The sequence below is a fragment of the Oncorhynchus keta genome, chromosome 23, assembly GCF_023373465.1.
Source record: "Oncorhynchus keta strain PuntledgeMale-10-30-2019 chromosome 23, Oket_V2, whole genome shotgun sequence".
NCBI lineage: Eukaryota > Metazoa > Chordata > Actinopteri > Salmoniformes > Salmonidae > Oncorhynchus > Oncorhynchus keta.
The window spans coordinates 9141021-9202743 of NC_068443.1; the positions used below are offsets into that span (position 1 = coordinate 9141021).

At 45.2% G+C, this 61723-nt stretch overlaps 4 protein-coding genes across 6 annotated transcripts; 1 reads left to right on the forward strand and 3 right to left on the reverse strand.

Annotated features, from left to right (window-relative positions):
* Nucleotides 1-7508: 7508 nt before the first annotated feature.
* On the reverse strand, nt 7509-20050 carry LOC118401771 (type I phosphatidylinositol 4,5-bisphosphate 4-phosphatase-A). The gene is made up of 7 exons (XM_035799361.2): nt 19761-20050; nt 18456-18649; nt 17999-18105; nt 12534-12639; nt 12150-12202; nt 11467-11557; nt 7509-11102 (listed from the first exon to the last, which is right to left on the reverse strand). Exons 1-7 carry the CDS (start codon nt 19876-19878, stop codon nt 10959-10961), a joined length of 813 nt encoding a protein of 270 aa, XP_035655254.1. The 5' UTR covers nt 19879-20050; the 3' UTR covers nt 7509-10958.
* A 98-nt stretch (nt 20051-20148) lies between these two features.
* Nucleotides 20149-23303, reverse strand: dnaaf6 (dynein axonemal assembly factor 6). Its single transcript, XM_035799373.2, has 6 exons — nt 22921-23303; nt 22626-22695; nt 21938-22034; nt 21714-21810; nt 21387-21472; nt 20149-20643 (listed from the first exon to the last, which is right to left on the reverse strand). The coding sequence occupies exons 1-6, from the start codon at nt 23005-23007 to the stop codon at nt 20511-20513; spliced, it is 570 nt and encodes a 189-aa protein (XP_035655266.1). The 5' UTR covers nt 23008-23303; the 3' UTR covers nt 20149-20510.
* A 746-nt stretch (nt 23304-24049) lies between these two features.
* Nucleotides 24050-36544, reverse strand: LOC118401780 (G protein-activated inward rectifier potassium channel 3-like). 3 transcript variants are annotated; one of them, XM_052476263.1, is made up of 8 exons: nt 36113-36544; nt 32854-33282; nt 31771-31981; nt 30598-30799; nt 30058-30250; nt 26349-26546; nt 25912-26042; nt 24050-25575 (listed from the first exon to the last, which is right to left on the reverse strand). In XM_052476263.1, exons 2-8 carry the CDS (start codon nt 33140-33142, stop codon nt 25300-25302), a joined length of 1500 nt encoding a protein of 499 aa, XP_052332223.1. In that variant the 5' UTR covers nt 33143-33282; nt 36113-36544; the 3' UTR covers nt 24050-25299. The 3 variants fall into 3 exon arrangements, with proteins under 3 accessions (XP_052332223.1, XP_052332222.1, XP_052332221.1); XM_052476262.1 differs by having other exon boundaries at nt 32854-33297; XM_052476261.1 differs by having other exon boundaries at nt 32854-33297; nt 36023-36544.
* Nucleotides 36545-37003: 459 nt separating this feature from the next.
* Nucleotides 37004-39450, forward strand: LOC118401770 (eukaryotic translation initiation factor 3 subunit F-like). Its single transcript, XM_035799360.2, has 8 exons — nt 37004-37170; nt 37522-37592; nt 37713-37792; nt 37974-38111; nt 38375-38466; nt 38587-38723; nt 38914-39027; nt 39283-39450. Exons 1-8 carry the CDS (start codon nt 37059-37061, stop codon nt 39358-39360), a joined length of 822 nt encoding a protein of 273 aa, XP_035655253.1. The 5' UTR covers nt 37004-37058; the 3' UTR covers nt 39361-39450.
* The last annotated feature ends 22273 nt before the right edge of the window (nt 39451-61723 follow it).

Consider the following 61723-nt stretch of genomic DNA (forward strand, 5'->3'; position numbering starts at 1 on the left):
CCCTTGGTTAACATACAGAATGTGGGGGGAAATGAACTATATTCTGGTAATCCGACCAATTGAACATATGCGGTGGTACTTAATGAATATGATGTCATTTCGGTTGTCATCTGAGACATTCTCATCAATGATAAGATGACATAAACTCTACAGTGGAAAGTCTACACATCAGAGTTATCGGATTCACATGAAATTGTTGTTCAATTTAAATGTTTGAATATGAAATTATTTGTGATGGGATGAAATGTGATTTTAGCTTCTAAAATGTGAGATGTGGGTTTTCATAAGATATTGCAGCTCACTCAGTGGCTGCCCACATGAAGAGACAGAGGTTGTAAACTATGACACACACCCCTTTTCTCCCTTCCTGTATAAAGCCTTGACGACAACATAACTTCCTGTTCCGATGAGGTAGGATGACGATCCTATGTCAGAATGGTTCAGAAAATTGCCTCTGGAGGCAACGTCAGCACAATAACTGTTAGTCGGGAGCTTCATGAAATGGGTTTCCATGGCCGAGCAAGCCACACACGAGCCTAAGATCACCATGCGCAATGACAAGTGTCGGCTGGAGTGGTGTAAAGCTTGCCATCATTGGACTCTGGAGCAGTGTAAACTCGTTCTCTAGAGTGATGAATCACACTTCACCATCTGGCAGTCTGACGGACGAATCCGGGGTTGGCGGATGCCAGGAGAACGCTACCTGCCACAATGCATAGTGAGGAACAGAAGAGGGGCATTCTGGACCAGCTGGGAGTCCAAAAGTAAGAGGTCCATTTCAAATCCCTACATCCTTATATGAGATGAGTGAGCTAGTAGGAATATGGTGCCATTTGATACACCTTGAGATAAACAGGGGATATACTGACCTGGTGACAAGGTGGATACCCTTGGTAGTTGACCAGGATCAGTTTACTGAAGTTAGTCTTGGGAACAACAGTAGTATTGAGACTGTACCCGAGTATGTGTATCTATGGGAACAACATTAGTATTGAGATTGTACCTGAGTATTTGTATCTATGAGAACAACAGTAGTATTGAGACTGTACCTGAGTATGTGTATCTATGGGAACAACAGTAGTATTGAGACTGTATCTGAGTATGTGTATCTATGGGAACAGAACAACAGTAGTATTGAGACTGTATCTGAGTGAGTGTATCTATGGAAACAACAGTACTATTGAGACTGTATCTGAGTATGTGTATCTATGGGAACAACAGTAGTATTGAGCGTTTCTCCATGTAGGTATAGTGAGTGTGTCACCTCACCTCATTGTGCTCTGCTCAGCTTGTCATAGTTCATGTGAGGTTTCTCTCTTCCCACTGCCTCGCCAGCCTCTCAGCTTGTCATAGTTCATGTGAGGTTTCTCTCTTCCCACTGCCTCGCCAGCCTCTCAGCTTGTCATAGTTCATGTGAGGTTTCTCTCTTCCCACTGCCTCGCCAGCCTCTCAGCTTGTCATAGTTCATGTGAGGTTTCTCTCTTCCCACTGCCTCGCCAGCCTCTCAGCTTGTCATAGTTCATGTGAGGTTTCTCTCTTCCCACTGCCTCGCCAGCCTCTCAGCTTGTCATAGTTCATGTGGGGTTTCTCTCTTCCCACTGCCTCGCCAGCCTCTCAGCTTGTCATAGTTCATGTGAGGTTTCTCTCTTCCCACTGCCTCGCCAGCCTCTCAGCTTGTCATAGTTCATGTGAGGTTTCTCTCTTCCCACTGCCTCGCCAGCCTCTCAGCTTGTCATAGTTCATGTGGGGTTTCTCTCTTCCCACTGCCTCGCCAGCCTCTCAGCTTGTCATAGTTCATGTGAGGTTTCTCTCTTCCCACTGCCTCGCCAGCCTCTCAGCTTGTCATAGTTCATGTGAGGTTTCTCTCTTCCCACTGCCTCGCCAGCCTCTCAGCTTGTCATAGTTCATGTGAGGTTTCTCTCTTCCCACTGCCTCGCCAGCCTCTCAGCTTGTCATAGTTCATGTGAGGTTTCTCTCTTCCCACTGCCTCGCCAGCCTCTCAGCTTGTCATAGTTCATGTGGGGTTTCTCTCTTCCCACTGCCTCGCCAGCCTCTCAGCTTGACAGCCGGGAACAAAAGGTCAGGAGGATCAGTCAAAGTGAACGTACAGACACAGGGTGAATCTCCGCTCCAGTCATTACCACGAGCCCGTCCTCCCCAATTAAGGTGCCACCAACCTCCTGTGGTGCTGACAGTATGTCATTTCTATGTAATAATTGACTGCCTCATTTCCATTCTAAAGTGGGACCCTTATATTCATTTATTTGTATTGAATTATTTTAGGTGGTAGATCAGATTTAATATTGTGGATAGATTGTAGCTTCCATCAATGAAATTGACTGCCTCATTTCCAATCTAAAGTGGGACCCTTATTTTTGCTCCAATATGGTAATGAGAGAGATCCTATGGAGAAGGTACACTGCATCTGAAAGTCAGATATTCAAAAATACCTGTAAAGTTGTTTAATAATCCATTTGACCTCCTCTGTTATAATGTAACACAGTTATAATCCTTTTTATAATTTTTTTATTTTATTTAACCAGGCAAGTCAGTTAAGAACAAATTCTTATTTTCAATGACGGTCTAGGAACAGTGGGTTAACTGCCTGTTCAGGGGCAGAACGACAGATTTGTACCTTGTCAGCTCGGGAGTTTGAACTTGCAACCTTCCGGTTACTAGTCTAACGCTCTAACCACTAGGCTACCCCGTCGCCTCCTGGATGCCAAACCCTCCTATTCAGTTCATACATCTTCACGGCAAAGCAATGGGATTGAGTCGTTCCTCGTTGAATGGCCTCCGATAATGCCGCTGAACCATCACGTGGTATTAGTAGTTAAATGTGCATTTAACGATGTCCAAATGTAGCACGACAAAACACACAAAAGTTATTGTGTGTTGTTAAAACAGGGTATGGCGTCGTTCCTGGTTAAAGGACGAGTGTATAATGAATAAATCAACCTCTTTCCCCGACTCTCCATCCTCTCTCCCTCCAAGCCACTCCTGCTCTCCTTCTATCTACCATCATCCCTCATTTCCCTCCTACACCTAATTTCTCATCCTTGTACATTAACAGAGATAGCTGTGAGTAAGAGAGAAGGAATATGATGAGAGAACTGTGTGTATGATTCAGGGTAATGATTCCATAGTGTATATGATTCAGGGTAATGATTCCATAGTGTATATGATTCAGGGTAATGATTCCATAGTGTATATGATTCAAGGTAATGATTCCATAGTGTATATGATTCAGGGTAATGATTCCATAGTGTATATGATTCAGGGTAATGATTCCATAGTGTATATGATTCAGGGTAATGATTCCATAGTGTATATGATTCAGGGTAATGATTCCATAGTGTATATGATTCAGGGTAATGATTCCATAGTGTGTATGATTCAAGGTAATGATTCCATAGTGTGTATGATTCAGGGTGATGATTCCATAGTGTATATGATTCAGGGTAATGATTCCATAGTGTATATGATTCAGGGTAATGATTCCATAGTGTATATGATTCAGGGTAATGATTCCATAGTGTATATGATTCAGGGTAATGATTCCATAGTGTGTATGATTCAGGGTAATGATTCCATAGTGTGTATGATTCAGGGTAATGATTCCATAGTGTATATGATTCAGGGTAATGATTCCATAGTGTATATGATTCAGGGTAATGATTCCATAGTGTGTATGATTCAAGGTAATGATTCCAGAGTGTGTATGATTCAGGGTGATGATTCCATAGTGTATATGATTCAGGGTAATGATTCCATAGTGTATATGATTCAGGGTAATGATTCCATAGTGTATATGATTCAGGGTAATGATTCCATAGTGTATATGATTCAGGGTAATGATTCCATAGTGTGTATGATTCAGGGTAATGATTCCATAGTGTGTATGATTCAGGGTAATGATTCCATAGTGTATATGATTCAGGGTAATGATTCCATAGTGTATATGATTCAGGGTAATGATTCCATAGTGTATATGATTCAGGGTAATGATTCCATAGTGTGTATGATTCAAGGTAATGATTCCATAGTGTGTATGATTCAGGGTAATGATTCCATAGTGTGTATGATTCAGGGTAATGATTCCATAGTGTGTATGATTCAGGGTAATGATTCCATAGTGTATATGATTCAGGGTAATGATCCCATAGTGCAGCATACCACCCTGCATCCCACTGCTGGCTTGCCTCTGAAGCTAAGCAGGACTGGTCCTGGTCGGTCCCTGAATAGGAGATTAGATGGTGTTGGAGGGCAGGTAGAAGGCACTCTTTCCTCCAGTACTAAAACAATAAGATATACAGTGTGTATATATGCCCCAGGGAAATGATTGGGGACATTGCCCTGTGTAAGGTGTTGTCTTTCAGATAGGACGTTAAACAGGTGTCCTGACTCTGTGGTCACTAAAGATTCCATGGCACTTATTGTAAGTGGGGTGGTTAGAGCGTTGGGCCAGTAACTGAAAGGTTGCTGCATTGAATCCCTGAGCTGACAAGGTAACAATCTGTCGTTCTGCCCCTGAACAAGGCAGTTAACCCACTGTTCCCCTGAACAAGGCAGTTAACCCACTGTTCCCCTGAACAAGGCAGTTAACCCACTGCTCGCCTGAACAAGGCAGTTAACCCACTGTTCCCCTGAACAAGGCAGTTAACCCACTGTTCCCCTGAACAAGGCAGTTAACCCACTGTTCCCCTGAACAAGGCAGTTAACCCACTGTTCCCCTGAACAAGGCAGTTAACCCACTGTTCCCCTGAACAAGGCAGTTAACCCACTGTTCCCCTGAACAAGGCAGTTAACCCACTGTTCCCCTGAACAAGGCAGTTAACCCACTGTTCCCCTGAACAAGGCAGTTAACCCACTGCTCGCCTGAACAAGGCAGTTAACCCACTGTTCCCCTGAACAAGGCAGTTAACCCACTGTTCCCCTGAACAAGGCAGTTAACACACTTTTCCCTTGTAGGCTGTTATTGTAAATAAGACTTTTTCTAAGTGACTTGCCTAGTTAAATAAAGGTAAAATAAGAGCAGGTGTGTTAACTCCAGTGTCCTGGCTAAATTCCCAATCTGATTATCCCCAGCTTCCAATTGGCTCATTCATCCCCAGTATTTATACCCCAGGTCGTTGCTGTATTTGTGAATGGGTTCTCAGTCAACTTACCTGGATAATTAAGGGTGAAATAAAATATCCAATGCAGAGTAATGATTCTATCTATGGTGTATATGATTCAGGGTAATGATTCCATTATGTATTTCAATGTTTTGCAAGACAGGAAAATGGTCCAATTCACACAATTATCAAAACAACACATGGCCATCCCTTCTGCCTCTGATCTGGCAGACTCACTAAACACAAATGCATCTTCTGTAAATGATGTCTGAGTGTTGGAGTGTGCCCCTGGCTATCTGTAAATGATGTCTGACTATTGGAGTGTGCCCCTGGCTATCTGTAAATGATGTCTGAGTGTTGGAGTGTGCCCCTGGCTATCTGTAAATGATGTCTGAGTGTTGGAGTGTGCCCCTGGCTATCTGTAAATGATGTCTGAGTGTTGGAGTGTGCCCCTGGCTATCTGTAAATGATGTCTGAGTGTTGGAGTGTGCCCCTGGCTATCCATACATTTTAAAAACAAGAGAAGGGTGCAGCCTGCTTTGCTCAACATAATGGATGAGGGAATGTATGTTGTACAGGATGGGGGGGTCATATACAGACAATGAGTTTAGTGGGACTGTCAATTCTCATCATGTGTGTATGGGAGGAAAAGTGTGAGTGAGAATGTGTGTTTAACAGGACCTAGCAGAAGGGCTAGCAAGCTAAAGACAATGCCCTCCGAGCTAAAGACAATGCCCCCCGAGCTAAAGACAATGCCCTCCGAGCTAAAGACTATGCCCTCCGAGCTAAAGACTATGCCCTCCGAGCTAAAGACTATGCCCTCCGAGCTAAAGACAATGCCCCCCGAGCTAAAGACAATGCTCTCCGAGCTAAAGACAATGCTGTCCGAGCTAAAGACAATGCCCCCCGAGCTTAAGACTATTTATTTATTTCACTAGGCAAGTCAGTTAAAATTCTTATTTTCAAGGACGGCCTAGGAACAGTGGGTTAACTTGTTCAGGGGAAGAACGACAGATTTTTACCTTGTCAGCTCGGGGATTTCATCTTGCAACCTTTCGGTTACTAGTCCAACACTCTAACCACTGGGCTACCTGCCACCCCAAGACAATGCCCCCTGAATGAAAGATAATCAAATCAAAATGGATTTGTCACATGCGCCGAATACTACAAGTGGACTTTACCATTAAATGTTTACTTACAGGCCCTTAATCAACAGTGCAGTTCAAGAAGAGTTATGAAAATATTCACCAAATAAACAAAAAAATAAAAAGTAACAGAATAAAATAACAATAAAAAGGATATATACTGGGGGGGTTCCAGTACCGAGTCAGTGTGCAGGGGGACAGGTTAGTAGAGGCAATTTGTACGTGTAGGTAGGGGTAAAGTGACTATGCATAGATAAGCAGCGAGTAGCAGCAGTGTACAAAACTAGTTGGGGGGCGGTCAATGTAAATAGTCTGGTGGCCATTTGATTAATTGTTCAGCAGTCTTATGGCTTGGGGATAGAAGCTGCTAAGGAGCCTTTTGGTCCTAGACTTGGTGCTCTGGTATCGCTTGCCGTGCGGTAGCTGAGAAAACAGTACGACTTGGGTGACTGGAGTCTCGTGACAATTTTATGGGCTTTCCTCTGACACAGCCTATAATATAGGTCCTGGATGGCAGGAAGCTTGGCCCCAGTGATGTACTGGGCTGTACGCACTACCCGTTGTAGCGCCTATGCCGAGCAGTTGCCATATCAGGCGGTGATGCAACTGGTCAGGATGCTCTCGATGGTGCCCTCCAAGCTAAAGCCACTTCAGCCAGAAGGCTTGAGAAACAGTTGTCTTCTCCTCCCTCGGTCACATCCCAAATGGCACCATATTCCCCGTATAGTGCAGGCCCAATAGGGACCTAGTCAAGAGTAGTGCACTACATTGGGAATAGGGTCCCATTTGGAACGTGGGCACTTCTTTTTTTCCCCTGCTGCACTTCTCTAACCCCTTCCACGTTCTCTCTCTCTCCAGGGAGCTCTTTTTTTATTATAATTATTTAAAGTTTTTCAATGTTACTAATCCTTCCATCTCGTGTTGATGAAATAATGACACTCAAGAGGCCAAAAGCAGCCAGGTTAGGTGTGTGCATGTTTGGTCATAAAATGTGTTGACACTGATCACTGGTGCACAACACTAAGCATCATGGAATCTCAACTTCTCATTTGAATAGAATGTAATTGACACTGTAATTCCATTATAAAACAGCCTGTGAATGTGTCTGAGTATCTGTAATGCCACTGTTAGGTTTTCATTGTCTGGTATTGTGATTTATTTTGTTGTAGTAAACTCTTTTAAAAAGGAAAACACAAAAGAAATATCTAATAAAAAAAAAAAAGAAGAAGCCTAAAACACATTCTGATATTTTCATACATCATGTCTTTATTGTGTGTAAACAAACTCTGATATGAGCATCAGCCAGGTTGTTGATTATTGGCATCATTAACATGATCAATATTGTACATAATATCATGACTAAAACATGATCATTATAATAAATAACAAGATATTTTAAAATATCTATTACTGGTACCGTCACAGTTCTGTCAAGCAGGGTAACCATCTCAAAGAGCTGTATGTGTGTCCATCCGTTTGTCACTCTGTGTGTGTGTTTAAAATGATGCCATTTGTGGTTTAAATTATTGATTGTCTGTATGTAAATGAGGAATGTGTGTGGTTAAGGTCTGGACACGTTCCCGTGTCCAGAGACTTAGTGTTAGTTAGTCAAATATCTAACAACTTTGCAGATTCCCGTTAAAATAAGTAACAAAGGGTTGCAAAAATAACCCTATTGATTAACAAAACATTTTTTTTTTTAAGTTATCCAAGAATCAAGTCATGTAGTGTTACACACACGAGTGCAATATCGGCTTTGCAATAATTACTCTGACATGAACAAGAAATATATGTACAATTAAAACAAACAAAAAAGAACATTGCTGTAAAATAAATATATAAATATGACCACATCCAAACCACAGACAGGATATATGGTTAGATGAAGTGTGTTTCAACATGCAGGTAGTGTGTCTAGATTATCTTCAGCAACCGTTTTCTCTTACCCTGACTGAATCCCCAACGGCACTCTACTCCCTATTTAGTGCACCACTAGCAGAGTAAGGGGTCTACAACAACCACAGCCTGCCTCTGTCACCAGGGCCTCATCATAGTACATTTAGTGTAGTAAGACCATAGAGTTGGAAAGAGAGCACAGTTGGCCAAAAGCCAGTTCTTTCTCTAACATGGGCAGAGCCATGGTGGGCTTTCACCACCTTGAAGCTCTCTAGTACATCTCTATGAGTTCCACTGAGAGCTCATGTTGACCTCACTTGTTAGCTCTTAGATGGATAAGAAAACAATATTAACCAAGAGCACAATAAAGAGATGATCAGATCACTTGCAACAAACTTGTGTATAAACTGAAGTGCTTGAGGAGAGATGCTTTTTCACTCTGGCTGCATACCACTACAGGGACTCTCCAAATGTTGCTATGTGAGGGGAATGAGTGTGTGTACGTACATACATACGTGTGTGTGTGTGTGTGTGTGTGTCCAGTCAAATGGTTTAATCTTTTCCTCCAACTTCTTTAAGGCTTCTAAGCTGCTTTGGATCAAAGACGAACACTCCCACAGACAGACTATGCAGCATAAATAGACTTCAACATATACAGACCTCACTCTGACGATGCCCTAGCAAGCAACCCAATAGGCACCCTATTCCCAATATAGTACACTACTTCTGACCTTCGACCAGACTGAGCCCTGGTCACAAGTAGTGCACTATTTAGGGAATAGGGTGCCCTTCGGGACACAATCCTAACCTCCCTTCAAACCCAGCTCCATGTCTGGGGGAAGGAGGGTATTTTAGGTGGTGTTCACCTTACACTTGCGTCAATTTAGCTTCATTTGCCTTTCAACAGTGCTTCAAAGGTTTTCCAAAACAAATGAATGAATCTCATGTAAAAATGCCCCGAAAACAGAACATCTATTCAGGGTTGCGGAGGAGCAGTCTTATCCGAGGGCTATGTCATCATTTAAGACTTGCTTCCACCCAGCCATGCCATGATATGAGGCTGTGGTGTGGCTGCCAGCGCCTGCCATAGAGAGACTGGCCTAAGCAACGATTAAAACAGGGAAAGGAAAGTAGTTGAACATGTTAAAGCGAACTACTCATCAATTCATAAGTAAATGTAGAAGTCAAGCTACTGCTCTTTTAGGATATTATTCATCATCCAGTTTGGAAACACAATGACAAAAGATTAAAGGGAAGGAGGGGAACTTCTTGTTTTGATCTTAGTTAAATTAATAAAAGGCTCCAGGGGAGGGCTGGGCGATAAAAGCTCAAAAATAATATCTTATGGACGATATACGATACCTATATACACACACACACACACACACACACACACACACACACACACACACACCTAGATTGTATATGTTCTCTAAATAAGCTTTGTTGTACAATTAAAAGGTCAAATACTCAAAATTTCAAACAGTCAGACATAATGTAATTAATTCAGGGCCCGTAAAATTAAATCTAGGCTAAATATGAGCCTCCAACAATCAGACCCACTAACAACTTAATTCTTTTATCAAAACAGTTTAACCTGCTTTTTTGAAATAAATCACTGATCTGATCCAAGTCGATCTATGAAAATGCCCTTTTTGTTTACAAATGTAACCAGAACCAAGTATAATACACATTCCCTAATAACGACCAACTTCTTGTAGCATTATCGAAAATTAAAACACATCTCACAAACAATCTCTCAAGCAGAAGCCCACGTGCTACTGAGTAGCCAACTAATCTTTACGATTTCAAGTTTAGCCAACTTGGATTAGCCATCTAACAAAGCAAAACAATTTAATTGTTATGAACACACCCTTCTGTCCATCTCCAATTGTTGGAACAGAACGCCAGTCTGCCCACTTTGTTCAGATGTGGAAATCAAGTGGCCAACCATGTCTCATAAAGAGAACTAGTTCATATAAATGGTGTTTTTTTGCTTATTGCACATTTATAAAAGCTAGACAGCTAGTATAACAGTAATGCCACATGCAACATGTATTTTCTAGAATAGATCATTCATTGGTACTCCTGTTTTAGTAGCGTCTGCTCGGCGCGTAATTTGAGGAGTTGACATGAAAAGGGTATGGGTTGAAAAGGATAACTTCTCCTCATACAGTAAAATAATGTTGCAATGTTTCTTGGTGTCCATATGACCGATTCTGTTGGACCTTAAACACAAATATCAAGTTGAAACCGCTTGTCAGAGAGGTTGTTGTGTGACAGGGGGAGGGGCTTGGTGTGTGTGTGTGTGTGTGTGTAAACAGAGAGGACGAGGCGAAGCGAGAGGTTTTACTCACCAAAATAAGCCCAATGTGTTTCTATGTTTTTTTAACCTAAGCTTATCAGCTGCTTTCCCACCTCTGGGACAACGACTTCCATTGTTATAGCGGAGACATACGCAGCTCGTCACTATATACAGATCTCTGGTATAAATGGGAAGGTGCACAGCACAGACGGAGTGAAGGAGACAAGACAACATGAGAACAAGCGGACATAAACGCTCAGAAAAACGATAAATAAACTAACTAGCTTCTTCCGATACAGGCATTTGGAATAACGCGCAAAAACATCAAATTAATTTGATATATCGCCCAGCCCTACTCAAGGGTGAAGTTCACCCTAGGTACAGATCTCGGATCAGCGTCCCTTCCCACAATCCTGACCTTAACCATTAGTGGGGAAATTGCAAAACTGACCCAAGATCAGCACCTAGGGGCAACGTCACCCTACGCCTGCGTGTCTATGTGAAGTTCTGTAGGGGCTCACTAACAGGCATGCAGGCCCAGTATAGAGCCCGACCCAGGGTCAGGAGTACCAGCAGGATCAGCATGGCCCAGGAGGCATAGATACCCCCGTAGGACTGGGCCTTCACCCACGTACCTGCCTGCAAAACACAGAGAGGAAGAAGACTTAGAGACGCAGCATGTTACAAGGCTAAGGGCGGTGTGTTTCTGATAAGACTCTGACAATGTGTCACGTAAAGTAGCCACCTGCAGCCCAGAACACACAGAGACGGAGACAAAAGGAGAGAGAACACAGAGAGACGTAGATGCAAGACACATGAAAGGTTTTTCCTTCGCTAAAAAAGTGCTTAGGTGAATTGGCGTGGCAGAGGCCATGGTTGTGAAAGAGGACGGATATTATGCATTTTTTTAAACATTGTGTTTGTTCTTGGGGGGTTTGTTTTTATTGTGATGTCATCACCTGGCGTGTCATGTAGAGTGGACAGTGTGGAAGTGTGTACTCACCACCAGCCCAGCAGTGGAGATGCTGAAAAGCAAGCATAGTAGAATACACCACAAGCTCCGCCTTCGAGGGTACCTCTGACCAATAGAGGAGCTGCATGTCGAAGGGCATGATAAAAGAGAAGGGGAAATGGTAAAAAAAAACAACATTTTTTTATTTTATTACATGAAATATAACCAGAAATTGTTGTGACTTGCTTCGGCTGTCCAAAAGCATTTTTATGGTAATGGAAGAACTTCATTAGGTTTAAATTATTAGTTGATGAAGCAAGTCACACTAACACAAGGTTACATAAGAATCACTGAGCTCAGACTTGAGATGTTGCACACAAGACCGTAAGGAGCTTATGCTGAAGACGAATGCTATGGGAATCTGACCGACTGCTGACAACTGCCTACAGCCCACAAGGGGACACATACATATTTAACATATACTATGAAGGACATCAGTGGAGGCTGGTGTGGAAAGGACAACTCATAATAATAGCTGGAATGGAATCAGACACATGGAAAACATACGTTTGAAAAGTTCCATTGATTCCGTTCCAATCTTTACTAGGAGTCTGTCCTCCGATTTTAAGTGCCACCAGCCACCACTGAAGGACTTCATCTTGAGCATAATTGTGGTATAACCACAGCTGTATTGACCAAGCAGCCTATGGACAGAGAAACCAATCGCTACTCACACTTTCCTGCAGTGTGGGCACCTGGCGAGTGTCCTGTCAGTAAACTCTGTCCACTGAAACACATTACAAGAAACTCATGTACTGTATAATATTTTATATTTACGTCAATTCAATTGTCCAGTAGAGTATTATCCATGTTAGCAACATTCAAGAATTCCTTGCCTTCATAACTGTTTTGGTGTACACTGTGGCTCTTTCTCAAAATCATCTTTCCTAGATTCCTTTTCCTCGCATCCTTCTGAAAACGCATTGGACAAGAAGGTCTAAGGGGGAGGAACCTTCTCCTCCTTAACAGTCGAGAGAGGATGTGAGGAATCATGGAATGACTCATTGAGATAAAGCCAGTGTGTGTATATAGGCTCTGAGAGAGGTGAAGGGTCGTACCAGGAAAGTGTTGTTGCAGTGTCCACAGGAGACACGAGCTCCGGCCGGCTGGGGTTCAGGACTGGCTGGACCAGGGTGGACTGGACCCAGGTTTATTATCCTCTTACTGGGGAGCACATAACTCACTGTTCAGTCTAAGTCAGTATTATTATTATTTGCTAGGTTCAAATACAACAGCGTTACTACACAGGAAAAAACAAACATCACATTTTATTTTATTTTTATTTTATTTTACCTTTATTTCACTAGGCAAGTCGGTTAAGAACAAATTCTTATTTTCAATGACGGCCTAGGAACAGTGGGTTAACTGCCTGTTCAGGGGCAGAACGACAGATTTGTACCTTGTCAGCTCGGGGATTTGAACTTGCAACCTTTCGGTTACTAGTCCAACGCTCTAACCACTAGGCTACCCTGCCGCCCCATTTGAGTCATTGAGCAGATGATCTTATCCAGAGTGACTTCCAGTCAGTGCGTTCCACTGATTATAGTAGGGAAAAACAACCAAACAGTCATTGCCAGTAGACCCTTTAATAGACGTTATCAGCATAGTCAGTGCCAGGAAGAAGAGAAAAAACAGCAACCACTTACCTTGCTGTTCAGTCCAAGTCAGTATTACTAGCTAGGTTTAAATGCAACTGAGCGCAAGTTCCATACCGGTCAACAAACTTATCTCGGGGCCTGGGTTAACCTAACACAGCCCTTGACGTACTAGTATCAGTGTGAATTAAGGGGTTTCAAGTAGACAACATGCCACCTGGACAAACTTTCTCCATACCCAGGCAGTGGGTGCATTCGAAATGGCACCCTATTCCCTATATAGTGCACTACTTTTGACCACGGCCCATATGGCTCTGGTTAAAAGTAGTGCATTATTATAGAGAATTGGGAGCCATTTCGGTCATATGGTGCATTCGGAAAGTATTCCCCTTCCCCTTTTTGTTACGTTAGAGCCGTATTCTAAGATCGATTAAATAACTTTTCCCCCGCAATCTACACACAATACTCCATAATGACGAAGAGAAAACAGGTTTTTAGAATTTTTGCAAATAAGAAACTAAAATACCTTATTAACGTAAGTATTCAGACCCTTTGCTCTGAGACTCGACGCTCAGGTGCATCGGTGGTAAATTTTATTGATTGGACATAATTTGGAAAGGCACAAACCTGTCTATATAAAAAAAAAGGTCCCACAGTTGACAATGCATATCGGAGCAAAATCCAAGCCATGAGGTCAAAGGAATACCATTTGCCATACATTTTTCAACTGTGCTGTGACGTTTCAAAAGGTTCTGAACCTTTCTATTCTAACAGTTTCTACTGATTGTAAATTAAATTAAAAAAATTGATAAAAGGATTATATTATTGATCAATGGAATTTCCAAATCACTCAGCAGGGCAATTTGCAGAGTTAACACCAGGTAAATGTTGCCTTTCTTGAACCTGCGACCAAAAACAAGTGCATTCGGAAAGAATTCAGACCCCTTTAGTTTTTCCACATCGTTACATTAGTCTTAATCTAAAATGTATTAAAATTGCCCCCCCCCAATCTACACTCAATACCCCATAATAAACAAAGCAGAAAAAGGTTTTGTAATTTTTTACAAATTTATCAAATAAAAACTGAAATACATTTACATAAGTATCCATTGATCATCCTTGAGATGTTTCTACCACAGTTGGAGTCCGCTTGTGTTAAATTCAATTGATTGGACATGATTTGGAAAGGCACAGACCTGTCTATATAAAGTCCCACAGTTGACAGTGCACGTCAGAGCAAAAACCAAGCCACGTGGTCAAAGGAATTGTCCGTAGAGCTCCGAGACACGATTTTGTCAAGCTACAGATCTGGGGAAGGGTACCAAAAAAACATCTGCAGATTGAAGGTCACCAAGAACCCAGTGGCCTCCAAATCAAAGAAGTTAGGAACCACCAAGACTCTTCCAAGAGCTGGCCACCCAGCAAAACTGAGGGAGAAGGGCTTTGGTCAGGGAGGTGACCAAGAACCCGATGGTCACTCTGACAGAGCTCCAGAGTTCCTCTGTGGAGATGATTGTCCTTCTGGAAGGTTCTCCAATCTCTGCAGCACTCCATCAAATCAGGCCTTTATGGTAAAGTGGCCAGACTGAAGCCACTCCTCAGTAAAGAGGCACATGACAAACCACTTAAAGGACACGAGTCTGATGAAACCAAGATTGAACTCTTTTAGCCTGAATGCCAAGTGTCACATCTGGAGGAAACCTGGCACCTTCTCGACAATGAAGCATGGTGGTGGCAGCATCATGCTGTGGGGAAGTTTTTCAGTGGCAGGGACTGGGAGACTAGTCAGGATTGAGGCAAAGATGAACGGAGCAAAGTACAGAGAGATCCTTGATGAAAACCTTCTCCAGAGCACTCGGGACCTCAAACTGGGGCGAAGGTTCACCTTCAAACAGGACAACGACGACCCTAAGCACACAGACAAGACAACACAGGAGTGGCTTCGGGTCAAGCCTAAATGTCCTTGAGTGGCCCAGACAGAGCCCAGACTTAAACCTGATCGAACATCTCTGGAGAGACCTGAAAATAACTGTGCAGTGACGCTCCCCATCCAACCTGACAGAGCTTGAGAGGATCTGCAGAGAAGATTGAGAGAAACTCCTCATAAAGGTGTGCCAAGCTTGTAGCGTCATACCCAAGACTTGATGCTGTAATCGCTGCCAAAGAGGTTTCAACAAAGTACAGAGTAAAGGGTCTGAATACTTATGTTTCACTTATTTTTTTATAATACAAATTTGGCTTTTGCTTTGTCGTTATAGGGTATTGTGTATAGATTGATGGGGGGGCGACGACTATGTAATTGATTTTAGAGTAAGGCTGTACCATAACAAAATGTGGAAAAAGGCAAGGAGTCTGAATATTGCTGCCTGTTCAGGGGCAGAACAACAGATTTGCACCTTGTCAGCTCGGTGGTTTGAACTTGCAACCGTCCGGTTACTCGTCCAACGTTCTAACCACTAGGCTACCCTAAACAGGCCCATTTGATTTTGTCTGGCTTGCCAGTGTAGGCAGGAACATAAGTAGATTTGGAAAACGGGCATATGACTAAATAATTAAAATCAGGGTGAATTTTCCATAAATAGACAAGTGTCAGCAAGATCTTATCTACTTTTGCTAACTTTATATTAAAATGTATTGAGATAAATAAGACATTTGGGGATATGAATACATTTGCAAAAATGTCTAAAAACCCGTTTTCACGTCATCATTATGGGAGATTGTATGTAGATTGATGAGGAAATGGTTAATTGAATCAATTTAGAATAAGGCTGTAACGTAACAAAATGTGGAAAAAGGGAAGGGGTCTGAATACGAATGAAATAAGAAAGTAGTCAAGACGACTAGCTTGATTGAGCCTCCGCCATGTATATATATATGTCATTAGGTCAGGATATTTAAGCCTCCATATATCCAAAATGTCCATAATATTTGTCATTTCCTTAAGTGCATGAGGGTAATAATTTGTAGTGTGATTTCCTTTAAGGTCGATTGAGGTACTTAAAACCATATTATAATCTCTCACCATAATAATTGAGTCATGTATGGCTTGTAGGAGCGAGAGATATATATATGTGTGTATGTGTATTTCAACTCTATATATATATATAGAGTTGAAGTCGGAAGTTTACATAAACGAGTTTATGTAACCTAAGTGTTTCAACCACTCCACAAATGTCTTGTTAACAAACTATAGTTTTGGCAATTCGGGTTAGGACATCTACTTTGTGCATGACCAGTAATTTTTCCAACAATTGTTTACAGACAGATTATTTCACTGTATCACAATTCTAGTGGGTCAGAAGTTTACATACACAAGGTCGACCGTGCCTTTAAACTGCATGGAAAATTACAGAAAATTATGTCATGGCTTTAGAAGCTTCTGATAAGCTAATTGACATCATTTGAGTCAATTGGAGGTGTACCTGTGGATGTATTTCAAGGTCTACCTTCAAACTCAGTGCCTCTCTGCTTGACATTATGGGGAGGGGGAAATAAAGACTTGTAGACCTCCACAAGTCTGGTTCATCCATGGGAGCAATTTCAAAAACCCCTGAAGGTACCGTGTTAATCTGTACAAACAATAGTACGCAAGTATAAACACCATGGGACCACGGATGTCTCTGTCTCCTAGAGATGAACGTACTTTGGTGCGAAAAGTACAAATCTATAACCAGACCCACAAAGGACCTTGTGAAGATGCTCAAGGAAACGGGTACAAAAGTATCTATATCTACAGTAAAAACAAGTCCTATATTGACATAACCTGAAAGGCCGCTCAGCAAGGAAGAAGCCACTGCTCCAAAACCGCCAGTAAAAAGCCAGACTACTGGTTGCAACTGCACATGGGGACAAAGATCGTACTTTTTGGAGAAATGTCCTCTGGCCTGATGAAACAAAATACAACTGTTTGGCCATAATGACCATCGTTATGTTTGGAGGGAAAAGAGGGAGGCTTGCAAGCCGAAGAATACCATCCCAAACATGAAGCACACGGGTGGCAGCATCATGTTGTGGGGGTGCTTTGCTGCAGGAGGGACTGATGCACTTCACAAAATAGATGGCATCATGAGGGAGGGAAATTATGTGGATATATTGAAGCAACATCTCAGGACACCAGTCAGGAAGTTAAAGCTTGGTCGCAAATGGACAATGATCCCAAGCATACCTCCAAAGTTGTGGCAAAATGGCTTAAGGACAGCAAAGTATAGGTATTGGAGTGGCCATCACAAAGCCCTGACCTCAATCCTATAGAACATTTGTGGGCAGAACTGAAAAAGTGTGTGCGAGCAAGTAGGCCTGCAAACGTGACTCAGTGACACCAGCTCTGTCAGGAGGAATGGGCCAAAATTCACCCAACTTATTGTGGGAAGCTTGTGGAAGGCTACCTGAAACGTTTGACCCAAGTTAAACAATTTAAAGGCAATGCTACCAAATACTAATTGAGTGTATGTAAACTCTGACCCACTGGGAATGTGATGAAAAAAAGAAAAAGCTGAAACAAATCATTATCTCTTCTATTATTCTGACCTTTCACATTCTTAAAATAAAGTGGTGATCCCAACTGCCCAAAAACATGCTATTGTTTTACTAGGATTAAATGTCAGCAATTGTGAAAAACTGAGTTTAAATGTATTTGGCTAAGGTGTATGTAAACTTCTGACTTCAACTGTATGTATGTATGTATGTATGTATGTATGTATGTATGTATGTATGTATGTATGTATGCATGCATGTATGTATATATATAAAAAATGTAAAGCAGCGTGGATCATCATTATTTGGACATTAGATTAATGAGCCAAATCTGTTTAAGGTCCAATATCATTATTTCTGGATCTCTTCGAACGGTTTACACATTCGGATCAAAATTGTTCATTAATATGATCATCCCTTTTTGTTTTCTAAATAGGTAAAAATGTGCCCCCTACCAGTAGGGGCGGGGACAGGCGATCCTCTGAGAGGTGACTTTGCAGATGAGGAGACAGTTACAGGGACAGCGGACATACTTCTTCCCTGCTGGTGCATTCTTGATGGGCTACAGAGGGAGACAGAGACACACAAGAGGAGGAATGGGACGAGGAGGAATGGGACGAGGAGGAGGACGAGAGGAAGAGGAGGAATGGGACGAGGAGGAGGACGAGAGGAAGAGGAGGAATGGGACGAGGACGAGAGGAAGAGGAGAGGGAGGAAGAACAAGCCAAACAAGATGAACAAGAAGAAGTCATTATCAGAGTACCATTTTGCAACGCAACCTAAATGAACACACAGGTAGATAGATGTAAGGTATGCAGAGGGCTCTGGTCAGAAGTAGTGCACTACACATTTAACATTTGAGACGCAACCTAAATATACATGCAGGTAGTAAACACTAAACGGGTTAGCCACCGTAGCTTCGTTGCAGACCCCACACTTGACCACATGCTGGTGGAGCTTCCCCTCCACGCTGATGAGGCTCTGACACACCCTACAGCTGATGACTGGCGCGCTGCCACTCTCTGGGGAGGTGAGGGGGGAGTACGGAGGAGGGTCCTCCCCCAGGAGCACTGAGGGCTGGGTGGGGCTGGGGAAGGGAGGGAAGCCTGAAATACAGAGAGAGAGAGGCACATTTAAAATGTTGGTCATTTTAGCTGACACTTATTCATAGCGACTTACAGTCAGTGCATTCAAATAACTAAGGCCTTAACAAAATGTACACATAGTGGCAGAGTAGTGCACTGCCGCTGAAACAAGAAAGGGTTACACACAGAATTTGACTCTGGAGTTCCAACTGAAAATGAGCTATATGAAAGGACTGCAGGGACTTCTCTCTCTCTCTCTCCCTCTCCATGTGTATGGAACTTAGCACAACTGTAGTACGATTGACAGAAATCAGCAGTTACCACTATACAAATAACTTCAAATAAACAAGTGTGTAAATAAATACATTAAATGGCATATTGTGAACAAACACCTGTTTTACCCACCCAACTCATGCCACTGTTCTAATATGTAGTTCAGTACAGTAGCCCCTCCCAATTACTGTCTCCGTTGGTCGTCGTCTTATATTGCAGTAATTATGAGCTTCCCTAGTGGCCCAGAGCGGTGTCAATCAAATCAGGTGTTTTGGTTACATACAGAGATTTGCAAACTAGCTAGCCAGACATCACTGGCAGTATATCTTCAAATAACTGTAGAAATATTACACTACTAGCTATAATTTTATAATAGGCAATCAACATATCTCAGAATTACCAACAATATTATAACACGTGGATCACCTGGTATCTTGCATACTATACTGAGCAATTAGTTAGTTGGGCTACTTAGTTAACCAGCTAGCCATCTTTGGGTAGACAAAGTTATAGTTAGTTCCATACATAAAACATCATGGGTGTTTCTGTTTAGTACAACATCCCTGCAAATATGAGGACTAGCCGACAAAATGCAGAAAATGCCAAAACGTTACAAAAATATAGTCAATTAGCTAGCCAGGTGACTAGCTAGTTGAGTTTGATGGGCGTAGCAGCCAGCTAACCGCTAGTTAGCTAGCTAACAGGCATGCTTGCATCAACAGCTGGCTAGCAACCACGATTCACTCCCCAGATACTGTCCATGTAGATACCAGAAAAGCAACCTTTCGTGCTCTTGACTATCTGCAAATCATAGGGACCGACGCTTTGGCTAGGTAGGAGAACATCCATGGATACTCACTTTGTGGTTTATTTGGTAAACCATAGGGAGCCGAGCCCGGTGACACTCCGCCGTTACCGCCGACAAGAGCACCATCTCCAAGATCTGCTAGTAACGGGGACCTCTCACCGTCCGCCATACCGAGAGCAAAGGCGTGGGAGGAGCAGAACCGTGCAGCGCAATGATATGGAGCCGTTATATTGTTGTGTCCAGGATTTTGTCTGAAACGTATGCGTCACATGATCACACGTTCGCTGCTGTGACTGTCAGACCATGCACACTTCCCCATAATTGGTCAACACAGCCCACAACTGCCTATGATAACACAGCATATTGCATAGTAACAAACAATAATGGTAACGCTAAAATATAGCAGAGGGTGTTGGTGAATATAGCACAAAGAGGAAAATAAACCAGACACATGTATTTATTGAAACGCTGCCAATATATTCCATGGAACAGAAGAAAACAAATATTCAATGAACAGATTAAATGGTCAGACTTTATAATGAAAACAATGGAACTCTACAAACAAACAAGTCATCTATATTGCGAGAAATTGACAATACCCATCTCTTCTGCTTCATGACAGAAGACATAGGCTCTGCTCTCACCTGTGCACGGGTCAGGTAAGTAGGAACTGAAGGAACCCCTAGATAGATAGGGACTTCAGGAACCCATAACCACATACACGTGTCCTCCAAGATTTGCTTAATTTCCTTTCGAGTTCAGTTTGTTCCTCAATTATTTTTCCTTTCTCCTAACTTTCTCTCATCGTTGCAGGTTGATTTGGTCCATGAGGCGGTTCATTGGTAGAGTGACCTCCAGCTCCTGTCTTTCACTGTAGAACTGGGCTTTTCCATCCTGACTGTGGACTGGGTGAGGAAGGTGTAGGCCCAGTTTACTGTGTGGAGAGAGAAGAAAGGATTTAAAGCTAGAATCCTTAATTGCGACATCCATTTTTGGACTTGTGAATTAATGATATAAACCCATTGATTCTTGAAGAATATAACTTATAAATGCCTTATTTTACTGTTATTTTACTGCTGCATTCTGATTATTTGTTATTTTTTACTTAACACTAAAACGGCGTTGTTGGTTAAGGGCTTGTAAGTAAGCATTTCACTGTAAGGTCTACTACACCTATTGTATTCGGCACGTGACATTTATTTATTTATTTGATCTTAGTTAAACTGTCATACACCATCAGAACCTAATATGTAAACAATGTCAATGTAAACAAACACTATATAGCCTCAAAACATGGTTAAAACTATAAGTCCTTGCATCCATAACCCTGTCTTATTAATTTGAGAGTTCTTACATTTTGTCCCGCTTTGTTATGGTTTCAATTAAGGATTCTAGCTTAATGAGTAAAATAGATATGAGAGAAAGAAAGAGCGAGAGACAGAAATACATTGTGAGTGTGTGTGTGTGTGTGTGTGTGTGAGAGAGAGAGATGACAACATGTGCTTTAGATAGATATAAATATAGAGATAAAGCATTCTTTATGAAGAAAGAAGGAGCAAGATATGAGGTCAATAAATAGTAGCAAATAGTTTTCTGGCTGTGGATAGAAAGTCTGGAACTCTTTACAGAAGGATGACAGGCAGGCAACATTCTAAAGAATTTTCTAAAGAATCTTACAAGTTTGGCGTTCGCAGATCAAGGAATTTCTCCTTCACATCCAAGACTACATCTGTTGCTTTGGTGTCTGGCAGTTTGATTTTCACCTGAGAAGATAAAGTTTATATTATTATTATATTATTGTTCTGTACTATAAATTTCAGATGGGTGTAATAGACACCAAAAAACTTGCCCTCAACCCAGACGGAGAACATTCTATTCATCTATTCAAGCCAAGTAATAGATGCAAGAATATGTAACATTGCATTACAGTGCACAACACTGAAGCTACATGGTTACCAATAGCATAGAATTACATACAGGATCCTATATAATCTCTATGGTTACCAGCATGCTGTCACAGCACATGGAAGAGGGATCCTTTCGGCTCATCCCAAGAAACACGTCCTCTGTCCCAACATTCTGCTTCAGCAATATGTCATACCTGAACACACACGTTCCCCAGCCAACAACAATGACAGAGAAATCAGATGTGAGGGATGGGAGTACCAATTGCCTTGTCTGGAATGTTGTTTTCTTTTTCATGGTGTTAGACTGCAAACTTGACTTACTCAGGCTTTGGCCGGGTGTCTGTGAGGTCATCAAACTGCGACCCCTCTGTCACCTCCTCCTCACTCCAGATGGCTTTACTGTCCTTCTTGGTGTAGGCTGTTGTAACCATATAATGAGTAATTTCATAGGATCTCTATGGTTGTAACTACATTTTCAAAATATATATTTAACCTTTATTTAACTAGGCAAGTCAGCCTAGTGTTTAGAGAGGTGGACTAGCAACCGGAAGGTTGCAAGTTCAAACCCCCGAGCTGACAAGGTACAACAAATCTGTTGTTCTGCCCCTGAGCAGGCAGTTAACCCACTGTTCATAGGCTGTCATTGAAAATAAGAATGTGTTCTTAACTGACTTGCCTAGTTAAATAAAGGTTAAAAAAAAACATTTAAAGAACAAATTCTTATTTTCAATGAAGGTCTATCCCAGCCAAACCCTGACCTGGATGACGCTGGGCTAATTGTGCGCAGCCTTATGGGACTCCCAATCACGGCCGGTTGTGATACAGCCTGGAATCAAACCCGGGTCTGTACCAGGGTCAAACCAACTAGCACTGAGATGCATTGCCTTAGACCACTGCACCATTCGAGAGCCCCAAACATACACAGTTTGTTACTGTTTACATCCCAAATGGCACCCTATTCCATATTCCACTACTTTTTTTTGGTACAAGCCATCTGATAGAAACAGACCTGATTTGTTGGCAGCAGGTGAAGGAAAACCAATATCTCCAGGTCCCATTACGGCTGAGGATGTCATATTCTGTTCAGAAAATATTTCAACGAATAAATCACTTTCATAGACTAACATAGAAAGCAAGTGCAGAGTAACTGTTGTCACATATCTAACGTTAACTAGCTGCATGATCATCGGGTTTTTGCTAGCATGCTAACTGGACAAGTTATTACATTTTGTTCGCCAAAACCAATTTATTAGCTAGTTTGTTTACGCAGTTTATCCAATGATTAATCGTTAGCAATGCCTTACTCTACAATTGTATTCATCATCCTCGTCCTGGGTGGATAAGAGGGCAGAGAGCGCTTGTAGATTCTGGGCTGATGACAACCCCTCCATTGACACTGTGAAAGAATATTCACTTGTTCGAGCAAAGGCTTCCTTCCCAAAGTCAGCTAACGTTAGCAAGTTACAACAAACAATATTTGCTGGATACGTCAATATCGCGTTAAACCTAATGGCTAATCTCTGTGTACCTAAAATAGGCGAATTAAGATTATCTAAACCAAAATCAAATCAAAACAATAGGATATATATATATTCATGTCCCACAAGGAGAACGTCAAATATGTTTTATAACTAAACCTATCTGTGGGAATGTGTCCGGCAACTGTTTCCAGGGAGATGGTTGCTTAGCTTTTTTCGATGCCATGGAAACCGCGACTACGTCATCTTGTGGGAGTGACGAGAGCCACACAGGTTTAAATAGAACCACAGAACTTTCCAGACTGGCACTTCGTGTACTCCGATCTGAAAAACAATATAGGAAAAAACTCCAGCCAGCTAATCAGAAGGCGAGGTTAAACGTATTCATTATTTTCAGATTTACAGGAGTGCCTAAGGGTTTGGGGGAATTCAGCATCTCTCTTTGATTATCTGGTCCTCAGCATTCATTGAACCTTTTTTCCTTACTGGGTCCCTGCCCTCTCCCTGCTTTTTGTCGCGTTCATGTATTAGTCAGAACTAGTCAAATTGGACAATTCAGACCTGTTAACTCCTTGTACCTACGTGACCAGGCCGTTCAACCAAGTCGGACATTCCCCAGTTTCCTAATTCAGACTTGCAATTGAATGCGGCATTAGACCCCTGTTACCTGGGAGACAGAGGGAGGGGACCCATGACTGTGCCATGCAACAGGCCTGAGCACTTTAGTGCCACAATGTGAACATAATAGTCTCTTCTCACAGTTTCTGTGCCGAATGAGTGACCTGGCAAACTTCTGATCCGTCAAGTATTGCCAGTGCCCAGAATGTCTCAACCAACAACAACAACAACAAAAACATTTAGACAAATGGACAGATTCAGTGAAACAGTGAATACTCTCAAGGATAAATAGTGCAGATGACCACACTGATAAAAGTGAGCGCAAAGAGGAGGAACGTTGGTGTGGAATATAGTTTATTAATTTTGATAGATAATAATTCAGATTTTCTTTCTATATTAAAAACATCAAGTAAAAAGTCTCCTATGTACACAGCAGCAGAAGCACGAGGTTGGGGTGAGCAGAGCGGAACACAGTTGTGCTTAAATCCTAAAAGGCTATAGAAAGAAAATATTTCATTGTGCTACTTACTTTCTACGTGAAAGCACACAGAAACATTCCCAAGAGAGAAAATACTTTGTTTTGTTAGATGAATACTTCCACTAGTCTCCAGTTGGGACATGGTCAGTTATAAGCTACATATGATGTAACCCTTTAAAATTGTTAACACAGTAATGATTCTACATCTAAATTAATCACAAGATGGTGGTTGTTTTAATGTAATCATAATGTACACTTCTATATAATCTTTTAAAACAATACTTGTTTTTTTTAAGAGATAAAGAGATACTATTTAAATCGATTCCTTGATATGCTCTTTACATGCTAAAGTGAAAAACCATACATGTTCTCTTCTATCACACTATCCATAATCCATAATTCCTTTTATACATCGACTCCCCAATTCAGCCAACACGTGACATGCTTCTCTTTCGATCTCTCTGAACGTTCCAGAACATTCCAAAACACAGTTCTCTTTCTATGTCTCTGAACGTCCGGAACATTCCAAAACACAGTTCTCTTTCTATGTCTCTGAACGTTCCAGAACATTCCAAAACACAGTTCTCTTTCTATGTCTCTGAACGTTCCAGAACATTCCAAAACACAGTTCTCTTTCTATGTCTCTGAACATTCTCACCTGGCTGAACAACATCCTCTTTCCTGACAAAGAATTGTCAATACTTAATTCTTTAAAAAAAAAAAAAAAAATGTATTAATTCATATAATGTATGTTGTTGGCAGAGGATATTGGAGCTATAACAATATAATATAATTATAGTGAAGCACAGATATTCATGGTAATAATAAAATATCACCAGCGAAATGAAAGACAAAATTGAATTGATATAATTTGTCATGTCCAAGTCAATGTTATCCGACACAGCAAAGAAGGAGCAAAATGGACCATTTAAGCCACCCAACTCTCCCTTGGGGAAAAATGTTCTATGGCTGTATGTTATACATTAGCTAAAAGTACATTTACAGTACTGCAGTTGTTGTTCATCCTGTCATGACATTTATAGTACTGTGGACCAGGGCTCTGCTCAAAATAAGTGCACTGCATAGGGGATAGGGTGCCCCAATCTACTTTAGGCCTCTGATTCTGACTGGTCAGTGGTGACACTTCCATTCAACTCCCCTGGTCCGGATTGTTCTTCTATTCCAGTGATCTCACCAACAGTAAATGAAACGGGGCCGACGACCCCTCCTTTCCCATTGTCTAGCTGCTTCCCTGATTGATTGGTCAGAGAAGATCCCTCCCATTTCTCTTCGTCCAGTTTACTGGAGATCGACCAATAGAGATGAGCCTCCAATCGGGCCGCAGCTAATGAGAGTTCGTGCGCTGAGCAGGAGGGAGTGTCCACCTACGGTATGAGTGGCGGTTACTGTATCGGACAACTTGGAAAATAACTTTCAGAATCAGGGTAAAATCATTTTGGTGACATGACAAGAGTAAGTGAGGAGACATGCCAGACTGACAAATGGTTAAGCTGTGTTGTTCTGTACTAGTGGCAGTGATCACATGGTACATGATTAAAAGCAGCAGGCCGTCATTGTCCATTCATTTCCACATGTTGAATCGCCATCCAGCAGGTTATAGCTAACACAGCAACCCTGCTACTTTTCGCCTTTCCCCTTTCTGGAGTGAGTGTGTGTGTGTGTGTGTGTGTGTGTGTGTGTGTGTGTGTGTGTGTTCTCACCTCAAAGGTTTGATGGAAGGCGCCATAGTCGATGTCAAAGAAGCCTTCGGCCAGTGACATCATCGGACTGAACCTGTGACCCCACTGGACCTCGTCTGCCAGGTAAGAGCTTCGCGCCTGGCACGTCATACCTGGGGGTCCCAACACATACGCACACACACTTTGTAAGAACACATGAACCCTGGAAGCGCCCCTTCAGCTGCTATGATGACTAAGACAATCTTTTCTCAGCGGGCAGGAAAGCCACTCCCCCTTCCGAGGCATGGTGAGAGCCTTATGAGCCTTATGGGAACCTGAAGTAACTGTCAAACAGAATGTTTCCTTGATTCACTGAAAAATGAAAAGTAAATAGTAGAGTCGGTTGCCTGTCTTTCGTAGTGTGCAGTTTTAAAAACTTTTAGAATAAGTTGCCATTAAGGACTCAACCGTAGACTAACCAGTGGCCTCCACCATTCCCTCCAGGATGACGACCATCTCAAAGTCGTCCTTCTCCAGCTGGCCCTGAGACATGTCCCAGAAGGGCGAGCGGCAGTCGATCTCGTGGGAGATGACCAGTGGAGACACCAGAAACAGGCGGTCGTCCCCTGTTTCAAAACCCACACTGATGTCTGTCTGGTCCAGAGGGATAAACTCACCTGGAGAGGGGGAGAGAGATGGAGAAGGGGAGAAAGGGGGACGAGAGAGAGAAGTGAGTTATTAAACCTTAAGGGACAGTTTCCTGGATACAGATTAAGCCTAGTCCTGAGGGACGTCCCAATCCACTTTACATGTGACCTCTTTCTTCTTCCTTCCTCCACTCCCCCTTCTCGGGAAAGGCTCCCTTGGGGAAACGTCATACATAGTCACTGAGTGTTCACTCCAAGTGAAGGGAGGAAGAGAAGATGATCATTTGGAATGGAATGCAGCCAAGGACAAAACAAATACTCAATCAAGCATCAAATCTATAAAGCCCTTTTTACATCAGCAGTTGTCACAAAGTGCTTTACAGATCCCCTGCCGAAAACCCCAGAGAGCTTTACAGATCCCCAGCCGAAAACCCCAGAGAGCTTTACAGATCCCCAGCCGAAAACCCCAGAGAGCTTTACAGATCCCCAGCTGAAAACCCCAGAGAGCTTTACAGATCCCCAGCTGAAAACCCCAGAGAGCTTTACAGATCCCCAGCCGAAAACCCCAGAGAGCTTTACAGATCCCCAGCCGAAAACCCCAGAGAGCTTTACAGATCCCCAGCCGAAAACCCCAGAGAGCTTTACAGATCCCCAGCCGAAAACCCCAGAGAGCTTTACAGATCCCCAGCCGAAAACCCCAGAGAGCTTTACAGATCCCCAGCCGAAAACCCCAGAGAGCTTTACAGATCCCCAGCCGAAAACCCCAGAGAGCTTTACAGATCCCCAGCCGAAAACCCCAGAGAGCTTTACAGATCCCCAGCCGAAAACCCCAGAGTGCTTTACAGATCCCCAGCCGAAAACCCCCAGAGTGCTTTACAGATCCCCAGCCGAAAACCCCAGAGAGCTTTACAGATCCCCAGCCGAAAACCCCAGAGAGCTTTACAGATCCCCAGCCGAAAACCCCAGAGAGCTTTACAGATCCCCAGCCGAAAACCCCAGAGAGCTTTACAGATCCCCAGCCGAAAACCCCAGAGAGCTTTACAGATCCCCAGCCGAAAACCCCAGAGAGCTTTACAGATCCCCAGCCGAAAACCCCAGAGAGCTTTACAGATCCCCAGCCGAAAACCCCAGAGAGCTTTACAGATCCCCAGCCGAAAACCCCAGAGAGCTTTACAGATCCCCAGCCGAAAACCCCAGAGAGCTTTACAGATCCCCAGCCTAAAACCCCAGAGAGCTTTACAGATCCCCAGCCTAAAACCCCAGAGAGCTTTACAGATCCCCAGCCTAAAACCCCAGAGAGCTTTACAGATCCCCAGCCTAAAACCCCAGAGAGCTTTACAGATCCCCAGCCTAAAACCCCAGAGAGCTTTACAGATCCCCAGCCGAAAACCCCAGAGAGCTTTACAGATCCCCAGCCTAAAACCCCAGAGAGCTTTACAGATCCCCAGCCTAAAACCCCAGAGAGCTTTACAGATCCCCAGCCGAAAACCCCAGAGACCAAGCGATGCAGATGCAGAAGCATAGTGGCTAGGAAAAAATAAGAAACAGGCAGTTGTGTCAAGTTGGCTGGATGTCCTTTGGGTGGTGGACCATTCTTGATGCACACAGGAAACCGGAGCGTGAAAAACCCAGGAGTTACCATTCTTGACACAAACTGGGGTGCCTGGCACCTACTACCATACTTTGAACAAAGGCACTTAAATCTTTTGTCTTGCCCATTCACCCTCTGAATGGTACACATATGCAATCCATGTCGCAATTGTCTCAAGGCTTAAAAATCCTTCTTTAACCCGTCTCCTCCCCTCCTCTGATTGAAGTGGATTTAACAAGTAACATCAATAAGGGATCATACAGTGCATTGGGACCCCTTACTTTTTTTCCCACATTTTGCTACGTTACAGCCTTATTCTAAAATTGATTCAATTATTTATTTTCTTTCATCAATCTACACACAATACCCCATTATGACAAAGTGAAAACAGGTTTTTAGAAATGTTTGCTAATTTATTAAATTTAAAAACAGAAATAACTTTTTTACAAACTGTAAATATTCATACCCTTTGTTATGGTAAATGTAATTGATTGGAAATTATTTGGAAAGGCACACACCTGTCTACAGTATATAAGGTCCCACAGTTGACAATGCATGTGAGAGCAAAAACCAAGCCATGAGGTCGAAGGAGTGTGGCCTCCATCATTCTTAAATGGAAGAAGTTTGGAACCACGACCAAACTGAGCAATCAGGGGAGAACAGCCTTGGTCAAGGAGGTGACCAAGAACTCGATGGTCACTCTGACAGAGGTCCAGAGCTCCTCTGTTGAGATGGGAGAACCTTCCAGAAGGACAACCATCTCTGCAGGACTCCACCAATCAGGCCATTATGGTAGAGCGGCCAGACGGAAGCAATCAGTAAAAAGGCACATGACAGCCCGCTTGGAGTTTACCAAAAGGCACCGAAAGGACTCTCAGACCAAGATTCTCTGGTTTGGTAAAACCAAGACTTAACTCCTTGGCCTGAATGCTAAGCGTCACGTCTGGAGGAAACCTGGCACCATCCCTACAGTGAAGCATGGTGGTGGCAGCAGTTAAATAAAGGTTAGATAAATCAAACTAAAATGCTGTGGGGATGTTTTTCAGCGGCAGGGACTGGGAGACTAGGCAGGATCGAGGCAAAGATGAACAGAGCAAAGTACAGAGAGATCCTTGATGAAAACCTGCTCCAGAGCGCACAGAACATCAGACTGGGGCGAAGGTTCACTTTCCAACAGGACAAGAATCCTAAGCACACAGCCAAGACAACGCAGGAGTGGCTTTGGGACAAGTCTCTGTATGTCCTTGAGTGGCCCAGCCAGAGCCTGGACTTGAACCCGATCGAACATCTCTGGAGAGACCGGACAATAGCTGTGCAGCAACGCTCCCCATCCAACCTGACAGAGCTTGAGAGGATCTGCAGAGAAGAATGGGAGTAACTCCCAAAAATACAGGTGTGCCAAGCTTGTAGCGTCATACCCAAGAAGACTCAAGGCTGTAATCGACGTCAAAGGGGATTCAACAAAAGTACTTAGTAGAAGGGTTCGAAAACATGTAAATGTGATATTTCTATTATTTTATTTTTAATACATTGCAAAATGTTCTACAATCTAGTTTTTGCTTTGTCATTATGGGGTATTGTGTATAGAATGAGGGCAGAAAAAAAACAATTTAATCAATTTTAGAATAAGGCTGCAACGTAACAAAATGTTGAAAAAGTGAATGGGTCTGAATACTTTCCGAATGCACTGTAGCTTTCACCTGGAGTCACCTGGTCAGTCTATGTCATGGAAAGAGCCTTAATATTTTCTACACAGTATATCACTTCCATACTAGAAAATAACATGTGGAGTGTTCTTGTTTGCATCTCAAATGGCACTATTCCCCATGTAGTGCACTACTTCTAACTGGGGCCCATAGAGCTCTGGTCAAAAGTAGTGCACTATATAGGTAATAGGGTGCCATTTGGGATGCAGACCTGCTATGGGGGTTGATTGTATACTAGCCTCACCTTCCTGAGTCTGTTTAGACTTTATGAGTTTGGCCCTCATGTTGGCTCCAACAATGTGCGAGCTGCGTAGGTCCCCCACCCGGAACATCAGACACAGTCTGTCGTCTCTCAGAGAGATCACTGCATTCTTAGAAAACACCAGGGTCTCCGCGCGCTTATTGGGCTGAGAGATCTTCACAAACATACAGCCCACCTGAGGAGAAGAAGATCACTTCGTTGTCCTAACAAAGGTCCAAATGAATGGGACTTCTGCTTCATCCCAACAGCTCCAAAAGGCATAGATGGAGAAAAGGTCCTTTTAAGGGGCAGCTTTTTGATATGATTACATGTTCTTCAAACTATTTGTACGATGGAGAGAAACAGATTGTATTATTGTCAGAATATGCCCTTAGGGTACAGTAAAAAAAGATACAGTCGGGACTGTATGGGCCTGCATCTCAAGTGGCACCCTATTCCCTATATAGTGCACTACTTTTAACCACTGGTCCAAATGAGTTCACTACGTAGGGAGCCATTAAGGGTGCAGCCAATGAGTCTCACCATAAAGGCGTTGACCATAGATCCCAGTATGGCCTGGAGCAGGAGTAGCATGGTGCCCACTGGACACTGGTCAGTGATGACACGGTGGCCGTAACCAATGGTGGTCTCTGTCTCGATGGAGAAGAGGAAGGCAGAGATGAAGCCGTTCACGTTGTTGACGCACGGTGTCCATGTCTCATCCTCCAGATGATCTAGATCCCCTCTGGGAGGGGAGAAACAAAAATAATTATGTTGTTTTTGTAAATTGTGTACATGCAGGGCTCCATTGTAAAAGAGATATTGGTCTCAATGGGACTCAATGCTAAAATAAAGGTGAAATAAATAAAAATAGGTGGAGGGGGAGAAGGGAGCAGTGGAAAGAGTGAAAGTATGTGAGGGAGAGAGAACGAGAGAGAGAGGAGAGGAAGAGAACAGTGGAAAGAGTGAAAGTATGTGAGGGAGAGAGAACGAGAGAGAGAGGAGAGGAAGAGAACAGTGGAAAGAGAGAAAGTATGGGAGGGAGAGAGAACGAGAGAGAGAGGAGAGGAAGAGAACAGTGGAAAGAGAGAAAGTATGGGAGGGAGAGAGAGAGAGAGGAGAGGAAGAGAACAGTGGAAAGAGAGAAAGTATGGGAGGGAGAGAGAGAGAGAGGAGAGGAAGAGAACAGTGGAAAGAGAGAAAGTATGTGAGGGAGAGAGAGAGAGAGGAGAGGAAGAGAGGAGTGGAAAAGAGAGAAAGTATGGGAGGGAGAGAGAGCGAGAGAGAGAGAGAGAGAGGAGAGGAAGAGAACAGTGGAAAGAGTGAAAGTATGTGAGGGAGAGAGAGAGAGGAGAGGAAGAGAACAGTGGAAAGAGAGAAAGTATGGGAGGGAGAGAGAGAGAGAGAGAGAGAGGAGAGGAAGAGAGGAGTGGAAAAGAGAAAGTATGGGAGGGAGAGTGAGCGAGAGAGAGAGGAGAGAAAGAGAGAGAGGAGCAAACAAAAATATAGGTTGTGAAAAACTATCCATTTACTAATATACTTGCTCTTCAGAGAAGAAATTGCATCATGTAGAGTGACTCTCTCTGACAGTGATACCATGGATGCATCTGAAATGGCATCCCATTCCCTATATAGTGCACTATAGGAGAATAGGGTGTCATTTGGGACTATTCCAAGTGTCCCCTGGCCTGCTGTCTGTCTGTTTGTCCCTCTCACCGGAGGTAGGCTATCAGGTACCAAATGGCCCCGAAGAAGAGCCAGGTGATGGCATAGGCCATGACGAAGACGAAGAGAGAGCAGCGCCAGTTGAGGTCCACCAGCGTGGTGAAGATATCTGTCAGATAACGGTACGTCTCCCTCATGTTGCCGTGTGAAACGTTACAGCGACCATTCTTCTCCACATAGCGCTGAGTCTTACGTCTCTTGGCTGCAGGCAGGAAACCAGGCCAGGAAGGGAGGGAGGGGGAGAGAGAGAGAGAGCGAGAAAGAGAGAGAAAGAAAGAGAGAGAAAGAAAGAGAGAGAAAGAAAGAGAGAGAAAGAGGAGTGAGACAGGGAAAGACTACAGTGACATATCGGCAGTAGGACTAAGGGAATGAGCAACAGGAAGATGGGTCGGGGGGGGGAGAAACCAGAGGAACAGGCATTTTACACAGGAGGGGAGGAGGGTAGAGGAGGGGGGTAGAAGTGGAGGAGAGGAGGGGGGTAGAGGTAGAGGAGGAGGGAGGTGGCGGGTAGAGGTGGAGGAGAGGAGGGGGGTAGAGGTAGAGGAGGAGGGGGTAGAGGAGGAGGGGGAGTGGGAGGGAGATGACGGGTAGAGGTGGAGGAGAGGAGGGGGGTAGAGGTAGAGGAGGAGGGGAGTGGGAGGGAGGTGGCGGGTAGAGGTGGAGGAGGGGGGGTAGAAGATGCATTCAATAACCACCTATCTGCAGACTGTAGAGAGCCAGAGAGAACACAGTGTATGCGTCCCAAATGGCACCCTAATATATAGGAAATAGGGTGTCATTTGGGATTTAGACTGTCTGTCAGTGTAAATCATTTAAAGCCAAACACAAAACCTTACATTGGTCACAGAACACTGTCAGACGGTCGCTTAGTAACCTCTCGTTCTAGATAGATTCACTCTTGTGGCGCCAACAATGTCTCAGGTCAGAAAAGAAGAACAGTCCTGGGAGAGAAAGTGTGCATTCCAAATGGCCCCTTATTCACTACATAGTGCCCTACTTTTGACCAGAGCCTTATGAGATGCAAATAGGGTGCCAATTTTGGACACCGATAAAGGCAACAGCACTACTACTCACCCCAGCCAAATCTACCCCTCTCCTTCTCCACCACCCGAGGCAGCTTCTTAACGTACTCCTCGGATGCTGCATTGGCCTGCCTCTCTGCCAACTTGGACTTCCACGATCTGTTAACGCCAGGCTGGGCGGTATCCGTGGTAACCACATGGCCCAGATCCTCAGACACATCAAACACTCCGGTGGAGGCCGTCACCTCGCTAGCCTCTTCCACTGGTCCCTTCCCTTTCTCCACCACGGGCAGAGAGAGGGACTCTGGCCGCGAGGGGAAGGAAGAGTCTTCGAGCGCCATCAGGAATGATGGTGTGTGTGTGTGTGTGTGTGTGTGTGTGTGTGTGTGTGTGTGTGTGTGTGTGTGTGTGTGTTACTGAGGTTTTGATATCTCCCCTATGGCAGACTCTGTCCAATGGTTATTGACGGTTTAATCAGGTTCTTTACGTTGAGGTCCTCGGATACAAAACAAGAAGGGGGAAATTAATCCAAATGATTATTGTGAGATCATAGAAGTGTGGGGTATTTAGAGGGCTCTGCATGCTGTAAATATGTTCTACAGGGAGTGGTGAAGGGCTAGTGTTGAGCATAACTTATGCCCTTCACTATACTGAATAACACTATGTTTTCATCCCAAATGGCCACCTATTCCCTTTATAGTATGCTACTTTTGAACAGAGCCCTATGGACAAAATAAGTGCACTATAGGAATTAGGGTGGCATTTTAGTTAGTAGTCTTCTGTCCCTCAAGAAATGGTCCTGACTCAATACCCATCTCTCTATCTGTCCTGACTCAATACCCACCTCTCCATCTGTCCTGACTCAATACCCACCTCTCTCTCTGTCCTGACTCAATACCCACCTCTCTCTCTGTCCTGACTCAATACCCATCTCTCTCTCTCTCTGTCCTGACTCAATACCCATCTCTCTCTCTCTCTGTCCTGACTCAATACCCATCTCTCTCTCTCTCTGTCCTGACTCAATACCCATCTCTCTCTCTCTCTGTCCTGACTCAATACCCATGTCTCCATCTGTCCTGACTCAATACCCATGTCTCCATCTGTCCTGACTCAATACCGACCTCTCTCTCTGTCCTGACTCAATACCCACCTCTCTCTCTGTCCTGACTCAATACCCACCTCTCTCTCTGTCCTGACTCAATACCCACCTCTCTCTCTGTCCTGACTCAATACCCACCTCTCTCTCTGTCCTGACTCAATACCCACCTCTCTCTCTGTCCTGACTCAATACCCACCTCTCTCTCTGTCCTGACTCAATACCCATCTCTCTATCTGTCCTGACTCAATACCCACCTCTCTGTCCTGACTCAATACCCACCTCTCTCTCTGTCCTGACTCAATACCCACCTCTCTCTATGTCCTGACTCAATACCCACCTCTCTCTCTGTCCTGACTCAATACCCATCTCTCTCGCTCTGTCCTGACTCAATACCCATCTCTCTCTCGCTCTGTCCTGACTCAATACCCATCTCTCTCTCTCTGTCCTGACTCAATACCCATGTCTCCATCTGTCCTGACTCAATACCCATCTCTCTATCTGTCCTGACTCAATACCCATCTCTCTATCTGTCCTGAATCAATACCCATGTCTCCATCTGTCCTGACTCAATACCCATGTCTCCATCTGTCCTGACTCAATACCCATGTCTCTATCTGTCCTGACTCAATACCCATGTCTCCATCTGTCCTGACTCAATACCCATGTCTCCATCTGTCCTGACTCAATACCCATGTCTCCATCTGTCCTGACTCAATACCCATGTCTCCATCTGTCCTGACTCAATACCCATGTCTCCATCTGTCCTGACTCAATACCCATGTCTCCATCTGTCCTGACTCAATACCCATGTCTCCATCTGTCCTGACTCAATACCCATGTCTCCATCTGTCCTGACTCAATACCCACCTCTCTCTCTGTCCTGACTCAATACCCATGTCTCCATCTGTCCTGACTCAATACCCATCTCTCTATCTGTCCTGACTCAATACCCATGTCTCCATCTGTCCTGACTCAATACCCATCTCTCTATCTGTTCTGACTCAATACCCATGTCTCCATCTGTCCTGACTCAATACCCATCTCTCCATCTGTCCTGACTCAATACCCATCTCTCCATCTGTCCTGACTCAATACCCACCTCTCTCTCTGTCCTGACTCAATACCCATGTCTCTATCTGTCCTGACTCAATACCCAAGTCTCTATCTGTCCTGACTCAATACCCAAGTCTCTATCTGTCCTGACTCAATACCCATCTCTCCATCTGTCCTGACTCAATACCCATGTCTCTATCTGTCCTGACTCAATACCTATCTCTCTATCTGTTCTGACTCAATACCCATGTCTCTATCTGTCCTGACTCAATACCCATGTCTCCATCTGTCCTGACTCAATACCCATCTCTCTATCTGTCCTTGACTCAACTTTCACTGCACAAACCCTCCTATTACCTTCAGTACAGTCTAATCTATATTAATGGAACAGGTCAGATGTTACAGAGAGGAATGAGTGAAGCCCTGATCTATGTCCCAAATGGCACCATATTTCCTATGTAGTGCACTACTTTTTGACTATTGGCCCATAGGGCTCTGGTCAAAAGTAATGAAGGGACTAGGGTGCCATTTGAGAGTCAGAGCTGAATAATTCCACTGACAAGGACAGATTGGTAATTTCTCCTGTCTGACTGTGGGGGATGGGGAAAGTGAATTTGGTCCGAGAAAGAGTCACATATTGCCAAGACAAAACCATATGCTGTACATACAGCCTTAAGAATAAGGTCATTAGATTGGTCATGCATAGCCTGTGCCTGTCTGTTATGGGAGTACAATAAATGACAGGAAGGAGGCTATTGTTTATCAGAAAACGTGCAATGTCACTTTTAACGTATTCTGTAATATAAGAACACAAAACAGCTGTAAGACAGGTTCCATTCTAATAATGTGCATAATCACCGTGTGAGTATAAAATGGAGCCCCGTTTCCTCCAGTGATATCAAACACTACCTGGATAGAATATTCCGTAACTCAACGCGTGGGGTGATGGAATAGCCTATAGCCTACGGTGTTCACTCTTCAACAATGACGCATTAAACATTTCTTAATGTATTCGATTAGAAAATACACATTTGTCAATCATAAAGAAAACAACAGTGATTTATCCTACCTGTAGTGGGGTTTCATCTGGTAATTGCCTTATCCTATTAAAACAATATCCCGTAAACTTATTTATTTATTTATTTATAAAGGACCTTACAGATGAGTGGATGGTCCAACAGCGAGCCTCGGAGATCTTCCGCTCAGGTTCGATCATCCGACAATTTTTTAAATGTTTATCATCGGCTCTGCTGATGAGGAGGGTGTTCGAGGCAGCATCAGTCCTCTACTCTCTCAACAGGAAACAAAGGCAACCCCAACCAAACGACTCTGCTTTTTAGATGTCTGTAATCCTCAATAAACAGCGTGCCCACAAATAGCATATTCTTATATTTTCCAAGTTTTTATCTTCAAAGAGTTTAAAATGGTGGCAGTTCGTCCGTACAGACCATTGGGTATAGACAGTGAAGCCAGCAGCGATCCGCATCAGATAAAATTGTATGAATTACCGGCAGCTGCGCAGGTGTTAGAACATGGGAGTGACAGTCGAGGAGGATGCTGTCATCACCATCATTCATAAACCATCACCCAGATTCATGATCACGATAAGCATTAGATATTTAAACCATTGTGCTGTTTTGTCAACTGTTTTACACTGATGGTAATGTCTGGACATTTTAGATGCGGATGATGTGAGGAGGCATTTACAACCCGAGGTTGCTAATAGAGATCATTTTATGATCCAGTTGACATATTCTTCAATAGGCTTGCAGAAGGTCGTAATGATATTCGGTCTGTGGAGGATGACGTTTTGAAAATAAATGAATTCATATCCATGTGAAACAACCAGTTTCTGAACAGCCAAATAGCTTAACAGCATTTCAATTATAGTATTTAATACTGTTTTCCAGAAAAAAATGGTCTTCTGATGCATTCAATGGTTAATCATATCTAGTCTATTATGTTTTATGATAAGGGTTTAATTGTGTATTATTAGGTCGCCTCTGTGTGCAATACCACTTCCAATGCAGCAGGTGACGCACCTTGTCTGTATTTGTCACACGCCGATAAAGCGACCGGAAGCGTAAAATTGTTCCTTTTTCAAGATGTCGGTGTATGGCCCCGTGGTGAAAATTCACCCTGTCGTTCTCGCCTCCATCGGCGATTCTTACGAACGAAGAAATGAGGGAGCGAGTCGTGTGATCGGAACCTTGCTTGGTAATTTAACTATAAACTTACTTTAGCTCTAATGAAAATGGATTAGACGCGCAGGAGGCGAACAGCCTGTCGCAGCTAGCTAGCTACGGCTAACTTAGCTTGCATCACTTTGCTGATGCATTGCCAGGCTCCCACATCCTCTTGATCCAAAAATATACCAAAGCTCCTCTGATTATAAAGATTTGACAAAGTATTAAACGTTTTTAGCTTGCCGAGATTACAGTGGAATGTTAATGTTGTTGAAACGTTGCTTGCTATCGAGTAACCGGTTCCATAGAATAGTTACATTTGTCCCCGTATCATCGGCACAAAACGAGAATCGCAACTTAATGCATTCCTTGTCTTCCTCAGGTACCATTGACAAGCACTCTGTGGAGGTCACCAACTGTTTCTCTGTCCCCCACAATGAGTCTGAAGATGAGGTGATGAGAAGTGTCACTGATACAATTATATACTATCTAGCTATTGCTGTAGTGTAGAAATGAGGAAAGCTTGCACATGTAGTCCTAGAAGTGAAACTGGTGTCTTTGTGATGGTGACAGGTTGCTGTGGACATGGAGTTCGCCAAGAACATGTACGATCTTCATAAGAGGGTGTCACCCAGCGAGGTCATTGTTGGATGGTGAGTAGGCTTATATTCTTCCCTAGTCCCATTATAAAAATGATTTTCATCCACACTGATACTAACAATTATTGACAACTTATTCAATTAACTAGAAAAATAAAAAGTACATTTGTTCAAAGTAAATCTGTTTGCCTGTGTCAGAACACTGCTCTAAAGTAAAACCATTCTCCTTCAACAGGTATGCCACAGGCTTTGAGATCACTGAGCACTCTGTGTTGATCCATGAGTACTACAGCCGAGAGGCCACGAACCCCATTCACCTCACCATGGACACCGCCCTGCAGAGTGGCAAGATGAACATCCGTGCCTACGTCAGGTCTGTGACTTCCCTCACTTCAACCAGTCTCTCTTCTTCTGTCTCAGTACATTAGTTGGTCCACTGAAAAGCTATTGTTGACTCCATCCCAAGCAGAGTTGCTTCAACTTCCTGTGACTTCCTGATCTCATCTTTCAGTTGTTTTGTTATGTTTGCATTTGCTGTTTCGTCACTTTGGCATTCCTTTAAGCACTTTGGCATTCCTTATGATAGTTTAAATAAATTCATATCATTTTTTCCCATTGCTTCGGTTGCCATGACAGTGCCCAGATGGGTGTGCCGGGAAAGACTGTCGGTGTGATGTTCACTCCCCTGAGTGTGAAATACAAGTATTACGACACAGAGAGGATAGGAGGTCAGAACCTTCATTCTTCTTTCCTTGTTTTCTGTCCCATTTGTTCCTGGTTGGGTCATGTCTTCTTGTTGGGGTGTGGAAATCCTTCATAAAATTAATCAAATATTTTGTATATTCTAGTTGATCTTCTCCAGAGGACGAGAGATGCTCCTAACACCACCAATGGGCTGACCTCTGACCTCTGCCAGGTGGGCGGGGCAGCAGGCCGCGTTCAGGACATGCTGGCCACGGTACTGACCTACATTGAGGATGTGTTGGTGAGTAGCCTACACACACAGAGCTTATATTATGGCTGCATCCCATATTACATTATGGAGACGTTATGTCAACCTTGTTACCGTATGCAACTCATCGGAAAGTAGCTGATTTTAGTTGAGTTACGACTTAATTTGTGTTTATGCGTCTCTGTGGCCATAACTTAAGCTCTTCTTTCTGTATGTTTGTCAGTCTGGTAAGCAGATGGCAGATAACAGTGTGGGTCGGTACCTGATGGATCTGGTCAACAAGGTTCCTAAGATCACTGCAGAGGACTTTGAGACCATGCTCAACTCCAACATCAACGTACGTTTTTATGTCTCTTGGATTTGGGCCTGTATTTATCAAGTGCTGGTTTAGGATCAGTTTTGCTGTTCTTTTTTTTTTTTTTACATTACAATTACATGGTTGGGAATCTGATCCTAGATCAGCACTCCTACTCTGAGACGCTTGATACATACGGCTCCTCATCTGTGGTATTGATCCAGTTGAACAGCCATAATAAATATGTCCCTTGCACTCATGACATTTGTGTGAAAGTATACCGTTTCTCTTTCACAGGACCTGTTGATGGTGACCTATCTATCTAATCTGACTCAAGCACAGATCGCCCTGAATGAGAAGATTGTGGTACTCTGAGCATTGAGAGATCAGGATGGTTTAGTTCTTAATAAAGAGTGATGGATAAAAAAAAAGTTGTTATAGCTCAAATAAAGGTGATATACAGTACAGTGTGTAATTTCAATGTTTGCTTGCTAGCTGAAATAATTTATTTGCAGATTCCACAATGTGTTCCTGAATGGGACAATGCATGCCTAGTAACATCATTTATATTTCTGGAAAAGCAGTATGAATATAAATTAAAGCTCAGAGTTTGTTTGTGAGTCCTATCCCGCTGTTGGTGGTTCCAGAAGTAATAGAAATGGGCCTCGTATTTAGGAACCTGTGTTTTCTGCAATCATGGGACATAAATGTTTTATCCTGCATTTTAATCCTCATTCAGAAATGAGAATTGGACCAAGACTATGCAAAACACAGGGCCCGACTCATACAGTATGATGACAATGCAGATTAGTTACCCGTCCCTAGGATGAAATCCCTGTTTGGTCCACAGGGTGGCACTGAAGAGCTCGGGTCTTGCCTGGCACAGTTTTATTTCTTATTTTATTTTACCTTTATTTAACTAGGCAAGTCAGTTAAGAACAAATTCTTATTTTCAATGACGGCCTAGTGGATTAACTGCCTGTTCAGGGGCAGAATGACAGATTTGTACCTGTCAGCTCGGGAGTTTGAACTTGCAACCTTCCGGGTTACTAGTCGAACGCTCTAACCACTAGGCTACCCTGCCGCCCCAGTGAGGGGTCTCCTAGGCAACAGGGGTCGTAAGAGGGTAGGGACTGGGAGAAGATCAAAGGTCCAATGAATTCTGATGACCATAGGGTCAAAGAGAGGTTGTGTATAACCCAAGACCCATATGGACCCTGATCAAATGTAGGGAATATGGTGCCATTTGACAGCATACTCTACATCTAATAGTCATCTTTCGTATCCTCTTTCTGGGCGGAGTCAACAGTTACAGTCGGAAGTTTACATACACCTGAGCCAAGTACATTTAAACTAAATTTTTCACCATTCCTGACATTTAATCCTAGTAAAAATGCCCCGTCTTAGGTCAGTTGGGATCACCACTTTATTTTAAGAATGTGAAATGTCAGAATAATAGTAGAGAATGATTTATTTCAGCTTTTCTTTCATCACATTCCCAGTGGGTCAGAGTTTACATACACTCAATTAGTATTTGATAGCATTGCATTTAAATTGGTTAACTTGGGTCAAATGTTTTGGGTAGCCTTCCACAAGAATTTTGGCCCATTCCTCCTGACAGAGCTGGTGTGACTGAGTCAGGTTTTTAGGCCTCCTTGCTCACACGCTTTTTCAGTTCTGCCCACAACTGTTCCATAGGATTGAGGTCAGGGCTTTGTGATGGCCACTCCAATACCTTGACTTTGTTGTCCTTAAGCCATTTTGCTACAACTTTGGAAGTTTGCTTGGGGTCATTGTCCATTTGGAAGACCCATTTGCGACCAAGTTTTAACTTCCTGACTGATGTCTTGAGATGTTTCAATATATCCACAATTTTCCTCCTCACAATGCCATCTATTTTGTGAAGTGCACCAGTCCCTCCTGCAGCAAAGCACCCCCACAACATGATGCTGCCAACCCCGTGCTTCATGTTTGTGATGGTGTTCTTCGGCTTGCAAGCCTCCCCCTTTTTCCTCCAAATATAACGATGGTCATTATGGCCAAACAGTTCTAGTTTTGTTTCATCAGAACAGAGGACATTTCTCCAAAAAGTACGATCTTTGTCCCCATGTGCAGTTGCAAACCTTAGACTGGCTTTTTTATGGCGGTTTTGGAACAGTGGCTTCATCCTTGCTGAGCGGCCTTTCAGGTAATGTCGATATAAGACTTGTTTTACTGTGGATATAGATACTTTTGTAACTGTTTCCTCCAGTATCTTCTGGTCTTCTGTAGCTCAGTTGGTAGAGCATGGCGCTTGTAACGTGGGTTCGATTCCCAGGACCACCCATACGTAGAATGTATGCACACATGACTGTAAGTCGCTTTGGATAAAAGCGTCTGCTAAATGGCATATTATTATTATTATTATCTTCACAAGGTCCTTTGCTGTTGTTCTGGGATTGATTTGCACTTTTCGCACCAAAGTACATTCATCTCTAGAAGGCAGAATGCTTCTCCTTCCTGAGTGGTATGACGGCTGCGTGGTCCCATGGTGTTTATCTTGCATACTATTGTTTGTACAGATGAACATGGTACCTTCAGGCGTTTGGAAATTGCTCCCAAGGATGAACCAGACTTGTGGAGGTCTACAATTTTTTTCTGTGGTCTTGGCTGATTTCTTTTGATTTTCCCATGATGTCAAGCAGAGGCACTGAGTTTGAAGGTTGAAATTATGTCAATTGGCCTATCAGAAGTATCTAAAGCCATGACATACTTTTCTGGAATTTTCCAAGCTGTTGAAAGGCAAAGTCAACTTAGTGTATGTTAACGTCTGACCCACTGGAATTGTGATACATTGAAATATAATGCAAAATAATCTGTCTGTAAACAATTGTTGGAAAAATTACATGTGTCATGCACAAAGTAGATGTCCTAACTGACTTGCCACAACTATAGTTTTAACAAGCAATTTGTGGAGTGGTTGAAAAACGAGTTTAAATGAATACAACCTATGTGTATGTAAACTTCCAACTTCAACTGTATGTACACCATATTTATCAACAGACCCTCCTTTCCGGTGTAATGTGGCTCACTTGGTAGAACATGGGATTTGTTGTGGGTTCAATTCCAACCGTCGCCCTGGATAAGAGCGTCTACTAAATGATCTAAAATATAAATACGATTTCTTCCTACGACTGAGACACTTAAATGAAACCTAATTCATGCATCCATTCATTTCTTTGAAACTTGATTTAAAATAAGTTGAATGAAATACACAAAGTTCTCCCTTTTCCCCTTGTTGTTATCTTAAATAGAGCTACAGAATTGAGGGGTGACAGAGTACATGGACCAAGTGTTGACATTCTCATCCGATGAGTGGGATTAAGGTAGCTGTGTTGCAAAGGGACTTCTCTAATTCTAACATACTGCCCAACAAACTAGTTCGAGACTAATAGTATATTGCATGCAAAACCCGCTATTACAGCATTATGATCTGAGGTACTGGGCTTTGTCTGTGTCCAAAACAGCAGCCTATGCACCGCTGCTGACCAGAGCCCTATGTACTATAGGGAATAGGGTGCCATTTGGGACGTATGTATCCATTGGAGAGAGAGAAGCTGGGAGGGGATAGAGGATCAGGGAAGTCAGCAGCAGTAGACTGGTGTAGCCGTAGTTAGTTATGGTCAGTAAGTAACCAATGCAAAACAACAACAACGTCTCCATGGAAACGGCCTTGTCCCTGTGTGGAGCCCTGAAAGGGTACTGGTCTAACACAAGAACACAATGGCCATGTGTCTTCATACAGCTTTAAACTCCTCATTAGTTTGGTCCTAGTGAACATATCTGTGGCCCAAATGGTACCCTATTCTCTATATAGTGCACTACTTTAGACAAGAGCCCTATGGGTTGTGTTAATGAGCCTCGAGCATGTAAAGCCTCCTTTGAGAGAACACTACTGTAGTTCTAAAGTCTTACCTACAGTAGCTTTGCAATACGTGTGATGATCTACAATAAGCATCCATATTCACGCACTGCATTTCGTCTTGCCGCTCTTTAGGTTATGCCACAATACAAAAGATCTCTCAGCCCAATTTGGTTCAGATAATTAAAGTGTCGGTAGTTTATAGTGTTTTCCCATCGTATGCTTCACAGTTGAACCACGCGTGATTCACAAGCACTAATTCTAGTTTTTAATGAGAGGCCATTATGTGTAAACCCTGCCAAGCCAAAATTATAGGCGCAATGGAAATGTATGCTTTTTTTTTCGTGGAATGAAGTCATGAATTTGTGACTCTGCGAGATTGTCGCTGTCGTTCCCTTTGCTTTGTTTTAGTTGTGCCAGTTGACATGAACATAAATACATCTCTTCTGGGGATAGGGATGAATTCATGTTTGTTGTCACAGACTTGTCAACCCCTATTACTGGGGTGTCCCAAATGGCACCATATTAAATACGTACTGCACTCCTTTTGACCACGGCCCATAGGGCTCTGGTCAAAAGTAGACAATGATATTGTAAATAGGTTGCCATTTGGGACACAGGTACTATCTGGCCCTCCCATTGGCTTATCTCCAAGGAATGCCAGTGAGTCACAACATTCCAACTGGGAACAGAACATTGGCCTGCTGGTTTGTTTGTTGGAGAACTGTACAGTCCTCTAGATGGAATACTATTGTGTGTGTGGGACATTTTTCACCCCAGCGCTCAGTCTTTGATTAACTATGTCCTGACAATTAGGTCTTATGCACATATATTACTGTGTTATAGTTCCACGAGAGCCATATATTTAATATATTGTAAATATACTGTATGGCTCTGGTTCCATGTATATGCTACCGGACAGTGGATGTAGGTTGTTCTTCCCAAGTATTTACAACATTCCCAAAAGACACAGTTATTCTGTCTTCACATTATATACTTAGTTTCTCCATGAGGTCAGGAACTGTAGTGTACATTATATATAGACATATATAGACATATAGACTTGTTTATACTGTATTATTGACTGTATGTTTGTTTTACTCCATAACTCTGTGTCGTTGTATGTGTCGAACTGCTTTGCTTTATCTTGGCCAGGTCGCAATTGTAAATGAGAACTTGTTCTCAACTTGCCTACCTGGTTAAATAAATAAATAAAATAAATAAAAACATACTTCTGCCTGGGACATTTCTCCATATTTCTAGCAGCAAGGATTCATTTGAGAAGGATTTGACACGGTCCCAAATGGCACCCTATTTGTTATTCAGTACACTACTTTGGACCAGGGTCCATACGGCTCTGGTCAAAAGTAGTGCACTATGTAGGTACAAATGTTATGGTACTTATTGGATAGTTTCTCTCTCATTTTACAGTCTGTCAAGGGTCTTGAAGTGTCCAGCAGCAAGATGAACCATAAGGCTCGACCTCAAGTCGTTGTGGCAAAACCCAAAACAGCCATCCCTATTTCTTTAGTGTTTTTATATCTTCTAGATCTATGATGAGAAAGCATATGTTTTTATGGCATATTTAACTTTGAGGGCCCACACTGGTTAGTTCAATTCAGATGACAGTGTTAGAGAATGTGGATGCATCTCAAATGGTGCCTTATTCCCTTTATAGTGCACTTCTTTTCGCCAGAGCTCTATGGACCTTTGTCAAGTGTAGTACACTATATAGGGATTAGGGGGCCATTAGGGCTGCATCCTGTGTCTCCAGTATGATCCAACTTCCCTCTGTTCTGAAATAGGCCCAACATGGCTTCAGTTAGGGTTGGGGTCAGACAGGCCCAACATGGCTTCAGTTAGGGTTGGGGTCAGACAGGCCCAACATGGCTTCAGTAAGGGTTGGGGTCAGACAGGCCCAACATGGCTTCAGTAAGGGTTGGGGTCAGACAGGCCCAACATGGCTTCAGTTAGGGTTGGGGTCAGACAGGCCCAACATGGCTTCAGTAAGGGCTGGGGTCAGACAGGCCCAACATGGCTTCAGTTAGGGTTGGGGTCAGACAGGCCCAACATGGCTTCAGTTAGGGTTGGGGTCAGACAGGCCCAACATGGCTTCAGTTAGTGTTGGGGTCAGACAGGCCCAACATGGCTTCAGTTAGGGTTGGGGTCAGATCGGCCCAACATTGCTTCAGTTAGGGTCAGACAGGCCCAACATGGCTTCAGTTAGGGTCAGACAGGCCCAACATGGCTTCAGTTAGGGTCAGACAGGCCCAACATGGCTTCAGTTAGGGTCAGACAGGCCCAACATGGCTTCAGTTAGGGTTGGGGTCAGACAGGCCCAACATGGCTTCAGTTAGGGTCAGACATGCCCAACATGGCTTCAGTTAGGGGAAGACCACCCATGGACTGCCAGACAGACACGGGGATACACTAGCAATTTTTTTAGGCAATATTGCTGACAATGGAGATATGAAATTCAAATTAAATTTCCTCATTTATTTCCTCATCTCTTACTGCTTGTTGCTGCCTGTTAACTAGATTTTGTTACGTAGGTCGTCGGAATGAGACCAAAGCGCAGCGTGGAAAGTGTACATCTACTTCATTTAAAATGAAGACCAAAAAACAACCAAAGATAAACGAACGTAAAGTTCTGCAGGGCTCTACAGCTACTGTGTAAAAACAACATCCCACAAACTCAGGTGGAAAACAGGCTGCCAAAGTATGATTCCCAATCAGAGACAACGATAGACAGCTGCCTTTGATTGGGAACCATACCCGGCCAACAAAGAAATAGAAAACTAGAATGCCCACCCAAATCACACCCTGACCTAACCGAGTAGAGAGATAAACAGGCTCTCTAAGGTCAGACCACGGCCGCAAAACCTGACTCTATGAGGGAGGGTCCGGGTGGGCATCTAGGCTCGGTGGAGGCTCCGGTTTGGGGCGTAGACCCTGCTCCGCTTGCTGATCCCTCCGCTTCCGTGGAACCGGACCGTGGATCGTTGCTGGAGGAACCGGACTGGAGATCGTCCCCGGGGACTCCGGACAGTGGATCGTCGCTGGAGGCTCCGGACCGCGGACCGTCGTTGGAGACTGTAGACCGCGGACCGTCGTTGGAGACTCTGGACCGCGGACCGTCGTTGGAGACTGTGGACCGCGGACCGTCGTTGGAGACTGTGGACCGCGGTCCGTCGTTGGAGACTCTGGACCGCGGACCGTCGTTGGAGACTGTGGACCGCGGTCCGTCGTTGGAGACTCTGGACCACGGACCGTCGTTGGAGACTCTAGACCGCGGACCGTTGTTGGAGACTCTGGACCGCAGACCATTTCAGGAAGTTCCGGACCATGGACCGTCTCAGGGGGTTCCGGACCATGGACTGTCTCAGGAGGTTCCGGACCATGGACCGTCTCAGGGGGTTCCGGACCATGGACCGTCTCAGGGGGTTCCGGACCATGGACCGTCTCAGGGGGTTCCGGACCATGGACCGTCTCAGGGGGTTCCGGACCATGGACCCTCTCAGGAGGTTCCGGACCATGGACCCTCTCAGGAGGTTCCGGACCATGGACCCTCTCAGGAGGTTCCGGACTGTGAAAGGTCGCCGGAAGCTCTGGACTGGGAACTGTCGCCGGAAGCTCTGGACTGGGACCTGTCGCTGGAAGCTCTGGACTGGGACCTGTCGCTGGAAGCTCTGGACTATGGAGGCGCACTGGAGGCCTGATGCGTGGGACCGGTACAGATGGCACTGGGCTGATGACACGCACCTCAGGGCGAGTGCGGGGAAGGAGGCACAGGACGTACTGGACTGTGGAGGCGCACTGGAGGTCTGGAGTGTAGAACTGGCACAACCCGTTCTGGCTGCATGCTTACTTTAGCCCGGCAAGTGTGGGGCGCTGGCACAGGACGCACTGGGCTGTGAAGGCGCACTGGAGACACTGTGCATAGAACCGCATAACATGGTGGCTGAACAGTGACACACACCCCAGGGCGAGTGCGCGGAGGAGACACAGGACACACCGGACTGGGGAAGCGCACCGAAGGCCAGATGCTTGAACACCTCTCTCCGGAATCTTGCGTCAAGCTGCTCACTCGCTCACTCGACTCCCTGACTGGCTCTGGTTCACCCCTCGGCTCCGCCGACCACTCCGTGTGCCTCCCCCAAAATCTGCGTTGAGTCCTATATTCCTGGTCTTGTCGCCGTTCCTCTCTCGCTGACTCCGCCTGCTTCCATGGCAGGGTCTTGTCCCCTGCCATTACCTCCTCCCAGGTCCAGGATGTCCTTCCACTCCTGGGCACGCTGCTTGGTCACTTGGTGGTGGGATCTTCTGTTACGTACGTCGTCGGAATGAGACCAAAGCGCAGTGTGGAAAGTGTACATCTACTTCATTTAAAATGAAGACCAAAAAACAACCAAAGATAAACGAACGTAAAGTTTTGCAGGGCTCTACAGCTACTGTGCAGAAACTAGATCCCACAAACTCAGGTGGAAAACAGGCTGCCAAAGTATGATTCCCAATCAGAGACAACGATAGACAGCTGCCTCTGATTGGGAACCACACCCAGCCAACAAAGAAATAGAAAACTAGAATGCCCACCCAAATCACACCCTGACCTAACCAAATAGAGAATTTTTTTTATGTCACAATTCTAAGATAGGAAGCATCATCAGCTAGCCAGCTAGTTTAACATACAACAAAACAACAATCTAAAACAAAAAACTAAAGGTAAAACCTACATGGCTAGTTGGCAAGTGAATTAGCCTGTTTGTCCCATTGACTTAGCACGGGTTTTGGTTAGCATGCTGATTGATTAGCATGCACCCCAGCGTTAATATATTTTTGTCATTTAGAAATGACAAACTGAACACTGTATGTATAAATGTAACCTATCAAAGCAGGCGTGATCAAATATTGTAGTGCAGAAACATTTGAGACATGAATTGACAACATTTCACTCCAAAACAGGAGTGGAATTTCTTTCTCTTCAGCTACAAAACATCTACCACGTTTTCCAAAAATATTTTAGAACCGCAGACTGATCACATTACCAACATCTGTGTTTGGAGGATTATTAAAAATTGGCCACTAAGTGGCACTGCCGATAACAATTCCCAGATTATAAAAACGTGCACATTTTCTATGGAAAAATGTTGCAGCAACCATTCCTGACATATTGCCCCCCCACACCCCCCCAAAATTGCAATTGTATCACAGCCTTAAGGCTGCATGAATTCCCCTCTGTCATTGAATTATATACTCTTATTACAGTGGCAGGAAAACACTTCTAGCTAGTAGCATTGTAATGCCACCCTATTAGTGTACTACTATTGACCAGAGCCCGTAGGGATATGCACTATGTAGGGAATAGGGTGCCAAGAGTATCCAGCCTCATCAGGGAGGCAGCAGTGCTGGAAAAGATGATGCAGCACTCAGCGTTGGTGTTCACAACTGGCAGGATCTGTAATCTGATTGGACGTCAAACACAAGGCCGGAGCCTGGGCCTTCCTGTGGCAGGAGATACTGCTGTCATCGCCAATAGCAGTAGGGTTCCGTCCCAAAAGGCATTCTATTCCCTTCGTAGTGCACTACCCTTGACCAGGGACCTTAGAGCTCTGGACCATAGGGCTCTGAAATAGGGGACCATTTGGGAAAAACCTAGGATGGGCATCAAAGAGGAGGTCTCTCCCTACACCTCTGCTGATAAGAGTGGACAAACGCACCCTCGCTTTAAAAAAAACAGACATATTATACCCGGGAGGAAGAAACAGAGCAGAGATCCCAGAACATGGTGAGGGAGACTACGAGACCTTCTCTACAGTAAGAGAAGAGACACTAGACCCTCTCTACAATAAGAGACTACCAGACCCTCTCTAAAGTAAGAGAAGAGACTATCAGACCCTCTCTACATAAAGAGAAGAATACTAGAACCTCTCTACAGTAGGAGAAGAGACTACCAGACCCTCTCTACAGTAGGAGAAGAGACTACTAGACCCTCTCCACAGTAAGAGACTACTAGACCCTCTCTCCAGTAAGAGAAGAGAATACTAAACCCTCTCTACAGTAAGAGACTACTAGACCCTCTCCCCAGTAAGAGAAGAGACTACTATACCCTCTCTACAGTAAGAGAAGAGACTACTAGACCCTCTCCACAGTAAGAGCCTACTAGACCCTCTCTACTGTAAGTGACTACCAGACCCTCTCGAAAGTAAGAGAAGAGACTATCAGACCCTCTCTACATTAAGAGAAGAATACTAGACCCTCTCTACAGTAGGAGAAGAGACAACTAGACCCTCTCTACAACAAGAGACTACCAGACCCTCTCTCCAGTAAGAGAAGAGACAACTAGACCCTCTCTACAGTAAGAGAAGAGACTACTAGACCCTCTCTACAGTAAGACTACCAGACCCTCTCTCCAGTAAGAGAAGTGACTACAAGACCCTCTCTACAGTAAGAGCCTACTAGACCCTCTCTACAGTAAGAGAAGACACTACTAGACCCTCTCTACAGTAAGAGACTACTAGACCCTCTCTACAGTAAGAGAAGAGACTACTAGACAATCTATACATTAAGAGAAGAGACGAAGAGACCCTCTATACATTAAGACAAGAGACTAATAGACCCTCTCTACAGTAAAGGATAGACGACTAGACCCTCTCTACAGTAAGATAAGAGACTACTAGACCCTCTCTACAGTAAGAGAAGAGACTACTAGACATTATCTACAGTAAGAAAAGAGAAGAGACTACCAGACCCTCTCTACAGTAAGATAAGAGACTACTAGACCCTCTCTAAAATATATTAATAGACTACTGGACCCTCTCTACAGTATATTAATAGACTACTAGACCCTCTCCCCAGTAAGAGACTACCAGACCCTCTCTAAAGTAAGAGAAGAGACTACCAGATCCTCTCCCCAGTAAGAGAAGAGACTACTAGACCCTCTCTACAGTAGAAGAGACTACCAGACCCTGTCAACAGAAATAGAAGACTACTAGACCCTCTTTACAGTAAGAGAATAGACTACTAGACCCTCTCTACATTAAGAGAAGATACTAATAGACCCTCTCTATAGTAAGAGAAGAGAGGGGCCAACTAGACCCTCTCTACAGTAAGAGTATAGAATAGACTACTAGACCCTCTCTACAGTAAGAGAAGAGAAGAGACTACTAGACCCTCTCTACAGTAAGAGAAGAGACTACCAGACCCTCTCTACAGTAAGAGAAGATACTACTAGACCCTCTCTACAGCAGGAGAAGAGACTACTAGACCCTCTCTAAAGTAGGAGAAGAGACTACTAGACCCTCTCTAGAGTAAGAGAAGAGACTACCAGACCCTCTCTACAGTAGGAGAAGATACTACTATACCCTCTCTAGAGTAAGAGAAGAGACTACTAGACCCTCTCTACAGTAGGAGAAGAGACTACTAGACCCTCTCTACAGTAGGAGAAGAGACTACTAGACCATATCTACAGTAAGAGAAGATTACTAGACCCTCTCTACAATAAGAGAAGAGACTACCAGAAACTCTCCACAGTAAGAGAAGAGACTACCAGACCCTCTCTACAGTAAGAGTATAGAATAGACTACAAGACCCTCTCTACAGTAAGAGAAGAGACTACTAGACCCTCTCTACAGTAAGAGAAGAGACTACCAGACCCTCTCCACAGTAAGAGAAGAGACTAGTAGACCTTCTCTACAGTAGGAGAAGAGACTACTAGACCCTCTCTACAGTAAGAGAAGAGACTACCAGACCCTCTCAGCAGTAAGAGAAGAGACCACCATACCCTCTCTACAGTAGGAGAAGAGACTACTAGACCCTCTCTAGAGTAAGAGAAGATACTACCAGACCCTCTCTACAGTAAGAGAAGACTACTAGACTCTCTCTACAATAACAGAAGAGACTACCAGACCCTCTCTACAATAAGAGAAGAGACTACCGGAAACTCTCCACAGTAAGAGAAGAGACTACCAGACCCTCTCTACAGTAGGCGAATAGACTACCAGATCCTCTCCCCAGTAAGAGAAGAGACTACTAGACCCTCTCTACAGTAGAAGAGACTACCAGACCCTGTCAACAGAAATAGAAGACTACTAGACCCTCTCTACAGTAAGAGAATAGACTACTAGACCCTCTCTACATTAAGAGCAGATCCCAATAGACCCTCTCTATAGTAAGAAAAGAGAAGGGCCAACTAGACCCTCTCTACAGTAGGAGAAGAGACTACCAGCCCTCTCTACAGTAGGAGAAGAGACTACAATACCCTCTCTAGAGTAAGAGAAGAGACTACTAAACCCTATCTACAGTAAGAGAAGAGACTACTAGACCCTATCTACAGTAAGAGAAGAGACTACTAGACCCTATCTACAGTAAGAGAAGATACTACTAGACCCTCTCTACAGTAAGAGAAGAGAAGAGACTACCAGACCCTCTCTACAGTAGGAGAATAGACTACTAGACCCTGTCTATAGTAAGAGAAGAGACTACTGGACCCTCTCTACAGTAGGAGAAGAGACTACTAGACCCTCTCTAGAGTAAGAGAAGAGACTACCAGAAACTCTCCACAGTAAGAGAAGAGACTACTAGACCCTCTCTAGAGTAAGAGAAGAGACTACCAGACCCTCTCCACAGTAAGAGAAGAGACTACTAGACCCTCTCTAGAGTAAGAGAAGAGACTACCAGACCCTCTCCACAGTAAGAGAAGAGACGACTAGACCCTCTCTACAGTAGGAGAAGATACTACTAGACCCTCTCTACAGTAAGAGAAGAGACTACTAGACAATCTATACATTAAGAGAAGAGACAAATAGACACTCTCTACATTAAGACAAGAGACTAATAGACCCTCTCTACAGTAGGAGAAGAGACTACTAGACCCTATCTGGAGTAAGAGAAGAGACAACCAGAAACTCTCCACAGTAAGAGAAGAGACTACTAGACCCTCTACAGTAGGAGAAGATACTACTAGACCCTCTCTACAGTAAGAGAAGAGAAGAGACTACCAGACCCTCTCTACAGTAAGAGAAGAGACTACCAGACCCTCTCTACAGTAGGAGAAGAGACTACTATACCCTCTCTGGAGTAAGAGAAGAGACAACCAGAAACTCTCCACAGTAAGAGAAGAGACTACTAGACCCTCTCTACAGTAGGAGAAGATACTACTAGACCCTCTCTACAGTAAGAGAAGAGAAGAGACTACCAGACCCTCTCTACAGTAAGAGAAGAGACTACCAGACCCTCTCTACAGTAAGAGAAGAGACTACTAGACAATCTATACATTAAGAGAAGAGACAAATAGACCCTCTCTACATTAAGACAAGAGACTAATAGACCCTCTCTACAGTAAAGAGTAGACTACTGGACCCTCTCTACAGTAAGAGAAGAGACTACTCGACCCTCTCTACAGTAAGAGAATAGAATAGACTACTAGACCCTATCTACAGTAGGAGAATAGACTACTAGACCCTCTCTATAGTAAGAGAAGAGACTACTAGACCCTCTCTAGAGTAAGAGAAGAGACTACCAGAAACTCTCCACAGTAAGAGAAGAGACTACCAGACCCTCTCCACAGTAAGAGAAGAGACTACCAGACCCTCTCCACAGTAAGAGAAGAGAAGAGACTACCAGACCCTCTATACAGAAAGAGAAGAGACTACCAGACCCTCTCTACAGTAAGAGAAGAGACTACTAGACAATCTATACATTAAGACAAGAGACTAATAGACCCTCTCTACAGTAAAGAATTGACTACTGGACCCTCTCTACAGTAAGAGTATAGAATAGACTACTAGACCCTCTCTACAGTAAGAGAAGAGACTACTAGACCCTCTCTACAGTAGGAGAAGAGACTACTAGACCCTCTCTAAAGTATATTAATAGACTACTGGACCCTCTCTACAGTATATTAATAGACTACTAGACCCTCTTCCCAGTAAGAGACTACCAGACCCTCTCTACAGTAAGAGAAGAGACTACCAGACCCTCTCCCCAGTAAGAGAAGAGACTACTAGACCCTCTCTACAGTTGGAAAAGAGACTACCAGACCCTGTCAACAGAAATAGAAGACTACCAGACCCTCTCTACAGTAAGAGAAAAGACTACTAGACCATCTCTACAGTAGGAGAAGAGACTACTATACCCTCTCTACAGTAAGAGAAGAGACCACCAGACCCTCTCTACAATAAGAGATGAGACTACCAGACCCTCTCTACAATAAGAGAAGAGACTACCAGACCCTCTCTACAGTAAGAGAAGAGACTACTAGACCCTCTCTACAGTAGGAGAAGATACTACTAGACCCTCTCTACAGTAAGAGAAGAGAAGAGACTACCAGACCCTCTCTACATTAAGAGAAGAGACTACCAGACCCTCTCTACAGTAAGAGAAGAGACTACTAGACAATCTATACATTAAGAGAAGAGACAAATAGACCCTCTCTACAGTAAGAGAAGAGACTACTAGACCCTCTCTACAGTAAGAGAAGAGACGACTGACCCTCTCTAGAGTAAGAGAAGAGACTACTAGACCTTCTCTACAGTAGGAAAGGGACTACTAGACCCTCTCTACAGTAAGAGAAGAGACTACTAGACCCTCTCTACATTAAGAGAAGAGACTACCAGACCCTCTCTACAGTAGGAGAAGAGACTACTATACCCTCTCTAGAGTAAGAGAAGAGACTACTAGACCCTATCTACAGTAAGAGAAGAGACGACTAGACCCTCTCTAGAGTAAGAGAAGAGCCTACTAGACCCTCTCTACAGTATATTAATAGACTACTGGACCCTCTCTACAGTATATTAATAGACTACTAGAACCTCTCTACATTAAGAGAAGAGAAGAGACTATTAGACACTCTCTACAGTAGGAGACAATTAGACTATATCTGCAGTAAGAGAAGAGACTACAAGACCCTCTCTACAGTAGGAGAAGAGACTACGAGACTATATCTACAGTAAGAGAAGAGACTACAAGACCCTCTCTACAGTAGGAGAATAGACTACTAGACCATATCTACAGAAAGAGAAGAGACTACTAGACTATATCTACAGTTAGAGAAGTGACTACAAGACTATATCTACAGTAGAAGAAGAGACTACTAGACTATATCTACAGTAGAAGAAGAGACTACTAGACCCTCTCTATAGTAAGAGAAGACTACTAGACCCTCTCTACAATAAGAGAAGAGACTACCAGACCCTCTCTACAATAAGAGAAGAGACTACCAGAAACTCTCCACAGGAAGAGAAGAGACGACCAGACCCTCTCTACAGTAGGAAAATAGACTACTAGACCCTCTCTATAGTAAGATAAGAGACTACTGGACCCTCTCTACAGTAGGAGAAGAGACTACTAGACCCTCTCTACAGTAAGAGAAGAGACTACTAGACCCTCTCTACAGTAGGAGAAGAGACTACTAGACCCTCTCTACAGTAGGAGAAGATACTACTAGACCCTCTCTACAGTAAGAGAAGAGACTACCAGACCCTCTCTACAGTAAGAGAAGAGACTACTAGACAATCTATACATTAAGAGAAGAGACGAAAAGACCCTCTCTACATTAAGACAAGAGACTAATAGACCCTCTCTACAGTAAAGAATAGACTACTAGACCCTCTCTACAGTAAGAGTAGAGAAGAGACTACTAGACCCTCTCTACAGTAAGATAAGATACTACTAGACCCTCTCTACAGCAGGAGAAGAGACTACTAGACCCTCTCTAAAGTATATTAATAGACTACTGGACCCTCTCTACAGTATATTAATAGACTACTAGACCCTCTTCCCAGTAAGAGACTACCGGACCCTCTCTACAGTAAGAGAAGAGACTACCAGACCCTCTCCCCAGTAAGAGAAGAGACTACTAGACCCTCTCTACAGTTGGAGAAGAGACTACCAGACCCTGTCAACAGAAATAGAAGACTACTAGACCCTCTCTACATTAAGAGAAGATACTAATATACCCTCTCTATAGTAAAAGAAGACAAGAGCCTACTAGACCCTCTCTACAGTAAGAGAAGAGAAGAGACGACCAGACCCTCTCTACAGTAAGAGAGACTACTAGACCCTCTCTACAGTATATTAATAGACCCCTGGACCCTCTCTACAGTATATTAATAGACTACTGGACCCTCTCTACAGTATATTAGTAGACTACTAGACCCTCTCTACATTAAGAGAAGAGAAGAGACTATTAGACACTCTCTACAGTAGGAGAAGAGACTACTAGACTATATCTACAGTAAGAGAAGAGACTACAAGACCCTCTCTACAGTAAGAGAAGAGACTACAAGACCATATCTACAGAAAGAGAAGAGACTACTAGACTATATCTACAGTATAAGAAGAGACTACTAGACTATATCTACAGTAGAAGAAGAGACTACTAGACCCTCTCCAGAGTACAGTTTCCCACAGAGCATGTAGCACAGCAGCACAGCAGCACAGCAGCACAGCAGCATGCAGCACAGCAGCACAGCAGCACAGCAGCACAGCAGCATGCAGCACAGCAGCACAGCAGCACAGCAGCACAGCAGCATGCAGCACAGCAGCACAGCAGCACAGCAGCACAGCAGCATGCAGCACAGCAGCACAGCAGCACAGCAGCATGTAGCACAGCAGCACAGAAGCACAGCAGCATGCAGCACAGCAGCACAGCAGCACAGCAGCATGTAGCACAACAGCACAGCAGCACAGCAGCATGTAGCATAGCAGCACAGCAGCATGCAGCACAGCAGCATGTGGCACAGCAGCACAGCAGCATGTAGGACAGCAGCACAGCAGCATGTAGCACAGAAGCATGTAGCACAGCAGCACAGCAGCACAGCAGCACAGCAGCATGTAGCACAGCATCACAGCAGCACAGCAGCATGTAGAACAGCAGCACAGCAGCATGTAGCACAGCAGCACAGCAGCACAGCTGCACAGCAGCATGTAGCACAGCAGCACAGCAGCACAGCAGCATGTAGCACAGCAGCACAGCAGCACAGCAGCATGTAGCACAGCAGCACGCAGCACAGCAGCACAGCAGCACAGCAGCACGCAGCACAGCAGCACAGCAGCACAGCAGTACAGCAGCACAGCAGCATGCAGCAGCACAGCAGCATGTAGCACAGCAGCACAGCAGCACAGCTGCACAGCAGCATGTAGCACAGCAGCACAGCAGCACAGCAGCATGTAGCACAGCAGCACCGCAGCATGCAGCAGCACAGCAGCACAGCAGCTTGAAGCACAGCAGCACAGCAGCATGCAGCAGCACAGCAGCACAGCAGCACAGCAGCACAGCAGCACAGCAGCATGTAGCACAGCAGCTCAGCAGCATGTAGCACAGCAGCACAGCAGCATGTAGCACAGCAGCACGAAGCACAGCAGCACAGCAGCACAGCAGCATGCAGCAGCACAGCAGCACAGCAGCATGCAGCACAGCAGCCCAGCAGCATGTAGCACAGCAGCACAGCAGCATAGCAGCACGCAGCACAGCAGCACAGCAGCATAGCAGCACAGCAGCACAGCAGCATGTAGCACAGCAGCACAGCAGCACAGCAGCACAGCAGCATGCAGCAGCACAACAGCACAGCAGCACAGCAGCATGTAGCACAGCAGCACAGCAGCACAGCAGCATGCAGCACAGCAGCACAGCAGCACAGCAGCACAGCAGCACAGCAGCATGTAGCACAGCAGCACAGCAGCATGTAGCACAGCAGCACAGCAGCACAGCAGCACAGCAGCATGTAGCACAGCAGCACAGCAGCACAGCAGCACAGCAGCACAGCAGCATGTAGCACAGCATCACAGCAGCACAGCAGCATGTAGAACAGCAGCACAGCAGCATGTAGCACAGCAGCACAGCAGCACAGCTGCACAGCAGCATGTAGCACAGCAGCACAGCAGCACAGCAGCATGTAGCACAGCAGCACAGCAGCACAGCAGCATGTAGCACAGCAGCACGCAGCACAGCAGCACAACAGCACAGCAGCCCGCAAGACCGCAGCACAGCAGCACAGCAGTACAGCAGCACAGCAGAATGCAGCAGCACAGCAGCATGTAGCACAGCAGCACAGCAGCACAGCTGCACAGCAGCATGTAGCACAGCAGCACAGCAGCACAGCAGCATGTAGCACAGCAGCACCGCAGCATGCAGCAGCACAGCAGCACAGCAGCTTGTAGCACAGCAGCACAGCAGCATGCAGCAGCACAGCAGCACAGCAGCACAGCAGCACAGCAGCATGTAGCACAGCAGCTCAGCAGCATGTAGCACAGCAGCACAGCAGCATGTAGCACAGCAGCACGAAGCACAGCAGCACAGCAGCACAGCAGCACAGCAGCATGCAGCAGCACAGCAGCACAGCAGCATGCAGCACAGCAGCCCAGCAGCATGTAGCACAGCAGCACAGCAGCATAGCAGCACGCAGCACAGCAGCACAGCAGCATAGCAGCACAGCATCACAGCAGCACAGCAGCATGTAGCACAGCAGCACAGCAGCACAGCAGCACAGCAGCATGCAGCAGCACAACAGCACAGCAGCACAGCAGCATGTAGCACAGCAGCACAGCAGCACAGCAGCATGCAGCACAGCAGCACAGCAGCACAGCAGCACAGCAGCACAGCAGCATGTAGCACAGCAGCACAGCAGCACAGCAGCATGTAGCACAGCAGCACAGCAGCACAGCAGCACAGCAGCATGTAGCACAGCAGCACAGCAGCACAGCAGCACAGCAGCATGTAGCACAGCAGCACAGCAGCACAGCAGCACAGCAGCATGTAGCACAGCAGCACAGCAGCATGTAGCACAGCAGCACAGCAGCATGTAGCACAGCAGCACCGCAGCATGCAGCAGAACAGCAGCACAGCAGCTTGTAGCACAGCAGCACAGCAGCATGCAGCAGCACAGCAGCACAGCAGCACAGCAGCACAGCAGCATGTAGCACAGCAGCTCAGCAGCATGTAGCACAGCAGCACAGCAGCATGTAGCACAGCAGCACGAAGCACAGCAGCACAGCAGCACAGCAGCATGCAGCAGCACAGCAGCACAGCAGAATGCAGCACAGCAGCCCAGCAGCATGTAGCACAGCAGCACAGCGGCATAGCAGCACACAGCACAGCAGCACAGCAGCATAGCAGCACAGCATCACAGCAGCACAGCAGCATGTAGCACAGCAGCACAGCAGCACAGCAGCACAGCAGCATGCAGCAGCACAACAGCACAGCAGCACAGCAGCATGTAGCACAGCAGCACAGCAGCACAGCAGCATGCAGCACAGCAGCACAGCAGCACAGCAGCACAGCAGCACAGCAGCATGTAGCACAGCAGCACAGCAGCACAGCAGCATGTAGCACAGCAGCACAGCAGCACAGCAGCATGTAGCACAGCAGCACAGCAGCATGTAGCACAGCAGCACAGCAGCACAGCAGCACAGCAGCATGTAGCACAGCAGAACAGCAGCATGTAGCACAGCAGCACAGCAGCATGTAGCACAGCAGCATGTAGCACAGCAGCACAGCAGCACAGCAGCATGTAGCACAGCACCACAGCAGCATGTAGCACAGCAGCACAGCAGCATGTAGCACAGCAGCACAGCAGCACAGCAGCATGTAGCACAGCAGCACAGCAGCATGTAGCACAGCAGCACAGCAGCACACAGCACAGCAGCACAGCAGCATGTAGCACAGCAGCACAGCAGCACAGCTGCACAGCAGCATGTAGCACAGCAGCACAGCAGCATGTAGCACAGCAGCACAGCAGCACAGCAGCACAGCAGCATGTAGCACAGCAGCACAGCAGCACAGCAGCACAGCAGCATGTAGCACAGCAGCACAGCAGCACAGCAGCATGTATCACAGCAGCACAGCAGCACAGCAGCATGTAGCACAGCAGCACAGCAGCACAGCAGCATGTAGCACAGCAGCACAGCAGCACAGCAGCATGCAGCAGCACAACAGCACAGCACAGCAGCTGCATGTAGCACAGCAGCATGTAGCACAGCAGCATGTAGCACAGCAGCACAGCACCACAGCTGCACAGCAGCATGTAGCACAGCAGCACAGCACCACAGCTGCACAGCAGCACGCAGCACAGCAGCACAGCAGCACAGCAGCACAGGAGCACAGCAGCACATCTGCACAGCAGCATGTAGCACAGCAGCACAGCAGCACAGCAGCATGTTGCACAGCAGCACAGCAGCATGCAGCAGCACAGCAGCACAGCAGCATGTAGCACAGCAACACAGCAGCACAGCAGCATGTAGCACAGCAGCACGAAGCACAGCAGCACAGCAGCACAGCAGCATGCAGCAGCACAGCAGCATGCAGCACAGCAGCCCAGCAGCATGTAGCACAGCAGCACAGCAGCATAGCAGCACGCAGCACAGCAGCACAGCAGCATAGCAGCACAGCAGCACAGCAGCATGTAGCACAGCAGCACAGCAGCACAGCAGCACAGCAGCATGTAGCACAGCAGCACAGCATCACAGCATCATAGCAGCACAGCAGCATGTAGCACAGCAGCACAGCAGCATGTAGCACAGCAGCACAGCAGCATGTAGCACAGCAGCACAGCACCACAGCTGCACAGCAGCATGTAGCACAGCAGCACAGCACCACAGCTGCATGTAGCACAGCAGCATGTAGCACAGCAGCATGTAGCACAGCAGCACAGCAGCATGTAGCACAGCAGCACAGCACCACAGCTGCACAGCAGCATGTAGCACAGCAGCACAGCAGCATGTAGCACAGCAGCACAGCACCACAGCTGCACAGCAGCATGTAGCACAGCAGCATGCAGCACAGCAGCATGTCGCACAGCAACATGCAGCACAGCAGCAGAGCAGCACAGCAGCACAACAGCATGTAGCACAGCAGCACAGCAGCATGTAGCACAGCAGCACAGCAGAATGTAGCACAGCAGCACAGCAGCACAGCAGCATGTAGCACAGCAGCATGTAGCACAGCAGCACAGCATCATAGCAGCACAGCAGCACAGCAGCACAGCAGCATGTAGCACAGCAGCACAGCAGCATGTAGCACAGCAGCACAGCAGCATGTAGCACAGCAGCACAGCACCACAGCTGCACAGCAGCATGTAGCACAGCAGCACAGCACCACAGCTGCATGTAGCACAGCAGCATGTAGCACAGCAGCACAGCAGCATGTAGCACAGCAGCACAGCAGCATGTAGCACAGCAGCACAGCACCACAGCTGCACAGCAGCATGTAGCACAGCAGCACAGCACCACAGCTGCACAGCAGCATGTAGCACAGCAGCATGCAGCACAGCAGCATGTCGCACAGCAACATGCAGCACAGCAGCAGAGCAGCAGAGCAGCACAGCAGCACAGCAGCACAGCAGCATGTAGCACAGCAGCACAGCAGCATGTAGCACAGCAGCATGCAGCACAGCAGCACAGCAGCACAGCAGCATGTAGCACAGCAGCACAGCAGCATGCAGCACAGCAGCTTGTAGCACAGCAGCACAGCAGCATGCAGCACAGCAGCACAGCAGCACAGCAGCATGTAGCACAGCAGCACAGCATCACAGCATCATAGCAGCACAGCAGCATGTAGCACAGCAGCACAGCAGAATGTAGCACAGCAGCACAGCAGCATGTAGCACAGCAGCACAGCACCACATCTGCACAGCAGCATGTAGCACAGCAGCACAGCAGCACAGCAGCATGTTGCACAGCAGCACAGCAGCATGCAGCAGCACAGCAGCATGTAGCACAGCAACACAGCAGCACAGCAGCATGTAGCACAGCAGCACGAAGCACAGCAGCACAGCAGCACAGCAGCATGCAGCAGCACAGCAGCATGCAGCACAGCAGCCCAGCAGCATGTAGCACAGCAGCACAGCAGCATAGCAGCACGCAGCACAGCAGCACAGCAGCATAGCAGCACAGCAGCACAGCAGCATGTAGCACAGCAGCACAGCAGCACAGCAGCATGTAGCACAGCAGCACAGCATCACAGCATCATAGCAGCACAGCAGCATGTAGCACAGCAGCACAGCAGCATGTAGCACAGCAGCACAGCAGCATGTAGCACAGCAGCACAGCACCACAGCTGCACAGCAGCATGTAGCACAGCAGCACAGCACCACAGCTGCATGTAGCACAGCAGCATGTAGCACAGCAGCATGTAGCACAGCAGCACAGCAGCATGTAGCACAGCAGCACAGCACCACAGCTGCACAGCAGCATGTAGCACAGCAGCACAGCAGCATGTAGCACAGCAGCACAGCACCACAGCTGCACAGCAGCATGTAGCACAGCAGCATGCAGCACAGCAGCATGTCGCACAGCAACATGCAGCACAGCAGCAGAGCAGCACAGCAGCACAACAGCATGTAGCACAGCAGCACAGCAGCATGTAGCACAGCAGCACAGCAGAATGTAGCACAGCAGCACAGCAGCACAGCAGCATGTAGCACAGCAGCATGTAGCACAGCAGCACAGCATCATAGCAGCACAGCAGCACAGCAGCACAGCAGCATGTAGCACAGCAGCACAGCAGCATGTAGCACAGCAGCACAGCAGCATGTAGCACAGCAGCACAGCACCACAGCTGCACAGCAGCATGTAGCACAGCAGCACAGCACCACAGCTGCATGTAGCACAGCAGCATGTAGCACAGCAGCACAGCAGCATGTAGCACAGCAGCACAGCAGCATGTAGCACAGCAGCACAGCAGCATGTAGCACAGCAGCACAGCACCACAGCTGCACAGCAGCATGTAGCACAGCAGCACAGCACCACAGCTGCACAGCAGCATGTAGCACAGCAGCATGCAGCACAGCAGCATGTCGCACAGCAACATGCAGCACAGCAGCAGAGCAGCAGAGCAGCACAGCA

Bases quoted from the DNA above. Each gene is read 5' to 3' on its own strand.
- LOC118401771 (XM_035799361.2), bottom strand. From the start codon at position 19,878: ATGGCGGACGGTGAGAGGTCCCCGTTACTAGCAGATCTTGGAGATGGT. The intron at 18,106-18,455 runs GTGGCTAACCCG...CTCCCTCTGTAG, and splicing joins GGGTCTGCAACGAAGCTACG to CCCATCAAGAATGCACCAGC. The intron at 11,558-12,149 runs GTGAGTAGCGAT...TTCGACATGCAG, and splicing joins TGCCCACACTGCAGGAAAGT to CTCCTCTATTGGTCAGAGGT.
- dnaaf6 (XM_035799373.2), bottom strand. From the start codon at position 23,007: ATGGAGGGGTTGTCATCAGCCCAGAATCTACAAGCGCTCTCTGCCCTC. The intron at 22,696-22,920 runs GTAAGGCATTGC...TTTTCTGAACAG, and splicing joins ATGATGAATACAATTGTAGA to AATATGACATCCTCAGCCGT. The intron at 21,473-21,713 runs GTAACCATAGAG...TTATCTTCTCAG, and splicing joins TGTGCTGTGACAGCATGCTG to GTGAAAATCAAACTGCCAGA.
- LOC118401780 (XM_052476263.1), bottom strand. From the start codon at position 33,142: ATGGCGCTCGAAGACTCTTCCTTCCCCTCGCGGCCAGAGTCCCTCTCT. The intron at 30,800-31,770 runs GTGAGAGGGACA...CTCCCCTCCCAG, and splicing joins TACCTGATAGCCTACCTCCG to AGGGGATCTAGATCATCTGG. The intron at 30,251-30,597 runs GTGAGACTCATT...TCTTCTCCTCAG, and splicing joins CTATGGTCAACGCCTTTATG to GTGGGCTGTATGTTTGTGAA.
- LOC118401770 (XM_035799360.2), top strand. From the start codon at position 37,059: ATGTCGGTGTATGGCCCCGTGGTGAAAATTCACCCTGTCGTTCTCGCC. The intron at 37,593-37,712 runs GTGATGAGAAGT...TGATGGTGACAG, and splicing joins ACAATGAGTCTGAAGATGAG to GTTGCTGTGGACATGGAGTT. The intron at 39,028-39,282 runs GTACGTTTTTAT...TCTCTTTCACAG, and splicing joins TGCTCAACTCCAACATCAAC to GACCTGTTGATGGTGACCTA.